The sequence below is a fragment of the Cornus florida genome, unplaced genomic scaffold, assembly GCF_030987335.1.
Source record: "Cornus florida cultivar Cherokee Brave unplaced genomic scaffold, ASM3098733v1 CherokeeBrave_3.0.0_Hap2_Chr05, whole genome shotgun sequence".
Classification (NCBI taxonomy): Eukaryota; Viridiplantae; Streptophyta; class Magnoliopsida; order Cornales; family Cornaceae; genus Cornus; species Cornus florida.
Window position 1 is genome coordinate 111,184,183 of NW_026775575.1, and position 70,033 is coordinate 111,254,215.

General features: G+C 34.6%; 10 protein-coding genes across 13 annotated transcripts in view; 5 read left to right on the top strand and 5 right to left on the bottom strand.

Moving 5' to 3' along the window:
• LOC132308582 (uncharacterized) overlaps positions 1-796 on the top strand; it is a 1,504-nt gene extending 708 nt beyond the window's left edge. The window contains exon 2 of the mRNA XM_059806700.1: positions 56-796. Coding sequence (XP_059662683.1) covers positions 56-475 — 420 coding nt within the window. The 3' untranslated portion in view covers positions 476-796. The remainder of the gene's footprint in view (positions 1-55) is intronic.
• Positions 797-3,500: 2,704 nt separating this feature from the next.
• On the top strand, positions 3,501-5,618 carry LOC132308584 (uncharacterized). Its single transcript, XM_059806702.1, has 4 exons — positions 3,501-3,919; positions 4,261-4,485; positions 5,167-5,192; positions 5,286-5,618. Exons 1-4 carry the CDS (start codon positions 3,572-3,574, stop codon positions 5,524-5,526), a joined length of 840 nt encoding a protein of 279 aa, XP_059662685.1. The 5' UTR covers positions 3,501-3,571; the 3' UTR covers positions 5,527-5,618.
• A 3,094-nt stretch (positions 5,619-8,712) lies between these two features.
• Positions 8,713-11,154, bottom strand: LOC132308583 (uncharacterized). Its single transcript, XM_059806701.1, has one exon. The coding sequence runs from the start codon at positions 11,089-11,091 to the stop codon at positions 8,896-8,898; it is 2,196 nt and encodes a 731-aa protein (XP_059662684.1). The 5' UTR covers positions 11,092-11,154; the 3' UTR covers positions 8,713-8,895.
• Positions 11,155-15,917: 4,763 nt separating this feature from the next.
• LOC132308585 (uncharacterized) lies at positions 15,918-23,470 on the bottom strand. Its single transcript, XM_059806704.1, has 7 exons — positions 22,881-23,470; positions 20,982-21,209; positions 20,522-20,595; positions 19,429-19,588; positions 19,176-19,295; positions 18,951-19,059; positions 15,918-16,556 (listed from the first exon to the last, which is right to left on the bottom strand). Exons 1-7 carry the CDS (start codon positions 23,145-23,147, stop codon positions 16,375-16,377), a joined length of 1,140 nt encoding a protein of 379 aa, XP_059662687.1. The 5' UTR covers positions 23,148-23,470; the 3' UTR covers positions 15,918-16,374.
• A 509-nt stretch (positions 23,471-23,979) lies between these two features.
• On the bottom strand, positions 23,980-29,414 carry LOC132308586 (transcription elongation factor 1 homolog). 3 transcript variants are annotated; one of them, XM_059806705.1, is made up of 5 exons: positions 29,263-29,414; positions 27,675-27,806; positions 26,825-26,895; positions 24,411-24,432; positions 23,980-24,321 (listed from the first exon to the last, which is right to left on the bottom strand). In XM_059806705.1, the coding sequence occupies exons 2-5, from the start codon at positions 27,785-27,787 to the stop codon at positions 24,261-24,263; spliced, it is 267 nt and encodes an 88-aa protein (XP_059662688.1). In that variant the 5' UTR covers positions 27,788-27,806; positions 29,263-29,414; the 3' UTR covers positions 23,980-24,260. The 3 variants fall into 3 exon arrangements, with proteins under 3 accessions (XP_059662688.1, XP_059662689.1, XP_059662690.1); XM_059806706.1 differs by lacking the exon at positions 29,263-29,414 and adding an exon at positions 29,141-29,222; XM_059806707.1 differs by lacking the exon at positions 29,263-29,414 and adding an exon at positions 29,033-29,128.
• Positions 29,415-38,636: 9,222 nt separating this feature from the next.
• Positions 38,637-42,077, bottom strand: LOC132308587 (ras-related protein RABA1f-like). The gene is made up of 2 exons (XM_059806708.1): positions 41,642-42,077; positions 38,637-39,457 (listed from the first exon to the last, which is right to left on the bottom strand). Exons 1-2 carry the CDS (start codon positions 41,860-41,862, stop codon positions 39,025-39,027), a joined length of 654 nt encoding a protein of 217 aa, XP_059662691.1. The 5' UTR covers positions 41,863-42,077; the 3' UTR covers positions 38,637-39,024.
• Positions 42,078-42,833: 756 nt separating this feature from the next.
• Positions 42,834-46,830, top strand: LOC132308588 (uncharacterized). Of its 2 annotated transcripts, XM_059806709.1 has the most exons (4): positions 43,603-45,073; positions 45,189-46,313; positions 46,411-46,463; positions 46,549-46,830. In XM_059806709.1, the coding sequence occupies exons 1-2, from the start codon at positions 43,778-43,780 to the stop codon at positions 45,198-45,200; spliced, it is 1,308 nt and encodes a 435-aa protein (XP_059662692.1). In that variant the 5' UTR covers positions 43,603-43,777; the 3' UTR covers positions 45,201-46,313; positions 46,411-46,463; positions 46,549-46,830. The 2 variants fall into 2 exon arrangements, 1 of the variants encoding a protein (XP_059662692.1); XR_009482445.1 differs by lacking the exons at positions 43,603-45,073; positions 45,189-46,313; positions 46,411-46,463 and adding an exon at positions 42,834-42,915.
• Positions 46,831-49,403: 2,573 nt separating this feature from the next.
• On the top strand, positions 49,404-55,045 carry LOC132308589 (uncharacterized). Its single transcript, XM_059806710.1, has 9 exons — positions 49,404-49,465; positions 49,801-49,983; positions 51,476-51,555; positions 51,954-52,010; positions 52,143-52,373; positions 52,443-52,505; positions 54,400-54,468; positions 54,668-54,713; positions 54,801-55,045. The coding sequence occupies exons 1-9, from the start codon at positions 49,456-49,458 to the stop codon at positions 54,869-54,871; spliced, it is 810 nt and encodes a 269-aa protein (XP_059662693.1). The 5' UTR covers positions 49,404-49,455; the 3' UTR covers positions 54,872-55,045.
• A 4,998-nt stretch (positions 55,046-60,043) lies between these two features.
• LOC132308591 (uncharacterized protein At1g15400-like) lies at positions 60,044-60,984 on the top strand. Its single transcript, XM_059806713.1, has one exon. It carries the CDS (start codon positions 60,277-60,279, stop codon positions 60,667-60,669), a length of 393 nt encoding a protein of 130 aa, XP_059662696.1. The 5' UTR covers positions 60,044-60,276; the 3' UTR covers positions 60,670-60,984.
• A 1,949-nt stretch (positions 60,985-62,933) lies between these two features.
• LOC132308590 (uncharacterized) lies at positions 62,934-68,502 on the bottom strand. The gene is made up of 6 exons (XM_059806712.1): positions 67,319-68,502; positions 66,870-66,986; positions 65,461-65,546; positions 65,234-65,298; positions 63,481-63,563; positions 62,934-63,354 (listed from the first exon to the last, which is right to left on the bottom strand). Exons 2-6 carry the CDS (start codon positions 66,948-66,950, stop codon positions 63,262-63,264), a joined length of 408 nt encoding a protein of 135 aa, XP_059662695.1. The 5' UTR covers positions 66,951-66,986; positions 67,319-68,502; the 3' UTR covers positions 62,934-63,261.
• Positions 68,503-70,033: the final 1,531 nt, after the last annotated feature.

Consider the following 70,033-nt stretch of genomic DNA (forward strand, 5'->3'; position numbering starts at 1 on the left):
TGATTTGTATTTTTTATTCGCTATCTTATGATATTTAAACTTGGATTAATTGTAGGTCATGACACTAGGTTCAAACATTCCAATGCAACATCCTCGAAAGAAACCAGAGCGAGAAAGCATTAACACAGATGGTTGTAAGGAGATGAGGCCACGAAACCTTATAACTAATCAAATGAAGACGAGAAAAGGAGTTGGTGATCTTGAGTCTGAAGAAGTGCAAAGTTTTAGGGACATGGGTTTCACATTTGACAAAGGAGAATTAGACCCGAGTTTGGCGAACCGAATTCCTGGTTTTCAAGAGAAGAACACACAAGATTTTGATGAAGACAAGGTGAGGAGGCCTCATCTTTCTGAGGCAGGGTTAGTACAGAGCTCTGCCCCACCAATTCCAAATTGGGTTGACAAGAGTTCACCAAAAGACATGAAGACACAGATTAAGTTTTGGGCTAGAGCTGTGGCATCTAATGCGCATTAAGAGTGTTGATAACCTTTTGTGACATTGAAATAAGGGTGGGAGGCAATCATTTCCAGTAATCTATCCTTTTGTTCTTGTTTGTATTCCCTGCAATTCATTTTTTGTAATTCTCAATTGCTAAAACTTTATCTTGAAAGGTTACATATTTGGGACCAATGAGCTTTTAAACCGTAAGGGCGTTTTGTCCATGGTACAGGCACAATAGCAGGGATTCCAGGAACTGAATTGGAAGAATAGGGGAATTGTAGAAGAATAAAATTCATTATTTATGTGGCATTTTTTTATTTTTAATTTTTTATATAGCACATAATATTCTTTGGATATCTGTATAAAAGATATACTGAGCTGTAAAGGCTCCGTCTTGACATTTTGCTAAAGCTTGATTTTGTTGTCTATGTCATTTAGCAATTCAAAATGACTTCCCAAATAAATTTAAATAATTAAAGTTCTGTTTGGAAATATAATCGGATTTAGTTGCGTCGTTGATAGTGTTCCACATATCAATGAACAATTTGTCATCCAAAATATTTAGGCATTGAATCAACGCATTAGATTTGGAATGATAGCACAAAAATATTGTGACATGAATTACACAATGAAATCTCTTAAAATCTTTATACAAGAATATATATATATATATATATACACACACACAGAGACTTTGAAATATGATATTCAACAAAAAAAAGAAGATATTTTCTCATTCATTACATTTGGAGCAATCAGATTATTAGATTTGGAATGATATTGCTGATTCCGTCCTCATAGCACAAAAGTGTTTTGGGCTATAAATAACATAACGAAATTACTTAAAATATCCGTACAAGCATGTTAGATTAAATTTGAAATGATCTCGCTAATTCCGTCCTCATCGCACAAAATTGTTTTGTGATGTGAATAACATAATGAAATTTTTTCAAAATTTTCATACAAGTAAAAAAAAAAAAAAATTACTTTCAAAGATGATGTTCAACAAATGATATGAAGGCACCATATTTATAATTATATTTTATACGCATATGTATATATATATTTTTTAAAAATGCTTATTTTACATGGAGGATTAGAGGGACCACAAAATATATGCTCATGATATTATCAAAATATCTAAAATGAGAGAGCACATACTTGTGATAGAACTGAAAAACAGAATAGGGGAATTGTAGAAGAGTAAAATTCACTATTTATGTGGCATTTCTATTTTTCTGATTTTTTTTTTCTTTCTATAGTACATAATATTCTTTGGATATTTGTATAAAAGATGTACTGATGACTATATATAGTAAAGGCTCCTCCTTGACATTTTGCTAAACCTTGATTTTGTTGTTCATGGTATTTTTGCAAATCAAAATGACTTTTCAAATAAATTTAAATAATTAAAGCTCTGTTTGGAAAAAAATTTAGATGCGTCATTGAGTTCCACAAGCAAGTCACGCAACTTTAATTTCATCAACAATCATTTCAGGAAGTCCACATGTCAATCCCTACATGAACGACTTGACATCCAAAACATTTGAAACATCAGATCAGCTATTAGATTTAGAATGATAGCACAAAAATATTTTGTAACATGAATAACACAATAAAATCTCTTTAAATCTTTATACAAGAAAAAAAAAAATAATATTCAATAAAAATAAATTTTATCATTCATTACATTTGGAACAATCAACTTATTAGATTTGGAATGATAAATAACAAAATAAAATTATTTCAAATTTTCTTACAAACATGTTAGATTAAATTTGAAATGATTGATTCCTTCTTCATAGCACAAAATTGTTTTGTGATGTGAGTAACATAATGAAATTTATTTAAATTTTCATACAAGGAAAAACAAAAAAAAAAAAAAATTTACTTTCAAAGATGATATTCAACAAATGATATGAAGGCACCATATTCATAATTATATTTTATACGCATATATATATATAACTTATATATATAGAGTACTGATCTCTTACTTCTCGTGGAGTAAAAAAAATTTTTCGCACTTTGTATAGTAACCATTAGATTAAATCTAATAGTCACATTCTGAACCCACCTATAGCTTTCCTTTTAATACAAAACCACAATCATTATTTCTAGTTTCCAAATTTAATATTTACCAATATAATTAATTATAACAATAAAAGGTAAATGCTAAAAAAAATAAAAATAGAAATCTCTTCAGCTCTAGAAATCACGTCTCACCATTAATTGGAATTTTTTTTCTACAATTTATTTTTATAAGTTTTAGAAAATTGCATCAATGACTTGATACTAAAATTGATATTGTCTATTTGAGTGTAAAAAAAAAAAATTAAAAATTGAACTATTGACATACAGAACAATGAAACATCGACTAAAAAATAATAATTTTTTTTTATCTACTTGATCAACTTAATGTAATATGACTCATAAAAAATTTAATTGATTACAACTTAAATTATTATATACCTCCCTAAATGCATGCTATTTAAAAATTAGAAATTCAATCTATTTTTCTCTAACTCTTTGTCACAAATTCTAATTAGTTTGTAAACAAATCTCAATTACTCATCTGTCATAATAAATCGCACAATATATTTTTTCTAGTTAATAATATATTCTATGAAATTTTCTAGTTAATAATATATTATATGAAATTTCAGATTTTCTTTGTAAATTAGTTATTTTTCTTAATATTTTCTTTAATAATGCTATTATTATACTATCATTATTTTTATTTTTTTAGTACTTACCTTTTATAGTCATAATTAATTGTATTGACAAATATTAAATTTAAAAACTAGAAATAATGATAGTAATTTTGTATTAAAAGAAAAGTATATAAGTGGGTTTGGAATGTGACAATTAGATTAAATCTAATGGTCACTATAGAAAGTGTAGAAGAATTTTTTGGTTCTATGGGAGTAAGAAATCACTGCTCTATATATATATATATATATATATATTTAAAAAAATGCTTATTTTACACAGAGGATTAGAGGGACCACAATATATATGCCTATGATATTATCAAAATATCGAAAATGAGAGAGCATATACTTGTGATAGAACTGAAAAACAGAGCTCTACGCCTCAAACCCCTCTCCCCCTCTCTCTGAAATATCAATGTTGCAGTCTCTACACCTACTCTCCCCCAGCTTATCCTTCCCTCTCACCCATCCCCACAACCGCTCACTCTCTCCTCCCAACTTTTTCCACAGACCCATTACACTCCACACTCTCTCAGCCCACCTCCGAACCAGACCTGGACCATGGCTCGCCCAAGTCCCCGAACCCACCACAACTGCACCAGAGGACGGACCCATCGAACTTCCACCATCCACTCCATCCATTTTCGCCACCACCGACGACCCTACGCCTCTCCAAGTCGCCACCAGTGTTCTGCTTACCGGGGCCATCTCTGTCTTCCTCTTCCGCTCTCTCCGTCGCCGTGCAAGGCGAGCCAAAGAACTGGTACACCCCCCCAATATTTCTGTTTATATACAAGTATATATGTGTTGTTAAGCTTTAATTTGGCATTCAACGAAATGGGTATTGGTAGGATTAGAAATTAAGGTATATGTATCTAAATATGTAAATCTATTTGTGTTTTTAAGCTATAATTTGGTTTTTAATGAATTCGCTTTTGTGAATATCAATGTGTTTTGCTTAGGTTTATTTCGGTTTTTAATGAATTGGGTCTTGGTGGGATTAGAAGAATTAGAAATTGAAGTATATGTATGTATATATGTATTTCTGTGTGTTTTGTAAAGCTTTAATTTGGTTTTTAATAAATTGGGTATTGGTGGGATTAGCAATTTAGGTCTTCGGGAGCAAAGAAATCGTTGAAGGAGGAGGCAATTGATAGTTTGAAAGCTATGACACCGACAACAATCGATGGCAATGCCAAATCTCCTCCCTCGCCCATTCAGGCTTTCTTGGGTGGTATAACAGCTGGTGTCATCGCGCTTATTCTTTACAAGTTCACCACCACTATAGAGGCGTCCCTCGGTCGCCAGACACTTTCAGATAATTTCTCGGTTGGTTTCTGAATTCTTTGTTTTTGTTGAATCCATTTTTATGTTAAATGTGAGCACTTTGAAATGTAGAATTTGAAAGTATTTCATTTATCAATTGCTTTTTCTGCGCCTGCTGAATCCATTTTTTTGTCGAGAAACATTTTTTATAGTTTTGGCTCATATCAAGTAGCATTTCAGACTGTTTAGGCTTGTGTCAAGGAGCTCCATTTTTATGTCGAGAAGCATTTTTTATAGTTTAGGCTTGTATCAAGAAGCATTTCAGATTGTTTAGGCTTGTGTCAAGGAGCATTTTGAACAGTTTAAGCTCAACCATTTTAGATGGTTTAGTCTCGTATCAAGGAGCATTTCCAACATTATAAAATTTGAAAGTATTTCAGTCACACTAAAGGAAAACATGCCCCAACCCTTTTTCCATATTATGTGGACATAACAGAAGTGAAGTCTCATACTGTTTTGGTTATGCTCAACTGACACACACACAAATTAAATAAGAAGAAATGGTCTTCCTATATTAATGTGTGAAAAAATAAAACTCGAGGCAAGTTCTTTTTTTACATGAAATGTGGTGTCCTTGCTTATTTGAGGAGTGTTTAACTTGCTGAGTGAATTCCAATGGGTGGTGTGTTAACTTGTTGTGTTCCTCATCATGTAACTCAACTTTCTTTGTTTTCTTCCTTTCAGGTTCGCCAAATAACAATAACCATAAGGTGACCCCCGCAAGGCTTTGACTACTACCTTTCAGCATGCTGTACTCAACTTCTTTATAATATTCACAAAACTTTTTCACCTACTGTCTGCAGGACTATTATCAATGGGTTGTGCTATCTTGCAACATTTGTTTTCGGCATCAACTCCGTAGGTTTAGTCCTGTACTCAGGCCAGCTTGCCATCGACTCCTTCATGGGAGATTCTACAAGTGAAGAAACTCAGAGTATAGATGAAGCAAGATTAAATTCTACAAATCTGATAGCCAAGAGTCCCTCAGATAGCTCTGGAATGGACAGCAGTAATGGGGAACAAAGTTCAGATAATACACAGTAAGGTAAGATTCAAAAGGAACAGGTTTCAGTTCATCTGATCAATTTGTATTACACATATATCTTTTCAATATATATATCATGCAATTTTATAAACTGTCCTTTTCCTGGATGATAATGCACTTGCCCTATAAAAGTATTAGCTTAGTATAAATATATAAGATAGCTTGGATAAAAGCAACTTATACTTTTAGAGACCAGAAAATTTAAACAACCAACACCAGTAATTAGAAATTAGTTCTTCTCTCTGTGCAATCATGGAATTTATGATGTTCTTTGTCTGTGTGTCTACAATGTTTAGTGTATATCCCATTGTCAGTCTAGCTTATTTGTAGGGTTCATAACACGTGATATAGGAAGATTTGGTCAGTAAAATATAACATATTGACAAGTCCGGTTGCAGAATTCTAGATCAATCTAGAAACCAATCTGGTTCCCTTGTTCATTTTAATTAAACTGAGCGAATTGTTTCTTAAACTACTAAAAGTCCCATCTTATGTTAGCCATGTAGGAACTCTCATGGTTTTGTGCTACTTGCAAGCAAATTTGAAAATCCTAAACAGAAACTGCAAAACCAACATTAAAGTGATAATTCTGCATGCTTCTCCTATGAAACCAGCTTGCTGGTCATCAACATAGTGAAATTTATTTCTAGTTTCCGGCTGTGATCATTGTGGGCAGTGAGCAGCTATGTTCTGTTTTTACCCTGTGGTCTCTCATGGGCTTCAATTGCCCTCGTGATAGCAGTAATTTCCTGACCAATCTTTTGAAAAAGTTCTCCAGTTGGAGGTAGACTGAAACTCACGCAAGTGAGTCAGATTCGTGTGCACAACAGTCTGCCACCATAGTCACCAAAAAGACAACATTCAGATAGGAGCAAACGTTTACAGTAGGAAGGTGGTGGCAAAGTAGGGTGCAGCCAATTGACCATAAATAACTCTAATCACTGCCTTCTCAAAGTATCTCTCATGAATATGAGTGTATGTCATGAGCAAAACACCTTGTAGAATGCCGGTGATGAGGACATTTGGGCATGAGTTGCAACAACATTCTGCGCACCCATGGTTGTTACCTTGGGGTTGTTGATGCAAGGAATAATGTGCCAAAATGCTAATCTGAGGCAAGTGTAGTTTGAACAAGCAAAAGCCACCAGGAAGAGACATGTATTTGAGAGAGATGATGGCTAGGTTACTTTTAGTAAGACCACTTCCGATTAGAGAGATCAGAATGAGGGATACTGAGGACAGAAAAACTGACTGCGGACGTTGTGATGACCTTGTGGGCGGGTGTGCCGTGGGCGAGTGCAAGAGACACTGTCAGGCTATCACACTGGCGAGCTACGGGTGCACAAGTCCCACATCGCCTGGGTAGAGGAAAGGTGAAGTGCTTATATGTAAGTGTATCATCTCCAATTGGTATGAGGCCTTTTGGGATGAAGTCCAAGAGTAAAACCGTGCGGGCTTAGGCCCAAAGCGGATAATATCATACCATGTGGTGGAGCGGGTCGTTACAGACGTGTTACTGATCACTTACAAAGCTAGCCCTCTGTCCTTGGCTTCAACCTGCGAATGCCCATTAAATAACTATGTGCTTGAGCTAAATTCAGCCAAGGTCTGTATATACTTGGTGATTAAATAAAGAGGGTGGTGTTTCTGACCTGCACTGTTCTCTCAATCCAAGCTCTCTTGCTATGGTTCTCGTAGCTGATGAATGTGGTGTGGGGAAGTTTCAGGCAGCTGCAGAGAAGGAAGAGATGATAGGCAAATATGATGAGTAACCCCACTTGGGATCAAACCTAAATCCAAATATTTTTCTCTGTGTCTGTCTGTGTGTAAGTTGAAGATTATGCAAGATGGGTTGGTAGAATCTTAATCTTGAAATAAAATTAAAATTCTCGTCTAACCTGTGTTTCTATGGTGGTGGTGATGCCTTAAACCATTAAAAAATGAGAGAAGACAAACTTACAAATACCTTGGCCTACCTCTTCATGTGGATCCAGTTAAAATGCATATGCCACTCAATTATCAAGTAGACATATAGCTATATGTGTGTGTGTGTACACGAAATGTTATGGCAAGCAAGGACATTGAGGAAAACATGTTACGCGTGTGTTATTTTTTTTATTTTTTTAAGCCCTGACTAAATTTCAGGGACACCGTGCAAAGCGTCCCCTTCACACGAGTCAAATAAAATTCAAGCTTGACTTTCTACTAAAACCAATCTTTGATGTTAAAACATGTTGCGAGGTTCATAATTCATTGTTGTTTAATGTTTCATGAAACACCAAATTCAGGTGTCCACTAAAACAAATCCTTGATGTTAACGAGGTTCATAATTCATTATTGTTTAATGACTGATATTATTCTGGTTACTTGTATGAACGGTAGACTACATTGAATAGATATCATGGTATTTCATTGTTGTTTCGAAACATGTAAGTAGGCCAAATTTAAAAAAGAAAAAAATGTAAAACTGATACAGAATCTTGTGAAAGTTACAGTGGATTGAACATCTATGCTTTGGCTAACTTGGGACGATCACATCAATGATGCGTGACATGGTTTCATTATGAAGATGCCTCGTTGAAATCACAAAAAGGATGTTTATGGAGTTTCCTTTTGTATATTTCTTTGAATTCTTCACAGATCCTTTTAACGTTGTGTGACAAGTATAAGAAAGGAGGAAAATCAAAAAATGGGAAAAAGGCTAAAACTTGTCATACGCCTAAACCTAAATCAAGCTTGAACTGATGAAGTCCATGAGCCTAACTAAACCTAGCACATGTTTTTTTGTACTAAACCTACACAGATTGAATTTTGTTTCATGTCCTTTGGGAGTGAGAATCCTCTTATGTTGCTGGTAGTAATTTTTTAATACAATTAAATTTATTTTCAACACATTAAATATGAAGTATTAACACTATTAAATCTTGCTTCAATTCAATATTGAAAGTATATTTAATTTTGTTGAACTTACTTACTGGTAGGGGAGATAGGAGGCTATTCGTATTTGTAAGTATCTTGTTATATGGGTCGACAAAAACACGAGAAACAAAGTCATGCAACCTTCCTATCACTCGAATCAACCGTCACACCATCTAACAGCTCAGACTCGGACCAAAAATATCAAGCATCACCATTCTACATTATCCTGAAACAGTACTACAACAAAACAAGCATAGGCACAGACAAACAGATAATAGTACTGTATTAAAGTACTTGGAATTTAAAAAGAAAAAGAAAGAGAATACTCTAAATTAAAATAAATCCTAAAAAAAAATGTACAAACAAAGCCAGAGCATAAAACGCACAATGCCAACACTGCTGTTTCCGATACGATTGACCACGACCAGAAAATTTCTTGCCAGCTCAGCTCAGAACCCAACACCAGCCGCGCCGACGCCAACCGTAGCACGGCGATACGGCTCAAGCTTTCTGCCCTTCCAGAAATAAGCATGCGGCGCAACCTGAGCCGCCGTCCTCATCGGCGCTGACTGGCACCGAGTAAGCACCAACGGCTCGTACGCCACGGCGTTCATTAACTTCTGCTCTATCATCGCAGCCATGGATGCGACGGCGGAGGGCGGCGCCGGTAATGAGCAAGACGACCTCGGCAGCAGCTGCTGTTGCGTAGGAATATTATTACAGGTGGTCTTCTTTGGCGGATCACCACCGTGCTTTGGGTTGACTAGCCTCTGGGGTAAACATCGGATGAAATCTGTGTTGCAGACCCATGTCTCCTTGGAGACCTCCATGGATAGCTTGGGCTCGCACATCATCAACACCAAGCAGTCCGGCAACACTGAGCTTTCTCTCTCTTCCTTCTTCTCATCATGGGTTTCTCTCTCTTTATCATAGTTTTCTTTGGTATCTTCTTCTGGCTTGGATCTGTCTTGGGTCACTATCTCTTCATCTTCTTCTTCCAAAAGTCTCTCATGGGTCTCTTTCTCTTCCGTTGACTCCTCTACTGTTTCTTCTTCCAATGCTTCTATTTCTGCTGACGCTTCAAACTCTGGTTCAGCTTCATCATCTGAAACTGACTGTCTGGATGACAATACAGCACAAGAGTCACTTTCTCTTCTCTCTTCTTCTTCTTCTTGAACCAAGTTTGCTTCTTTTTCTTGTTTTACAGCTTCTTGATCCACCAGAGCCTCAGTGAAAGAACTATCCAACACATTTTCTTCTTCTCCTAATATCTGGGTCATCTCTAGATGCACTTCTTCTTCTTCTTCTTCCTTTTCTTGAATTCCTTCTCGTAATAATTCCTCATTGATATCTAATTTTTCATGTGGGTTTTCTCTTTCCTCTTCTTCTTCTTCTTCTTCTTCTTCTTCTTCTTCTTCTTCTTCTTCTTCTTCTTCTTCAACTTCTTCTTGCATCTCTGTTACAACATTTGTCTCTGCTTCTTGGTTTTCTTCTTGTTTTTCATAAACTTCATCTGAAACCCACATTTCACACACTTCATTCTCTTTATCTACCATTACAAACTCACCTTGTATTTCATCTTCCTCCACATTGGCATGTTCTTCCTCATTTCCTCCTCCTCCTTCTTCTTCTTCTTGAGGCAAAGCTGATTCCCAAATCCGATTAGCAAGAGCTGACATTCTCATGGGATCAGATCTGCACCTCATCAACAAAAGAGCATTCTTTGGAGGAATACAAACACTCACTCTCCCTTCCTCTCCCTCTTCCTCTTCCTCTTCCTCTTCTTTCATTTTACATTTCTCATCTCTGATCTCCATCTCTTCCACCACATGCCTTCTCAAAGTTGTCTCTTTTATCAACTCTCTTCTTCTCTCTTCCTCTCCTCCTCCCACCACCAACTCTATCTCCCTCCCTTTTCCTCCATCCTCACCATCACCATCACCATCACCATCCTGCAAAGCCACAAACCACCTCGCAAACACCGCCCCACAAGAACTAGTATTCTCACCCCCATTCCTTCCCTTCCCGGCCTTCTCCTCCCTCCCCCTTTGGCTCAAGCACGGAAACAGACAGCTGAATTGATCAGCCCCAAACGCTCTCAAACCTTCACAAATCGCCCATCTCTGATTCCTCTGAGACAAACACTCCTGATGATGATCATTATTTGCATTTGTTGCTTCATCATTAGACTTGGAAGGAAGACTTTGATTTATCATCCCTTCATGGGTACCCTGCTGCTCTGTTTTTCGAAAACTCACCTCCCCTGATCCCCTCCTCCTTGAGAGAGTCCTCATCTGATTGTCTTGCTTCTTGGTCTTGACTCGAACCTGGCCAATGCAGGTGACTTTGGGGGAAGAAGGCTCTGGGTTTTCGAATGCAGCGCAGCCTCTTTTTCTGGGGAACATGGGCGAGGCTTGTCCTGCTGCTTTGATGCTTCCATTGGTTCGGAGTCTTCGACTGCGAGAGTTGGAGAGAGAAAGTGGAGGGTCTCGCGTGCGACCTGGGCTCAACATTGATTTTGATGACAGTTTCATGGAGGAGGAAGAGAGGCGAGAGGCGAAGCAGACTAATAGCTCGTTGCTACTACTGCTTGTGTTCGCCACACTGGTCCGATACTGATATTGGGGTCTCTCTGAGTCCATCATTGTATTGTTTCGGCCATTAAAACACAGTCAAATGGTGATGAATTTATGGAGAAGAAGTGTAACATAAATTTGATGTATATATTGGTGGCTTCTTGCTGTGGAGATTCAGATGGAGAGAGAGTGTGTTGGGGCTCTAAATGACAGAAGTACCCTTGGCATTCCAATCTTAAATCTAGTTAAAATATAAATAAATAAATAATTGAAATTAGGTTTGGCTTAAAGCCTCGGTTTGGAAAGATGGAATTGAAAGAAAAAATAATAATAATAATAATAATAATAAAAGTAGTGATATTCACACCAAACACTTGCAGTGAATTGTAATATAAAATAATTTTTAATTAATTATTTATACCCAATTTAACTAAATGAAGAATTCTACTTTCTTATTTATTGCATAATTGATCAATTAAAAGAGTAGGTCTAGCATCTATCCACTGCAAGAATTATTTTCTTAATAATAATAATGAGAAGAAAAAAATAAAAAAGGAGGGAAAAACGGTAATTTTCATATTTGGTTTGGCATTGAAGAGGCGAAAGAAAGGTTCAGAGAGATTTGGAGTTATAACTTTTAAAATCTCTCAATGGCTATCCTTTCAAAAATAAAATGACAAAATTAATTAAAAATAATTTTTCTTTTCTTCAAAAAAAAATATTATCATCTCATTTTTTTTTGTCTCATAATACAATTTTTTTTTTTTTTTCTTTTTTGATGTGCGTGGCTTTTTCCCCATTCTAAATTTTGGTTGACATCTTAAATTTTCAATCACGCACTTTGCATGGTTAAAGGTTTTAAAGCCTTAAAGGAAGTGGGGTCACGTATTATAAAGTGTTGATATTTTGTCAAGTTCAGATTTATTTAAAGTTTGTAAGACTTTTTTGGTGATTTATTTAAAGGTTGTATGACAATTTTTTTTTTTTTTTTTTTGGGAACTATATACCAATTGAGCGGAATCCAACAGCATTTTCGAAATGGCTGGCATTTTTGTCCGAGTAGCATGACTCTTTTATATAACTTGAGGATGGTTATCTAATTAATCTATTGAGTAGAGTTAAAGTGTTAACTATTAATTTCAAAATGTGACAAGGCGATTTAGGTTAAGTATTTACTCGTGATAAGTTAGGAATAGATTTTATTAATAATAATTTTAAAGAAAGTATACTTAGTTAACTAAAAAAAAAAGGCTTGGTATTGTTATATACGTATAAATTTGAAGAAGAGGCTAGACTTCACGAAAAAAATATTCAAAATTGTATTATAAATGATAAATACGATATCGTACTTCTCCACCCAAGTCACTTTCTCCTCTTTTTTAGGTTAGTTTTTTTTCTCAACAATAATCTGTTTCCAAAATTATAAAGTTACGTAACCTTCCACTACCATGGTAATTACACACCTCACATCAAAATAATTTTTCTCTATACTTGCATCAGACAATTCTCCATAACTAAATTCATTTATAGGTGTCTTAAAAAAGAAGAATTATTTAACTAGAAGACTCTAGTTAAAATTTAATTTTTTTTAAAAAAAAAAAGAAGACATAAATAAGAAAAATACGTTAAGCTCGAGACTCTAGTAGTTTTGATTGATGTTAAACTTAGGCAAGTGGGAATCCAATAATGAGGAATTGATTGTGCAGTTTGTACAGATTGTTATTGTATCGTAGTGAGTAGTCAGAGTTGTATACTTCAAAATCCTCCTCCAACGTGAACACATCATTAGACATTACACAAAGAGGTAGAAGACGAAGCTAGACCAGTTAAAAAGAAGATGGGTCTTGGAAATATCAACCCAAACAATCCTTGTCACTGACTCACTGCCCACATCTTTTACCATCCTCCTATCTTCTAAGTACATGGTTACCGACTTACAACATGCTTGTCCACTGCTACTCTGCAGTCACGTCTCGTAAGATATTTTTCTTTTGTAAATAAAATATATATATTTTTTATTTATTTCGTATTTGACAAAAATTTAGATCTAAATTGAGTTCGAATCCATCGAACAGAAAGTATAAAATAACTTATTGAAAATTGATCAATAAGTTATATTTGTTATATTATAATATTTGTTTTTTTTATAAATATTTTATGATAATCAAATACCAAAAAAATAAAAATATATATATTTTAAAAAAAAATATTTTACATCCAAACAAGCGGAGTCTTAGCCTTTATAATTTTTATTTTTTGTTAAATTTTATTTTAGTCCTATCTAATTTATATGTTTCTTTATTACACTGATAAAAGCCTTGTCAAAATTATTAAAAAAGAAACACGACCAAACAAAATACTGCTGGACTCTGATTCATGTAATTTAATGACTGAGATTTTCAGAGTTAAACTCTCGACACAACCACATTAACAAACATAAATGAGCTTTAATTTGTGCCCTACCATGTACTAGTATGAAGCAGCATTTTCCAGCACAGTAACCTTTTACAAAGATGAAATTATAAAGGTTCTCATGAAATTTGGACAAATTATATACAAATGGATTGTTCTGCGTTTATTATTTTGAAATTTTTTGAGATTGGTGAGTGTATTAAATCTGTTAAATAAATTTTATAAAATGACAATCTTGTATGGAGTGCATCATAATATATAATATATATTATAATATAACAGTATGATTGATCTTGCATACTTAAAATGACTTTTTCCTGAAATATATGAATAATCTATGCACGTCTAATTGTTCCAAACGAACGTTAAGAAATGTTAATTAAATTTACACTTTTACAAATGTACTATACTACACTTTGATAATGAAATAACGTTATTATTTATTTATTTATTTTTGACATAATTAGGATTACTTTTGGAACATGGGGAATCGAGAGGGACGAGGTGAAACACAAGAATCCAAGGATGCACGTGAAGAGAGAGAGACCAAAAAACACCAAGACGCCCTATTTTGTATACCCACGCGTTTTAATAGAGCGTGACAAACAATCCACATAAACGAAGCAAAACGATAAATGAATATGAGAAAATTTATGTACAGAACTTCAGACTCTCCTAAGATGAGAGTGGGAATGAAGTGTTCCTAAAACAGAGGCATCGTAGGCAGAGATAAGCTGCGTGAGCAGGCAGAACATAAAAAGCTGCGCAGCGTGAGCGCGTGAGTGAGAGAAAATTGGTGGAGTTGGCGTCTCGTGTGGTCGTCTCCATACCCTCACATGTAATCCACCAATGATCATTGACGCGTCAACAAATTTTGAGTTAATTGGTCTGATGTGGTGGGGATAGTCACACATAATTCAAAACACCACCTTGCTTGGGTATTATATAGTTTAAGAGGTGATAAAATAGAAGGTGAGAGACTGAGAGTGGGAAGAAGGGAAACCCCAACTAATGATCTAATTAGGGTTGGACCATGTTACAGTTTGTCATATTATCACAATAAATTCATCAAAGCTAAAAAATTGGCAGACTGAAACCAAAACATCAGTAAAAAAAATAACTTCAAATCATACAAGGAAACTAACTTCAAAAATTAACTGTGAACTCACAAAATTCCCACAATGTACATCTTTACAAGTAAGAATGCAATCGTTACATATAAACTATAGTATAAAGTGTGGTTGTAGTGGAGAGTGTTCGACACATTGGACACGACTTATTCTTTAGCATCCATTGTAACAAGCAGTTCCTATGGAATGTATGCGAACACGGGGTCATTGCAACCACCATTCCCGTCAAGAACCTCTGCAGACAAATCGGACACACATCCGTTGGCGCAACACCTGGGGTGGTTGATACCACCATCCCTTTCAAGTACCTTCCCAGACAAATCGAACACATATCTGGTGCTGCTGCCTCAATTGGCTTCAAAACTTCTGTGTTTCATGGATCGTAATTGCCTCGTCTAGAAAACCCTTTAATGTAAACAATATATCCCGAAAGAATCTGTTACAGATATCATCATCAATTAGTAGGCCTACTTCTTCTTCTTCTTCAATATCCCTTGAATCAGCATTAGTTAGTTGTTTCACTACTTCACTACCATATTGGCATGGCTGATCACCATGTTCGTACGAATCATAGTACAACATAGTATTACTGACTGTACTGTCTTGAGTATTGTCAACAAAATTGAGCATACAAACATCTATGACTATCACAATCTTGGCGGGCTTTTTGCTGGGAACGACCGAGTTTTGCATGGTGAAGTAAAAACCATTGTTAAGGAAGACAGACAAACGTTGAGCAAGAAAAAGAGCCGTAGTGTCTTTTTCGAAAAATTTTGAGCTTTCGATTCTGTGGATTCTCGTGATAGTAAGCTTTCGAGCTCAAATACATTAACATAATGTTTGTCAAAGTATCCAATTGCCTCAACACGAGTACCATCTTCTTTCTTAGCAAGGGCGCCACTTACGCGTAATATGTAGAGACCTTGTGAATCGGAAACTTGACTACCGGAAAGCTTTTGCTTCCACTCGAACACACCAAATTTTATGTTTAAGAGCCGTTCAACAACCATCGTGTCCGACTCTCCTCTGTGATTGATTCGTTGTTGTCTCACTAAGAAAAATTTGCCAATTACATATGCTGCAGATAGATGACTTCTGATCATATATGTATGATACAAGAAAAAATATGATACAGTATATTTTTAGGAAACTAGCTACCTGATTAAATAGGAAACTTAACCTCTCTCACTTTCAACCGCCTCAGATCAAGTTAATAGGAGTATTTGGTATTTCCGTAATGAAAAAGGAAAACCACATCATTATGATTTATTACGTAAAGAGAAATATGGTACGAAGGAGTATATTTTTAAGGAAACTAGTGATAAAATAAGGAAACTAGTGGTTTCGGTTCAGTTGACAAAAAAAGCCAAAGAGCTTCATTCAAATTTTTATTGTTCCAACACTTCATAGTAAACAACTTATTACACATGCACTAAATCATAAAAAAATAACCTTAACCTCGGATTTCGGAGTAACTTTCAAGCATACAAAGAGCCTAACCTCATATTTCGGAGCACAAAGGACCTCAGATTGGGACTACCTGATATTAATTATTTCAGGTGTATGTAGAACAAAAAACATTCCAAGAATTTACCGGTTGCAAGATAAATCTTTGGAAGCTTTCATTCACAAAATTCCCACCATTTTCTATACAGAATGCCCGTATTTATTGTACAGAGAAGACCAACGAATGAAGCATTTTCTCTCCAAGTACCAGTAGAAAGAAACATTTACAGAAATGCAGTGGCAGTTCATCTATTCATGATTCTACTTCTAGATTATCAGTTCGAGCTTGTGAACTTCTCTTTATTCAGTCAAATTCCAGCACAACTTTACCAGGAATGCGCCTCTTATCTTTGGCCTCGTGAGCTTCTCTCACTTGTGCAATGGGAAATGTCTTATCCACCGGTATTTTCAACTTCCCAGCCTCACATAGCCTCCGGATCTCATCTAAACCTTCCGCATCAGCCCTCATGTACGTCCACCAATATTCTGCACCGTACATAAAGGAAAGGCATCGGTCCATTAAACGAAAATATAAATAAAACTACAATTATTTATAAGCTTTTTCCCACCTTTGACTTGTAAACAGAATTTGACATTTAAATTTTCCCATTTTATTAGGTTTGAAGAGTGCAATGGTATGTAATGCTGCTAATACACCACTCCCAGACCCTGTGGGATATTTCTGTGCCCGCCCTCTAGAGAGAGAGTAAGAAATCTTTTTCAAAAGGGACTAAATTTAAATAACTTATACACTTCTATTTCTATTGCTCGAAGTGTGGCAGTGATTACGCATCCAAGTAGAATCCGCCATCACCATCTTCATTTGAGAGAGGGGATGTATGTATTACTTTTTAGATATCCAATGGGGAATGTACAATGACCCTCCACCAAAACCAAGAAGATGCACTTGAGTATACTTTACAAAATGGTACTACTACTACAAAAAGTGGTTACCATTGTATAAATAACTGCCATTAATCTGAATGATAGGATATGAACCCACATTGTGCTGGTGATCACAACTAACACTACGCCAAAGCAACTACAATAACACACGACCCTCGTTAAGTTTTCAACTGTATAGTATCATAAAAACCAACTTCTTGAAAAATAGCAAATATAAACACAAAACATATACTTTGAGGTTTCCATTCTCCAATTAATGAAGATTCTCTTTTGAGTATCAGAAAGGAGTGGAAATACACTTAGCGGGGAAGGTTGTCAAGTTACATTGAGTTGAACAAGAAGTGGGAGTACACTCACATGAGACAGTTCAATTCGGAAGTGTCACGTGAGCAAATTAAATTTGGAAGTGTCTCCATCTAATAAGCATAATTATGGACAGAGGACATAGATACAACATGAAAAGTTGACACAATAAATCTTTAAAAAGGCAGTATGTGGCTATGTGCACAATGATAATACAACAATAAAATATAGGGAAAATTACCTGTTAGTCCTAATATTGCACTCTAAAGACAAATGAGTCCTAAAAAAGTTTCATAAGACAATGAAGTCCAACTTTTTATACAAATTTCCAACAAAATTCTATACCCAATACAATTCCTCTTCTACCCTTTTCATATATATATGTGTGTTACTTAACTAATTTTCTCCAAGCAATTTTACTAAAAAATTGATTGAAAATGAATAATTTAAGAAAAAAACTTTCTTAGAAATTCACACTCATTGTTTGGACCTTGTTATTGAACTCTATTAATCTGTTAAGAGTTGCTAATTAATTTAGTACAGTTGCCTTTTGTTTTATACTGTCAAAACGCTGAATTCCAGCTCTCAAGACCTCTGTAGAAACTTTAGCTGAATATCAATCAATACCAAAAACAGAAAGCAAATGAGTCCAAAATTAAGAATTTTATTCCTAAATTGTAACACATCCACGATGTGCCAGACACGTGCCCGATAGCATCCAAGAAGTTCCGTTGTTCGACATATGTCCAACACAAACAAGGCTCTTTCTTAGAAGTAAGGATGCTTCTTAGGTGTTGAGACAAACTTATCAAGTAAAATCCTATTTCAGATAAAACTCTGCAACCTTATACCAAAGCCTAAGCCTTCCTCACGGGGGTTTTATCCCCAATTAACATTGATAATACAATTGCAAGAATCATGGATGTATATCTCCTATTCTGAAATAGAAGGCCATCACAAATTAGCTCTCAAATCAAAAGGACTTGAAAACCTAGCTTAAATTGTAAAATAAAGTACCACTATCAGTCTATCGTGGTTGTTTTTTATATTATAAAAGTACACTTTATTCACAAGTAATTCTCACTATCCGAATTTTAGGCTTCACCCTTACAGTCGCTTGACAATAAAGCCGGATATCGAGTCAAAGCACGTTTGGGTGGAGCAGAGGGAAATTGGGGGCGTAGAGGCGGCTGCTTTTGAAACTAATACTAGGTGAGGTGACAAATATAAAGGCCATCCAAATGGATCATCCTTGAAATCATGAATACTAGGGTTTAATAGTGAATAGTGGCTAATTGGTTGAAAAAGTTTCCCCTAACTCCCCAAGGATCTTTTTTGAAGTTTTGACCTAGTTCTTATTGAATGCCATTGTTAAGGTTTAATAGACATCATTAAACAGCTAAGCACATTACCCTATGCACCCATAGGTAAGAGTGCAACAATTTGACAGGTTTCAACATGATTGTATATCCCCTTCTCCTTTTAGTGAATCCTAGGTTCATAAACTGACCAGACTATAGAACAAGCAAAATAAGTTTATCTATTTATGTTAGAAGAGGGAAAATAATTATAATAAGTCCTACATTTAAATTATTGAGAACAACACTCATTCATGCCTGGTTTCTATCAAATAACTTGATTCAAGTATGATGCCATAAATAGGTTTAATACCTATTCCATGAGAATATCGGTATTGAATCTGTTTCTTCAGCAAAATTGCTGTAGCCATAGGAAGCCCAATAGCTAGTCCATAACTATCAGTCAATGATGCTGCCTCCCCCTACAGTAAAGTCAACCAAAACTGTAAAATGTTTATGTAACAGCATATATGCAAAAAATATCTGAAGATTCCTTGTTAGAAGAAAAAAAAAATAGCGACAAACTTCCATCTCTTACCTGCAATGTCATATAGTGGCCACCTCTCCTCAAAAGATTAATGCCCATTCTTTCCGTCTCCGGGGCACCAATTGTATCCAAAACAGCATCAAATTGCCCTTTTATTGCATATTCAACATCCTGTAAATTAGTATACAAAGAAATGTTAGCAGGAATGGGAGGGGGTAAAAGAATCTATTCCAAACCCCAAGATTAGAATAAAACAGTGGGCAACATGAAACAAAGAGTACTCATTAACTAATTGCATCATCACCTCAGTAGTATAGTCAACAGCCTGCTCAGCACCAGCTGCCAGAACCCGATCAATTGTTTCACTTCCACATGTAGTTGAAACATGGCACCCTGCAGCTACAGCAAACTGAATTGCAGAAAAACCTACAGCACCTCCTCCACCCACCACCAACAGCCTTTGCCTGTACAGGTTAAAGTGAAAGGCAGTCATGAGAAATAAACAATCAAAACTTCCAAAATATATCTATAATTTTTTACAAAATTAGGGTTCCCTGATCCATCCCCCTTATATCAAATACTCAACTACTTGGCTCATTACTTGAACTCGCCCATAATTCATTTTCTATTGCTGTATGATGATATGGAAGTTCCAAATAACAAACTAGTGCACATCCAATTAAAAATTTAAATATGCATGCTTATCATCACAGCAGCATGGTGATGTTACAATAACGAAACTGCATTAATTGGTCAAAGAATCTAAAGTACTATCATGATTGATATGATGGTTTCTAATTCTCAAGGGTTAAAGTGTTTAACTTTATAATATTGTCCAAAATTATGCCAAAGCCACTGTGGCACATTTGTAATATAGGTTGGCATGACATCTTAAAGAGAGGTTTAGATTCGTTTGATAATTATTAATATCAATCTAATTAGCCCAAAAATATTTTTGTTTTAAGAAGAAATATGGTTGAACATACCATCAAAATACTCATTCCATTGCTCTCATTGGATACTACAAGTATATTGTCCTTTTCAAATAATCTAAACCGTATCTCTTCACAATGTATGATAATCATTATTTGGATTTCACAAATTGACTTTCTTTCGTAGTTCTATATGGAGATTGACTTCCTTGAATTTGATGACTCCTATGTCAAGGAGGGCTATATATTTACAAATGCTATGCAGAACAAGATGGAAGTCAAACATCTTAACGCCAATAAAACAATTGTAATATTATTAATATAATTATTATGGAAAGTAAGCTGCATATGCATAGTACTCATTAATCATGACATATTCATGCACACATCCATACACATCCATTCATACATATATATCACCATATTTCCTCCAAAACAGAAGTTAAATTCAACAATATAACATACCCTTCCCTTATCCTAGCTGTACTTTTTAAAGCACGCCATGCGGTCAGGGCAGCAAAAGGAATGGCACTTGCTTCCTGCATGATTATTGCAAAAGATAATATATAAATTTGTGCTCTACACTCTTAAAATAAGGTCGAAATGGAAAACAGTAAACTATAAAATTGATCAGATCAATCTCAGAAAGGTAGAATTCAGGAGTAGATGAAAAAGATATGAGGTAAATTTTTAAACACATTACAGAATGCACAGTATCTTAGAGATGAAAAATGATCCACTAACTATAAAGATTGCACTCTCAGCCCACAAGACAAAATCCATTGAGAAATAACTATTTATATAAGCCAAGGAGAACATATGAAAAATATATATATATATATATATACAAAAAAGGTTGTCATGAAGGCATGAGCAGATTTAGGTAATTCTTTTGCTCATGGCTATGAAGGACTCTAATACTTACCACATGTGACATTGACACTGGTTTGGAAGTAATTTCGTCTTCCGAAAGAATGGCATAGTCAGCATAAGTACCCCTCACAGCAGTTGGATGCAGTGCACCAAACACTTCCTGCCCTATACTAAGTGATCGAACCGAAGCTCCAACAGCTGCAACTTCACCACTAATATCACGGCCCAAAATGAGTGGCAATAGAGATTTAAATAAGGAACGACCATAGCCTGATCGCATCTGAAATATTAAAATTTGCAATACTTAATAAATGCAAGCTGGTGCATAAAATAAATATCCAAGTACAGCGTAAACAGATTGACAGTCCTAAAGATAATTAGTAGTGACCAAGCATGGGAAATGGTTTCTGCCAAAATTTTGGAGAATATCACCATCATTGGACACTCAGCTCACCGAACAAAGAATCTTATCACATTATTAGTTTTGGCGTGGCATCAAAAAATTAATTTAAGACAGATTCTAGATGTTTCAAAATCGTAATTTTTCTGCTGTTTGGATCAACCTAATAGCACTCGCATAATTTTTATCATGCTTGGTTCACTGATCGTATACCAAACATCACTTCTGTTATGGTAGATTCCCCCAAAAAATATCCATAGATCATGTGAAAGATGTATGCAGTTTATTTATGCACCATCATGCAGTTTTCAACCCTCACAATCTACTCTCCTTGAACATGACGAAATAAAGAGCCACTTAGATAGATTTTACAGGGGTTATATATGTACTTACCAATCAAATCCAGAAAATGTGAACTAAGTATTTCAAGTGCCCCCTAATCCTTTATGTGATAAGCATAAGTGACCCAGAACCACTATAACAGGAAACAAAATCTACTCATTCCATTTTAATTACAAAGTCATCATTAGCACATAATAATGTCATATTGACCAAGTAACAGTATAGTGAGTGACTTCTACATGGTACATTCTTTTACATTTCCATTTTGCCATGTGTCACTGAATCTAATTTTCATGTAAATAGTTTGTACTTTATTTTATTTTTTATTTTTACTTTTTTATACGGATAAGATAATTATTCAGTTGTTAAGGAATTGTTTATCCTCCACAGGCAAGTCTGTCCAAATTTTTGAGTCAAACAAGCTGCATAGATGAATTATGGCACATAGATCCACATTGTCCTGCTCTTACTCCATTTGATTCTCCTAACAATCCATTCAAAAAAAGGGAAAATGCTCGGCGCTTGCTTGGTTGCAAAGAAAAGGCAGGAAAAAGAAACAAAAGGAAATTATTTGAAATCTGAATACTAGAGTCTAGCCTTAAACTTCACACAACTGACCTAATCCATCATAACCTTCGTTTATTTATTTATTTGTCCATGTCTTGGGCAACCAAACAACAGAGAACATATAGATTTTCTTTCTTACCCACAGTCCTTTCACCAATAAAATGGCGTTAAAATGGCGTTTAAAATCAAAATCCGTCATATTAAAGAAACAACTTATCACAATTTCTAATAGCAAAAATTGCATACATGATAAACAAAAAATAAATAAATAAATAAAATAAAATAAAAATAAAAATAAAATAAAAAAACCTCTCAATCCATCATTAGTCTAAATGAACCAATACAGAACAATAAAAAGAAATACAAATGCTTCGTTTGATCACTAAAAAAACGTCAGAAAGTTGAAAAAGGAATATATATATATATATATATATATACACACACATATATATTCAGTCTTAAATTCATGATAATTGAGATCCAATGAGACAATAAACCTTCACACAATAGCTTACCTTAACCGTTCTTCATTTTTATTGGAAACCGCAAGATTTTGTACATTCTAATTTCTCTAATTCCTACATTTCTCAGCAACAAACGAAGAATTAAATTTGAAACAAATTCAAATACTAATGAACTCACTCTTGTATCAAGAGGATTGATCGACACAGCACGTGCGCGAACCAGCACCTCATTGGGCTTCAGATCAGGAACACTCGCATCGTGACGGAGCTCAAGGGCCTCGGGCCCACCGAAGCGCGTTAAGAGCACGGCTCTGCAACTGGTGACGATACATCTAAACCCTATCTTCGTCGACCACGAAGATGATGAACGAAGCAACGAATAAGATTCGGAAGTTGGAATTGCTGTGCTATTCTGTGCATTGAATTTCAATAACAATCGCATCATTTTGGATATTGAATTAGAAGTCCGAGTCGAATACTTCCTAATAAGTTCAATGCATGAGAAAATTTGACGAAGAAGAGCTGTGAGTAAGGTTTTTCTTTGTTTCCCCTAATATATTGACATGAAGAGAGAAATGTCTAGTGTATGACTGTGTGTGTGTGTGTGTTTTAGAAAGAGAGAGAGTGGAATTGAAGGCGTGTATGTGTTCCTGGCCGCATATGGGACTGAATTTCGTGGACGCCTCCTGAGTAGGGCTGCAACTCGGCCGAGTTAGCCGAGTTAGCCGAGTTCAACCAAGGAGAACAATATTACCTCCACACAGGAGGATCAAAATCCTCTCATCCAATTATTAGTAATGGCGTCTAAAAAATTTTGCTAAAAATTGGTTAGTAACGAGTAAGAGGCTAAGAGCCAAAGTTTGAAATGTGTTACCATTGATATTTCACCAATCAGATGGAACTCATCCCATACTAAACTAAAAGAACCATTAATTTCTCACAACAAAATTTCAATAAGCACCACTTTATCCAATTGCTGAAAATTCAAACAAAAATTTAAATAAATTTATTATTTAATTGCTACTTAAAAACTTTTAAAATTTTCAATAATTAATTTTTTATTCTCCTTTACAGTCAATTGCATTTTATAAATCATCTAACTTTTTATTGCTCAACAACCCTAATTCCAAGCATTTAGGTAACCAAAGTATTTTTGAAATGCAATCACCCTAATCCAAAACATCAGATCAACCCAAAAAGCAAATGGGTAGCACATTTCCTTTCACACCCTCTCAGTTTTTAGATATTAATTGGAGCATCAAATAAGAATACAAAAATTCCACACTTTGAGAAATGTTCCATAAATGCAGATTATTGACATAAAACTACATCAAAATCCACAGGAAAAGTATCTTTTTTTCAGTAACCTTACAACATGCATAATACGTCGTAAAATGCATTTATCAAACAGCTTTAAAAGCATTATATACATCATTGAAGATATTGGTTCTTCTACCTCCTCATAATCGTGTACCAACCCTAGTGGAAGGTTACAAAACTCATATCTACTATTCCTTCTAAGGTAAAAGCAGAACTTTCTCAACATCTGATGCACGCCCTAAGCACCATCATCTTCAACGTTGTTAACCCGTTCACATTCATCGATCCATTCGCTGTATCTGAAGTGGGAAGAAAAATGGATGAGTCAAAAAAACGGCCATATAAATTGACTATCTGTAACATGAGGGAACATATAGAATTCACTTACACATCTATGGGTTCAGTTAAAGCTGCAACGAGAAAATAAAAAAAGATCAGTTCCCCCCAGATAAATATAATCATCACAAAAACAAAGTCAACATAAAAATAGAACCCTCAGTTTATATAACCACCATTGGAGATAGTATCACCAGTTGACAATGAACCCTATCACTCAACATTATTAAACAAACCGGGCAGAATCCCAAAGCAATAAATAGTCCACGAAACAACAAATTATATAATTACATTAAGCTCAGGTTCCTATATTCTCTAAATGCCTCAAGCAAAGTACCCCAACAATAACCAATTTCGATCCATTTACACGCATGTCCATTAATATTATCCATGCCACACCTTTCTTTGGAGACTGAAGAAGACTAATCTTTCTGTGCTTGTAACATCTCAGGGCACTTAACAAATAACTTGAGTACATTGCAAAAACTCCAGTTCTACAACTTTGCTTGTTGTGCATTGCCTAACCCAACTTTTACTGTTCGTCTAGCAAAAGCCACCACGATAATATGCTATGTAAGTTTAACCCGTATTATTAGATAAAATGAAAGCACAGCATATAGTGCACCAAAATAAGGCAAGCTGGTGGATTTAGCTCCCTTAGTTAAATTGTTAAGCTAGTCTCAAATTCATTTAAAATTCCTTCTTCACTGATAGAAGAGGAACTGATGAACCAATTCCTGAAGATATTATTGCGTTATGGTGGTTCTTGTTTGTCTGATTTGATGTCCTAGATAGTGAAAGAAAAAGGGTTATCAAGAATCAATTATTGCATAGAAGAATTCTTGTCTGCTGGAATTAACATTCCGGAAAAGAAATTTTCCACAATAACAGTTCTATCTTTGAGTAAATCACACTAACACAACAGGCAGTTTATTGAAACTTTCTTTGCTTCATCAAAATATTTTTTTTCCTTTTTCATGTACTGTTTAATGTTTATTTTAAGTTCACCTCACCTTCAAATCACCTTAAATTGTATGATCTCAAACATTTTGTCCTTCATAAAACTCTAAGTGAACACTTGAAGACTTGTTGCTTCCAACCCAATTTCGCAAAAATTACCATCATCATAAAGAGGGATGCTAGCAACAGTTGCTCACTAGCATGACTGGGGCAGCTCAGTCACTGCTTAGCATGTGTAAATACCTTTTAACAGCAATTAATTACTTAATAAAGCCAATTTTTCTTGGATCTCTCATTGATGTGCAATTACCAACAAATCCTGTTACAATTCTACACAAAATGAAAAAGACCAAGTTTGAAAATCTCTCTCTAAACTCATCATATAAAATTTTCTTCTTCAAAGTTTTTTTTCAAGTACAAGTCTGATTTTTTTTTTAATTTATAAGTTAAAAGAGGGGAGAGATAAATAAGTGTAGGGCAATCCCCTCGCTTTGGCTGCAAATCAGCCATGGAGTCCCATATTGTTAATTTGCGCCTATCGCACTAACGTGCGCCGCGATTAACCTCTCCCATGGAATAACACACCACCCCTTTCCTCAAGGGGGACAGCCTTGGGCATTTTAAGTACAAATCTGATTTCTCATAACGTAATCTCTTTTATCAGAATTGTATATCACTTTTATAGTTGAAGAACTTACCATTTTCTTCTATCCTCTAAATTTTTCCTTCAATCCTCCAATTCTTAGATTACCCAACAAATAGTTGATATGAACTGATAGACAAATGTGTAGAATTGTGTAGGTTTTGAAAATAGTGTACAATCTTGTAGGTTTGAACAAAAATTTATCAATTCATAATTCTGTGCAATTTTCAAAACCAACACAATTCTACACAATTTTCTAACAGTTCACATCTATCTTTTTGTTGTCTAATCTAAGAAGTTGTGTAATATAAGAATCTGGAGGAAAGAAGAAAAAGGTAAGTTCTTCAACTATAAAAGAGAGATCGCAATTATGAGAAAAGATATTAAGGGAGATGAGAAAATCAGATCCATACTCCAAAAAAGGTTAAATTTTAGATAAAGAAAGATGATATTTTTAGAGAGAAATTTCTGGGTCTTTCCATTTTGTAACAGGGCAGGTTGGTAATTACACACCAATGAGAGGCCCAAGGAAAACTTGGATGTAGAAGTAATTAGTTGTTGGGAAAAGTATTTACACCTGTCACAAACTCATGCAGTGACTGACTTGCCACAGTTGCGCTAACAACTGACCCTAGCATCCCTCACATCCTAAATTACACGCCGCACGGGCAGGGTGGGGGTGGGGAATGTATACAAAATTGGCAAGATTGCCCTCTCCTTCTGTCCAGAACAATTAAGACATTCTCCTCTTCTTTTCTTTTCTTTTCTTTTTCCCCTCCAGTTCATATCAGAAATGCAGCACAAGTATTACCATAATTTCAAGCATCATGACTCAGAAAAGCAACGAACTAACTAATGCATACCTGTTACAGTAGTGCTAAACCTCTCTTGGCATATCCCGCATAAAGCCTCACCAATCAAGTTCTTCATATCACTGAAACCAGAAATTTGTGTTTCAGCACATCAGATAATTGTTTAGAAACTACATACTGTTCGACTACATCAACCGATTGTAATAGTATATTACACCAAAATAAATAATAAAAACTGAGACAAAGCATAATAATTCTCATTGGCATCTACACCTCTGTCCATATTACAAGTGGATTCAAAACTTTAAAATAAAACTAATTTTGTAAAATTCATTTTGATCACTATATCTATGAGAATTTTTCCGTAATGAGTTTAACAAATGTTGATTTTAAAACAAAGTTGACCATTGACTCTTTCTAAATTTGTGAGGTGCCATTGTCAGACATACAACACTTGGATATGATTATGACAACCTAGTTAGACATACACCTGAAAAGTATATATATTTTAAATTTTACCATGCAATTGAAAAACTCATACACCTGAAAAGTATATATATTTTAAATTTTACCATGCAATTGAAAAACTCTTTGTTTAAATCATTTTCTTACATTGTTTAAAACAAATGAAGTGCCATTTTGAACACTTCATAAAATTAAATACACTTTACCCACCAAACATAACTTTACAAGAGCATGCATCATTGGTGCTCAACTAAAATGGATATAGTATGTGTGCAGTGAAAATGAAGTCATAATGCTCGTTTTCCTTGTACCAAATTAAAAAGTAATTGACCAACAACAGTACCTCATAATTTTATACATTTGAATAATAAAACCTCTCTGCCAAGTGCAATAATTATTTAATTACAAGGACAAACAAGAGTTATTACACACTTACATACGACATTCGACGCTGGTCCCATGATTACAGAAGGGACAGCTGAAGACAGTGTCAAGCTTATCCATTCTCTTCCTTGGGGGTGGCTTTGCCCTTGACTTCCTTTTACCCATTTGTTATATCAATTTTCACCTTCAGTATCATTGACATTAAAACATATTAGTTCAGCTGCTATATCACAAGTATGCAGAGCAATCACATCAATTCTGTTTTACCACATAATTTACAAGTACTGAAAGAAATTTGAAGACCCAAACTATATTTGATTCGTAAAAAATGCTTCTTAAATAAAATGTACTCACAGGAATGCTAACAACCATTAACTCCTGCTTAGAAGCTGTAACAATTTTGCATGGGGCACTTTCTTTGAGTGCCAATATGCATCAGCTTATAGACACTCATTGTATTTATTAAAAAATAAAATAAAAAGGTGCAGTTACATTAATGAAATAGTTCCAAAAATTTAGAATGTGAGCATAGTAAACATTGTCAATGGATAAAGTATTGTCTGTCTGATTATGTGTCAAAAGGATGACTCCTAAACGGAGTAAGTGTCATGGTCCAACTGATTTAAAAAATAAACAAGATCTACATAACGAGAAAAATAAGCCATAGAAAACATAACCTAAGCACACTAAATGAATTCATTCTTCCATGAAACATCCTACCTCATTTTAAACACATTTACCGCATTTGAAGATCAATCATCACATTTTAAATCCAAATAGGTGATAACATGTTTTAAATCTAAGTGATGCAACTTTTTTCTTTAGATCAATGTTCAATTGATGCATAATGTCTGCCCGCTTAAAAGGAAATAAATAAAATTAACTTAAAAAGATAAAGCAGTTCCAAATTCCAATTAACCTGTGTAGCATCTTCTATCTACTGTACAGAAGGAAATACTTAGACTAAAATAAAAAGGTCCCAAACTATTCTTCTTGGCAGAATTTAGAATTAGATGAATGGGTTTCGTAGCTTATGAGCTAAATACCTCCGTTTTGATTTTGTATTGTATAGAATGACAATTTTGACTTTGTACAGTATATTATATCCAACTCATGATGTTTAAATTTCTTAATAAACAACATCCAGGTTCCAATATGGTAGTGAGCAAGCAATGCCTCGGATCCTCCTATCAGATAGAATAAACCCTAAATCAAGAAGACTCACTCAAACATAGTGAACATTGAATTTGAACATAAAGCAAACTTCTGTTTATTTTGAATTCCAATAAATCTAGAAAACTAAAACTAAAACTCAAAAAAAACGGAAACTAAAACAATCTAAATTATGAAACCAAAACAAACCCTGGATTATGAAGCATAAGCATACTTATGTAGATAAAACAAAAATACCTGACGATTTAAAGTTCGTTACTCCAAGAAAGCAAATAAATTAAACAAATTTTATCAATATTGAATTAAATTTATAAAAATAAAATCCACAATGGATCCCGAACCTACATATAGAAAACATACACGAATCGCATAAGTGTTGAATTTATTGGATTATAGGCCTTAACGATGTAGAGAAAAACAAAAAAGGAAATACAAGAAATACAAAAGAATGTAAAGCATTTACGTACCTGTCGATTCTTAATTCGTGACTCCTTAGTGAGATAGATTGAGGGGAGGAGGTTGAGGTGTATTTATAGCCCCAAGTAACCATAAAATTTTGGGACAAGGCTTAGTGATACGACGGCGTCTAGAATGGGACTCTGGGGAATTTGGCCCCGCATGGGCGGGTAGCCGCACCGCCCCTTTATGTCGGTTTGGGAGACTGTGCTTATTTGGGTGGGAATAATTTTATTTGTAATGTTAAATTTTATGTTAAAGTATTGATGACTTCTTTTTTTTTAATGGATTTTTAATAGTTTTGATTGCATTTGAGGGGCCAAAAAAAGTTTAAAAGGCTGAAAAACTCTAAGACTAAACGAGACAAGGCGGGAATGGGTGGGAAGGTCCTGTCGATTTTGGGCGGGGCAGGATGGAGGTTTCTTAATGGGGATGGGAGCGTACACCTGCCTAAAATTGCCTACTATCTTATTTGTGTGCACCCTTCTTTTTCATGGTAAAAAACACACTTACACACTCACTATTTGCCCCCTAAGGACATGAACCTTCGACCTTCTACTAAAAATGTGAGAAGGTATCACTAGGCTAAGCCACAAGGGGCCTTGGATATACTATTGTTAAAGTACCTCATTCATTATTCGTCATGAATGTGTTACAACACAATTTCAATGAGATAAAAATTGTCGATCATACTTTGGAGTAGACATTGGGTGCAAGCACAAAATTTTTTATTATTGTATTTTACACCCCTAAATTTATATTCTTTATATCTATAAAATTTTGAAATTGCCTCCACTGAAATTATGAAAAAAAACCATATGTATAAATATGTCCCTCTCAAATGAATTCCTAGATCCGTCTCTGATTGAGTGAGTTAGACATGTCATGTCACTGGTGTGTCCACCTATTGAACTTGCAATTAACTGAACCCATCTACATATTATTATAACAGCTTTCCACCAATTTACATGTTGCATGTTCATTAGGTAGGTATACCAATGACATGGTATGCCCCACTCACCATATTTCCACTCCAACTCAACATAATGTAACTAACATTTGCTAGACTGACAGTATTAGAATTTCAGCTAATGAAAAGTGCTTTCCATAAAGAAAAAAATAATAAAAAAAGGACAGCACTTAAGTCTTCACGATGAGGAGCTACTAATTGTTGAAGTGGATTAATAACAAATAAACAAATCCTTTTTAATTACAAAATAAAAAATGACGAGGTATATATCCACCGGTGAGGACCTAACTATTATTCTTTAATTATTATTTTTCTAATTTTATACTGTAATTAAAAAAAAATGATATGTACATTTGTTATTGGTACAGATCAGCAAGATTGATAAAGAAAAAATAAATAAATAAATAACCCTTCGTTGACTCACTGCATTGACTAGCCACGACAACAATGATATCTATTTGAAACCTTAACTTTGAGGGAGATATTTGCAACCTCGTCATATCGGTTTGAAACCTTATTTCAAGGAGATAGTTACAACCTCGTCATCTGTTTGAAACCTTATTTCGGGGAGATAGTTGCAACCTCGTCGTTGGTTAGTTGGCAGAAAGATAACCACCCCTATCCAAGGAGTTGTTAAAAGTAATAAATATGATCCCAAAAATCCTCTTATTTACAAATGATTCAAATGGGATTATTTTTTTGGACTTGGATTATCTAAGTTAAAAACTTTCTACATTATCATAAGTTGAATAAGATAGATGTTAACATGTGGCACATTAATGACATCTAAGGCTTATATTGCAGCACATCAAATAATTAACTTAAATTATAAAAGTGAGCTCAACCAATAACGATTGAGAAAAATAATACAACACACTCAAGAATAGTAAAAATAAAGAAGAACAATGTATAGAGAAATATAGAATTGCTTGGATGCTTTTATTGGAGGTCTGGGCCTCTATTTATACACAAAAATTGGTAGAATTAAGGTAGGGCTCGCGTTACTTGTCCTCCAATTCTTCCCATACATGACTTTCTTTACAAATAGAGTTCTTTCTATTGTATAATATTTCCTACGTAGAACTTGCTTTGTATAGAATTTTCCTTCTGTGTTGAATCATTTGCTTAATAGGACTGGACAATATTTAATTGTACTTGGGCCGGATGCAACTCGGTTTAAATGACTTGACCAATGGGCCAGAACTTCAACAGTAGTGATGTTGGGCTGATTAATGTTTTTACCTGGCCTTGGAGGTCCAATACAAATGATATTGGGTTAAATAATAATGTAATTTGGGCTTGATCCGGATGGGCTTTTGAAATCTACCAAATGTAGATTTATACAGTGATGACGTGTTCAATTCTTATTGGGGGGAGATTTTTCCCTCCACACGTCTTTGTTACGTCCCTCTAATTCCCAAATTCATTGGCTGAATTCATCAAATTTTGATCGTCGAAAGTCACAATCTTACTGTCGATATTATCAGCCTGATCTTGCTTGTAATTCACAGCACTCTCATAATTCAAGTTCCTATTTTTCATGTAAGATTTTATTCTATTATACATGTTTATGTATATATAATATATTGAATTTTTAGATCAAAGAACTTGACCAAAAATTTCTGAAAAAATAAAATAAAATTTCAGAAAGAATAATGAGGAGAAAAAGGAATTTGAAATCAATAATTAATCAGAATTCAAGTTCCCACTTCCCATGCACTATTATTATATATGTTTGTTTATATGTGTTATACATTGGATTCAATTTAGACTGAATAACTTGTGCATAAGGTTTGATCTGCACAGAAAAAGGGAGGGGTGGTGACGGAAGTGGTCGGCGTTTAAATTTGTTCTCCAAAATGTTTTAGGTGTCAAGAATTCTTTTATGATGAAATGATGTGGTGCGTTATTAGCCTTGGATTTGTATACCATTCTACTTGTCAAGTTTACAATAATTTAACTTATGATAATGTAGAGATGTTTTAACTTAGAAGATCCTAGTTTTTATATATATATATATATAAATGCAACTCTAGCTAATTATAGAAGGTATGTTGAATTTATTGTGATTAAGTGAATACAATATTCTACAATAATTGATTGAACATCGGAGCATCCTCGACTGGCACCGCAACGATGCCATTCGTCGTGACTATCATCCATTTATTTTGCCCGAAACGTTGGATAGTGCAAATTTTGGCATGAAGAAGAATAAAATACATCATCCTCCCTTGTAATGTACTAATGACCTAAGTTATGTCCAAATTGTAAATGTCAGGTCAGCTAAAAGTTAAGAGAATGCATCTATAAATTTTTATGAGGTGATAAGGAAAGAGCAAAAGGAATACAGTAGAAAGAACAAATTTCTATACATTGGGCATGTTTGGCAACCGCTTTTGCTTTGTACTTTTTGCTTTGACCTATTTTTGTTTTAAAGTGTGTTCAACACTATTTCGAAATTTGTTTGGTAACGAAAATTTGTTACAAGATTTTTGGAAGCAAAAACATGAAGCATGTTTGGTAAAAAGTGTTGCAAGTTTGAAAAAATTGAATGGCTAGTTAAAAATATCATTTTAGAACGAAAAATAAATATATTTTTTTGAACAAAGCTTTGCTACAGGGCTGAAACAAACAAAAATATCATTTTTATGCTTCCAATTTTGGCTTCAATTTTAGAAGCATTTCGGTACTATTCAAATGATAGCAAATGTTACTAAACTACTAAATATGCTTCGTGTTTTTGCTTCACTACAGTACACTATTAAAAGCAAAAAACACGAAGTAGCTTATTAGTCAAACCATAAAAAAGAGATGGAAACGGGAAATTTTTCTGACTCGTCATTACATTCCATACTTAAAGGTCGTATTAAATCCCTCGCTTTCCTAATTATATTTACCTTATATTTATAGTCTTAAATTTTGATTGCTTTTGTTAACATGCAAAAATACGTAAGGATTAAAAGAGTTTAAGTTTTAAGTACTAAATCTGTAATGTTTGATTTCCTTCGATGGTAAATTTTATTCAATTTATAAAAAATTAAGCAGATTCTTGCTCAACATATTTAGTGGCAAGTGAAGTTTAATTTATGCAAAATTGTTGAATTTTTTTTGAATTTTTTTTAAGTGACGCTCAAATTACATTATGAAATGCACTTGATCAAAAAGTTATCTATCTAATATTCAATTTTAGATATTGGATTGGTTTATCAAAAGAATTTATGTTAATTTTTCAATGAAGATTTGTTAATGTTCAAGTGCAGGTGATGGATAAAACTCGGTTTTCCACTACAGTTGTAGTTCTTTCGCCTGATAAGGTTCCTTGGTATTTGTCTCTTATTTATGCTAGTTCGGTTTACCGTGTTCGGGCTTCGCAGTGGGAGTATTTAGTTTACCGGGCTGCCTCTTGGTCTACTTGTTAGTTACTAGTTGGCGATTTTAATGACATTTTACATGCATCTGAAAACCATGGGGGATGGGTTAAACAGAGTTGGCAGCTTAGTGTTTTTTTGTAATCTGGTCGACCAGTGTGCTTTGTTGGATATTGGATTTGTGGGTTTTCCTTTTACTTGGTCTAATTAGAGGGATGGCCTATCCAATATTCAGTAGCGCCTAGATCGAGCTTTGGCTACTAAGGATTGGATCTCTTTTTTTCTAAATGCTCAAGTTTCCCATCTACCGGTTGGGGGTTCCGATCATTTTACGTTGCTTATTCAACTTCAACCATTGATTCGCCCTCGGAAACAACAGTTTTATTTTGATGGTCGTTGGACTATGCTAGATGAGTGTCGAAATATTATTGATTTAGCTTGGTCTTCACCGATTCAGGGTTCTTGTCAATTTCAGTGGGCTCAAAAATTGCGGCAGTGTAAAGCTGATTTTATTCATTGGGCGAAGCTTAAGGATTTCAATTCTCAAGTTCGCATTAATTGGGCTACTGAGCGGCTAAGGTAGTTGAAAGCTCAGACTTCTGATTATTGTCATGCTGAGGTGGTGCAAGTGGAAAAATATTTATGTTCATGTTGGTTGGATGAAGAACTATATTGGAAGCAGAAATCTCGGGCTTTGTGGTTATGGGAGGGGGATCGTAATACTAAGTTTTTCCATATTACTGCCAAACGTAGATGTGCTCGAAACACTATCTCGGGTGTGTATGATGAATGGAATCAGTGGGTCAGTGCGGAGCCAGCAGTTCATTATGTTTTCTTGTGTTTTTTCCAGCGCTTATTTCAATCTTCCTATCTTACAAATATTGACCAATTTTTGCAGCATATTCCTTACTGGATTTTAGAGGCGATGAATGTTGATCTTTTGGTGGACCTGTCGGAGGATGAAGTGAAACAGGCCGTGTTTTCTATAGCCCCAATAAAGGCCCCTGGCCCTGATACGATGACTCCACTTTTTTATAAAAAATACTGGGAAGTAATTAAAGGTGATGTAGTTCGTGCTGTTTCTAGTTTTTGTGCCCCGGGGAATTTATTGTCTTGTTTTAATCATACCAATGTTGTGTTGATTCCTAAAATACATTCCCCTACCTAGGTCGGTCATTATCTGCCTATTTCCTTATGCAATGTTTTGTATCGGATTATAGCTAAAATTATGACTAATCGTTTGAAAGGGATTATTTAATCCCTTATCAGTGAGTCCCAGTGTGCTTTTATTGTAGGTAGACATATCACGGATAATATTTTGATTACTCATGAGCTGTTGTATTTTTTAAAAAATAAACGAAAGGGCCGTAAAGGTTTTCTGGCACTGAAGCTTGATATGAGCAAGGTATATGATCGGATTGAATGGGGTTTCTTATTGCAAATGCTGCACCGGCTGGGGTTGAATGCTTATTGGGTTAAAATGATTTCTACTTGTATTTCTACTGTGTCTTATTCTCTTAAAATTAATGGGAATTCTGTTGGCTTATTCTATCCTTTGAGGGGTTTGCGCCAAGGTGATCTTCTGTCACCATGTCTTTTTATAATTTGTGTTGAAGCTCTTTCCATTGCCATTTTGCGTGTATAACAAGCCCAGCTGTTATTTGGCATTCAAATTTGTCGGGGATCTCCTTCTATTTCTCACCTTTTTTTGGCAGACGACTTAGTTGTGTTTTGTGCTGCGGTGGAACCCGAGGTTCGGGTTTTGAAATGTCTTTTGGCTGATTATGAGTCTGCTTCTGGCCAGCAAGTGAATTTTAGTAAATCATCTATATTTTTCTCTAAGAATGTATGTGATTCAATGCGTCGTTTTATTACTCACTATCTTGGTTTGCAATTGACTGGTTGGCATAATAGGTATTTGGGCGTGTCGGCTCTTTTGGGACAGTCTAAGCGGGATGTTTTTCAGTTCTTTCTTTCTAAAATGAGGGACCGTTTGTCTTTCTAGAAATCTAAAACCTTGTCGGCGGGCGGAAAGGAAGTGCTTGTTAAGGCGGTGTTGAGTGTTTTGCCGACGTATGTGATGTCTTTGTTTAAGCTACCTCATACATTGTGCTTGGATTTGATGAAGCATATTCGTGCCTTTTGGTGGTGCAATAAGAATAAACCTCGTGCTATCCATTGGGACCTGTTATGTAGGAGTAAGAAGAGTGGTGGCCTTGGTTTTCGGGACTTCGAGGCATTTAATTTGGCGCTTTTAACAAAACATGCTTAGCTTTCAGGTTCATCAGAAGGGCCTGTTGTTTCAGTTATTGAAAGCTAAGTATTTTCCTTCATCATCTTTTTTGGATACGCAGTTGGGCTATAATCTTTCCCGGGGGTGGCGCAGTATTTGGTCTTCACATCCTTTATTGCGTTGTGGGTTGGGATCTTTGATTGGAAATGGTTTTTCTACACGTATTTGGGATAATCATTGGGTTCTTACGCTTTCTCAGAAGATTCCACCTCTGCAACGTGATGTTCCATTTTTTTGGATGGCCAATTTAATTGATTCTAATACCCGTACTTGGAAGACGGATGTCTTGCGTTGCTTGTTTTCTCCTCTTGTGGTTCGCGAAATTCTGAAACTGCATATCAATTGTTGGGATAAGCCAGATGTTCTTATATGGGGCCTGAACGGTTGGTTTTTTTTTTTTTTTTTTTTTTTCTGTTTGTTCAGCTTATCAGCTTGCTTTCTCGATGACTAATTTTTTAGGCGTTCTGGTTTCTTCTGTTTTGTGGACTTCTATATGGCGTTGTCACACCTTATCTAAGGTGCAACATTTCCTTTGGTGGTGCTGTCATCAAGCGTTGCCCATTGCGGTCTCCTTGATGGCGAGGGGCTGTGGTGTGTCATCGTTGTGGTGGTTCGGAGGAGACTGTGGTGCATATTTTATTCCTGTGCCCTCATTTTTTACAAGTTTGGAAGTTGTCACCTTTCCGGTTTGATTTTTCCAATGCTCATCTTTCTTCTTTTTGGGAAGGTTGGTCTTTTTTTGTTTAGGCGGCTACCCATTCTTCTGATTCTGTGGGCGTTCTGAGTTTGATTTCCTTCTGTGCTTGGGGCATTTGGAAGGCAAGGAACCGCTTAGTGTTTGAAGGGGTGCTCTGGGGGCCTGACTTGGTTGTGGAGCGTGCGGCAGCAAGTTTTTGGGAATTTCAGGATGCCAAGTCTCAATGTCTTGCTGTTCATCCGGCTTCATCTATGCCTTTGGTGGGTTCTTGGATTGCGCCTCCGCCTAGACAACTTAAGTGTAATTTCGATGCTTCCTTTTGTAAGGGTTTGTCCTTGGGAGGGGGTGGGGCAGTTTTTCGGGATTTTCGCGGCATGGTTCTTTAGGCTATTGTCTTCACGCAGTTTCCTGCCTCTTCGGCTCTGATTACAGAGGCTCTTGCTTGTCAGCGTGCAGTGTTTTGGGCATCGGAGTTGGGTTTTTATTGCGTTTGGTTTGAATATAATTCTAAGGCTGTTGTTGAAGGAGTGCAGAATAAAGCTATGTCGCTATCTGAAATTGCTTCTCTCTGTTTTGATATTCGGCGGGACTTGCAGCTGTTTCAGTCGGCGTCTTTGTCTCATGTTCGTCGTTCTGGCAATAGGGTTGCTCATGCTTTGGCTCAGCTATCCTCATCTTCTCTCCAACTGGATCACCTTTTCTCGTCGATTCCTTCTTCAATTCATCGGCTTGCTCTGGAGGATGTTGGGTTGTTGTTGTTTTAGGCTTTTTGGCTCGGTTGTCATGACAAAAAAAATAAATAAATAAAAATAAATAAAATAAAAAATAAAAATGAAGATTTGACAAAAGGAGATTAATTACAAATTTTTAATAGTTTTTGCAGTTATTTGGCAGTACAAGATTTAGTTCAAGAATTAATTATGAAAAATCATAGTTAACAAACGTCAGCTTTAACTTTATTTATTATTTATTATTTATTTATTTATTTTTTATGACGTGAGAACCCTCGCCGCTACCTCCCTTCGGGCTGAAGCTACGAGGTAAACCTCCGGCTGTCGACGCCGGCCTTACATTGTAAGCAATAAGGTAAGTTAGGGAGAATAATGAGGATGAATGGGTTCGAACCTGCCGACGTCAGCTTTAACTTGTTATCAATTATAAAGTTATCCTGAATTAAAAGATTTTTATGACCTATTAAGTTCTTTTTGTTTCAGTTAAAAAATAGTCAAAATCGAGACTGTAATGAGACCACCACAAATTAAACAATGTTCTATTATTATTGTTGTTGTTGTTTTCTTTCTCAATCCAACCCATTGCTGAAAATCTTCCAGCAGTTGAGTTGTTCCCTGTTTTCCTTTTAACATTCTTATCAAAAAAATTTAAAGAAAAAAAAAATGGCATCACTTGTCCATAATTATATTAAAATAATTAAGAAAGAAAAGGCTAGTCTATTTTTCGCCAAATCCTCTGGAGGCTTATAGTTTTGCGTCTTATGAGTCATGACTTGATCATATTATATAATATTATATACTACCCGTCCAAAAATAGTGTCCACAACACTTCTAAACGTATACATGCAAATTATATATATTATATACTACCCATCCAAAAATAGTGTCCACAACACTTCTAAATGTATACATGCAAATTATATATATATCTTATGTACTACCCGTCCAAAAATAGTGTCTACATTGTGAGTCACAGATACCAATGTGGACACTACTTTTGGGATCATTGGAAGTTTGAGAAACATTGTTGATAGGGCTGTGTTTTGGGTGGAGGTACCAAGAGGAGGATAGGGAGGAAGAGATCAGAATAATTTACCAAAAATATATATACACCTTCTGCCACAGTGAGGCAGACTCAACTTGTATGCACAAATTTAGAAGATTAGAAAAGCAAAACATCTCTCACAAACACCACACACACACACAGTGATCTACCTCTATAATTATTGTCGCTGAGTCCCAATAGCATTGATCCTTCAACAATGGGCAGCCAAAGTTGCTACCCCAGGACTACTAAACTTCTATAATGTACTTTGTTAGCAATGATTTTATATGCAATTGTGAATCAATTATGACAGCCAACAATAGACTAAACATTCAGTCTGATACAAGTACTGTCCAAGACAATGTATTGCAATCAAATACGATACAAAATATCACAGTTGACGAATGAAAAAAATACAAATGGGAAAGACTTCGCGTATAATGTTAACAAAACGGTACTATATAATAGGAGAATCTATATGCTGCCTCCATAAAAAGACTCCGAACTGAGGGCCAACCTCGGGTAAGCTCAAGCATTCCAACCATTGCAACCATGACAGCAAATGCAAGGCGAAGGAAAACCCATTAGTTGCAGCAATGCAGAGTTCTTGAAATTTTGGGGCAAGAAGTGGATTATAATCCATCACTCATCAAACCTTTTCTCCTGCAGTTAGCTAGAGCAGCAACCAACTTTTTTCACAGCTGAAACATCATCCTTGGTCCCAACATTAATGTTTTTCCCTTTAGGCAAGGCTGCAGGGTCATCCCCAATATCAAGCGCTTTCCGGCTGACCACACGATATATCTGGCTGAGCACTTCTGTGAATGCATTTTCAACATTCAACGACTCAAGGGCAGATGTCTCCATGAAGAAAGTGGTCTCCCTTTCAGCAAAGGCCTTTGCGTCCTCGGTGGAAACAGCACGTAGGTGGCGCAAGTCTGCTTTGTTCCCCACAAGCATTATCACAATGTTATTATCTGTGTGATCCCGGAGCTCCTTCAACCATCTCTCAACATTCTCAAACGTGACATGTCTGGTGACATCATACACAAGCAATGCCCCAACAGCTCCTCGGTAGTATGCACTTGTGATTGCACGGTATCTTTGACAAAGAAAATGAAATATAACTAAAAAGGACCGATCATAATCACAGTGGAGAGACAGCAAATATTTACTTTCTTGTATCCCAACAGCACCCAAAAAATTAACCAACCAGGCTAAAGTTATGAAAGTGGGAAACTGTAAGACAACAATTTATATATATAAGTAGGAACTTCAAGATAATGTCAAACAGAAAACCCTACATAACAGATGGATTTGGACAACGAGACTCCTATTCAGATTATATTTAATGCAGACAATATTCCTATAAATCTAAGGCAATCCAGACAAAACCACTTCTTTCATTGGCCAGAAAGAAAAGAAAAACCAAGGGGTGCCAAGAGAAAATAGGACACCAACTGTGAAATTTATATACCAAATAGTTCATTTCATGGCATCCAATTCTTCCAGTAGTATTGTTCTGCCTGATTCTCAGATCATCGTTACAGAAGCATTATCTTCACAAGCAGACATTAAGTGTTAATAAAAATGTACTCCGCCTGGTTGGTTAAATGTTGTTAATGAGAATAGTAATTCATTATTCTTAACAATAGGTCCCGGAGACTTTTTGGTTCATCATGCTATTGCTCTAGGTTTAAACCTAATTTCGATTAAAAAAAAAAAAAAATCCAAACAGAAACAGTGAGGACAGAAGAAAGTCTCAGGCATCAATTAATACATTTCGAATAAAAAGTTCATCCATGTGCCTGCAATTTCATTCTATCATGTCAGAAGACTATTCTTCCCGAGTTAGTCAAAGCATGAGCGCCATGCACAATCATGTTCTACCTTTTCATTTTCTCTAGTTTTGTGCTTCAAAGCATCTATACCACAAAAATTATCTCTTAAGCATTTTTTAGGTACATCCCGTCATATTCTTTCATAATATCAAATTTTAACACGTTCATTTTATTTGTGCTTTCACATTTTCCAGTCTCACTATAAATTTTAGTTTTTAAAGCTAACATTCTTTTAGTCAAGGGTATAATATCAAATACAAACTTACTAACCCTTTTCATCAAACACCAGAAACCTCTGCAACACCCTCCTCTTTCCTCCACCGCCGCCTTCATCATTAAATTGCTGCCATCAACTTTCATCCCATTCTACTGTAAAAATAAAATTTCCAATATATATGTGTATATATATGGAAATCACCACCTCTCAGCTCTGCTGGCTAGATACTATGTCTATTCCCCTCAAACCCAACTCAGTACCAAAAAGAAACAAAACTATAAATAACCACCACCTTCATCAAACCATCACCAAACCCCCACAGCCACCCTCCACCATGATTCAACCATTTTTGGCCAAACCCACCATCACTTCCCTCCAAACAACAAACTCTGTTATCATTAATCCATACAATAACCAATATCCAATAATGTTCACAATTTTTTTTTTTTTTTTTTTGATAAGTCAATAATGTTCACAGTTCACACAGAGAAATCAAGACAACAACAACAAAATAACTCTTCCACACAAACTCTCCATCCCCCACCAAACCCATCCCCATTGATGGCCTGCTGTCCGCTAGCAATCATAATTTGACACCCAATTTCCATCATAAACTACCTTTGATTCATTATCAAAATCTCAGACATAGAACCTTCAATACCACTTATAATCTCTGACCTTCGCTAATACTAAAGCATTCATGAAGGAGTGTTTATGCCATGGCTCCAATTTCTCCTACCAGGTAACCATAGTGATCGACAGCAAAATAATTTAGAACATTACTAAAAGTTAAAGATTACCTAGTGCTAGTTTGCCATAAGGATTGCAGTGTGTACAAAGCTAAACTTTGACAATTTATTTTTTCAAAATTTAAAACTTTGACAATTTATGTATATATAAAGGCTGCATACCCTAAAACCTACTTGTTCTTAATTTGTTACTAGCGCAAAGAACCCTTCGAATTGTGGGGGAAGAAAAAAGGGGGAAAAGTGAAACATTTTTTCTCCAGTCTCGATCTAAAAACCTAGCATTACTACACTACAAAATAAATAAATAATCATAACCCTCTTGTGGTTGGCAAGAAAGCTGAGACAAATAACAGCATACAACTTCGAATTTAAGACTACGGAGAATTAAACATTTCCTACATTTTCCAAGAAACCAAACAGAAAATTATCGAACACGAAACTTTAGAGAAAGAAAATCGAAGTGAGGATGAGGAAAGTACCTTTCTTGTCCAGCGGTGTCCCAAATCTGAGCCTTGACGATCTTATCATCGACTCGAATACTCCGAGTAGCGAATTCGACTCCGATGGTGGATTTGGATTCAAGACTGAACTCGTTCTTGGTAAACCGCGACAGCAGATTCGATTTACCCACACCGGAGTCTCCGATCAGTACAACCTTGAACAGGTAATCATAGTCATCGTCGGCTCTGTATGCCGCCATTTATATATCTGTAATCCCTTTTGTAACTTTCACAAATCAGATCAACACTTCAGAATTCCGATATATATATATATATATATTGAATTGTTGTTATATGTATGGAAGAAACACATACAAACTCATAGGTATGTTGCTAGAGATAGAAAAATAGCAGAGGAGAGAGAAAGAGAGAGATGGGGCTCGTGAAGGCGCGGGGGTTCAGAGTTCAAGAAGGCGAAGCTGGAACAACGTCAATCCAGGTTGGCAAGTAACAGATTCTTCTCTCCGTAAAAAGTAAAAAGTAAAAACAGTTAAAAATTAATCTTACCATGTTTGGGTGGGCTCTTCGCATAGTTACTAAATACTAACGATAACTATAATTAACTTTCATTTGCTGTACAAACAACTCAACCAAATCGCACGCACGTATATTATTATTATTACTTTAACCTCCTTTAAAATTTAGTGGTATGTTCAAGTCAATTTATTAATCAAATTTTATAGACAATTTTGTTATTTCTTTGTAAGAATTTTGTTTTGAAATTTAGATAAATTATATATGAGTAATAAATATATGTAATTATTAATTAATTTTTACACTGAAAGTCATCTTTACGCAACTGCCAACAAATTTAGGAGAAGTTAAAATAATAAATAGGGTAAAGTGCAAAAAACCCCCCGAAGTATGGGCCATTGTCAAATAACTTTCCTGAACTACAAAAAAAAAACCCTTTGAACTATCAAATTATTGCAATTAAGAACAACAGTAAATTTTCTTGGCAAACTTTCTTACCGGAAATGTTAAATGACTTTAATGTTCTCATACAAAACGACGTAGTTTTATTAAACTTTATTAGACCTAAATTGAACCTAATGACATGGCAGATTGTAATCTGGAGAGCCAATAACAACTTAACACCTCAGCAAACACTTTATCAACAACCCTAGGTTTAAGGATTTGAACCACCTCAACTATATCTCATTCTCCCTTTGCGCCGACTACAACTACTATGGCTTTTGGAGACCGCCAAGCTTCTGAACCTAAGGATCGCGACTGAGAAGAAGTCAAAAACTGTAAGCGTACTTGATTTTTGTTCTTGAATCGGTAAATATATGATTATTAATTGCTAAATATTGTGTTAATCCACAAAAAGTAGTTGCGATTTACTAATCTCAACTATTATAGTGTTGTTGGGTACGATTTTCAGTCTAAAAAATGTTAGGATTTAGTACGATTTTCTATCTCAAAAATGTTACGGTTTAGTATTATAATTTGATTTTTTTTTTTTTTTCTCGAGTGTTGTACTATTTTTTGTTGAAGAATGTTCGGGTTTAGGATTCTTGTTATTTTTGTTATTTTTTTTTTCATCTGTGAATGGGACGTGATAATGGTGCATGGCTGTATAATTTTTGGTAGAAACATTTGGCTCAACATTGAACATTGTACCAATTTAAAGTTTACAGTAAAGAATCTTTCTGACAATTTTTTAAAAAAAATTTAAAGTTCTGTTTTGTTGTGGACCGACAGAAAATGACTTGTGATATGTACCCTATGTATAAAGTTATGATCTTGTTGTTCTTTATTGCATCAAATAATATATATGCTTTCACTATTTGTGTTTTATATGTTATGTTCTGTCATTAAGTGGCCCATTTTTTTTTTTTGTGCTTTAATCACTCTTGACTTGAGAATGTTAGTGCTGAAGTTAGTTAGTCTATATATATATATATATATATATATATATATATATATATATTTTACTCTTATTTAAGTGCTTTTGGACTTTTTGTCCCTATTATTGACATTTTTGAAATGTCAACAACTTTTTTAGTTGTTTAGTTTAATGTGTGTGTGATTAAAGTATTTGGTTATAATTTTTTATTTATTTACTGTTAAGTCAAGTGTAATTAAACTATGTGGGTTTATGTTATGTAGATGCACTTTTACAGCATTAAACTCCATCATGGGGGTGTGTTCTCTAAAACACCCCCTATGTCATACATAGGAGAATATTTCACTATGATTCCAACAGTTAACTCAGATATCATGTCATATGATGATATTCAAGAGATGGTAGATAACATGGGATATGGGGAGTTGGTTGAAGTGTTTTACAAAGTACCATTTTTAAAGGGTAGTCAAAGCTTCAGAGAGGTTAGGTGTGACTTGGATGTACTTAGGATGTTTTATGACTATGAAGCTGAGAGGGCAACAACCATTATCAAGTTGTACATTGTTGCACCTCTGTTGAATGTGCAAGGGGAAGAGATTCAGCTTCTAATAGCTAGCTCAGACTCAAATAGGTCAAGTGATAATACTTTTAAACAGATTTCAGATTATACTCCTTGTGATGAGTTAATCAGTTTATGTGGATCAAATGAGGAGGTTAGTGGTCCTAAGTACCCAGAATATCTTCCTTCAAGGGATTTGGATGTAAAAGAACTAGAATTAGGAATGAAATTTGGGATAGCTGAACACTTTAGATTGGCACTTAAAGAAGCAGCATTGAAGGGCAGGTTTGATATAAAGTTCAAAAGCAATGATGGTGATAGGATCTCTGTAGTATGTAAGGCTGAATGTGGGTGGAAAATATTTGCAAGCAAACCAGAAGGCCAGGATTGTTTGATAGTGAAGACATATCAGTTAGAACATACCAACTGCCTTTGGTTTCAAACTAATGGACAATCATCCTCTTCTTACTTAGCCACTAAGTACTTAAAGCAAGTGAGAATGAACCCAACCATACCTTGTGATACACTAAGGACCACTATTACTTCTGATATACAAATTGATGTGTCCAAACACAAAGTAAGAAGGGCAAAGAGAAAAACTATTGAATTCATTCAGGGAAATAAAGCAGAACAATATCAAGAATACTGTCATTTAGTATATACATCCAACCCTGGAAGTGTTGTTAAAATTCAAACTGAGCCTACATGCGAGGAGAATGTGAGGATATTTCAAAGGGTTTTCATCTGTTATGCTGCAATGAGGAAGGGTTTTAAAGAAGGTTGTAGGCAACTTATAGGTGTTGATGGTTGCTTTTTGAAGGGTTCATATGGTGGCCACCTTTTGAGTGCAATATCTATTGATGGGAATGAACAAATGTTACCAGTTGCAATTGCAGTAGTTGAGGCTGAGACAAGGGATTGTTGGAGTTGGTTTCTGACAGAACTGATGGAGGTTGTGGGGCCTTATACTGACATCATATTTATATTTGATAGACAAAAGGTCAGTATTTTACTACAGTGTGTTAATTTAAAATTTATTATTTTAAAATCTGTTATTTTACTACAATTTATTATTTTAAAATCTGTTATTTTAGTACAATTTGTTATTAATGCAGGGATTGTTTTGAAACTTTTGAGCATATCATGGAGGGTTCAGTCCATAGATATTGTGTGAGGCATTCGTATGAGAAATTCAAACTCATATTTAAAGGATAACAGTTGAAAATTGAGTTGTGGGAGACTGCAAGGTCATATACACAACCTGATTTTGATGCACATATGAGGAAGATAAAGGAGTTGAATGTTGAAGCTTATGGTTGGTTTCAGAATGTGCCATCTCAAATGTGGTCAAGGTCAAGTTTCACAGACCAATCAAAAAGTGATATGGTGATCAATAATATTTGTGAAAGTTGGAACGCTGTGATTTTTAAAGCCAATGATAAACCAATTATTTATATGTTAGAGTGGATCAGGAGGCATCTCATGCTGAGATTCCAACAGAATAGGGAGTGGATGGAATCAAAGGATAGCTTATTGTGTCCAGATATTCAAAACAAATTGAACAAAATGAAAAAGGCAGCAAGGATGTGCAAGGTGCACTATGCTGGTGATAATAAGTTTCAGGTTGAGTGTTTTGGTATCAGTGGGGCAGTTGATCTTGGAAATAAGAGTTGCACCTGCAGGGTATGGAATATGATTGGTATCCCTTGTAGACATGTTGTAACATGCATTTTTACAAGGAGAGGGGATGTTCCTGAATCATATGTTAATCCATGCTATCATAGAGAAACCTATTTGAAGGCATATGCTGGTTTAATGAATCCATTTCCCATGACAAAGTTGCTGAAATCACAACCCAGTGAGCAAATGCTTCCACCAATCTATAGGAAACCTATTGGTAAACCAAAAAAGTCAAGGAATAAGAAAAATGATGAGCCAACCAAGGTTAATACTTCAAATGATGAGCCAACCAAGGTTAGTACTTCAAGCAAGCCAACCAAGGTTAGTAGGTCAAAGGATATGTTGACATGTTCAAACTGCAAGGAGAAATGCCATAACTCAAGGACATGTAACTCCCTGAACCTGGGGTCATTGAGAAACCTCCTCCAAAAAAGGGAGGCAGACCACCAATACTTAGAAGAGGAAGAAGAATACCATTAAGAGGAAGGGGCAGGAGAAGTGCAAGAGGTGGAACAACTGCTGTTGGAAATGAAATTCCTACTGCAATTCAGAGTCAAGAGGTGCATATTTAAGTTGTATTTTTTTTTTCTTCGTTTAACAATGAAATTCTTACTGAAATTCCTACTGAAATTCCTAACTTGTGTATGCTCTTAATAGGTTCATAACATACCATTTTCACAGTTGTTATCAACACAGGCATCCAGTTCTAGGTGTGTTTCATTCTCATGTCAACTTCATAATATGTTAATGTATAGACATATTAATAAGTTACTTATTTTCCCAACTTCTTTACAGGTCCATGATGGACAGTGATTATGCTTCATGGTAGACATGAAGAACTGGAAGTATTTTTGGTGTGGTTGGTACTGAACTTATGATAACTAGTGTTGACATGAAGAACTGAAAGTATTTTTTGTTTCATTGTGTCTGTTGACATATAACATGTATTTAGTTAATGTAATGTAAGAATGTTTTAAGTATTTGGATGTTATGTAAGAATGTTAAGTACATTGGTTATGGCTATTGTAAGAATGATTTGGTTTTATGGCTATTGTAAGAATGATTTGGTTATGTAAATTCAGTTTAGTATGCTAGCTTATAATGGCCATATGTTATTATTGCATGGAGTTATGTCAATACAGGTAGTAAGTGCCTAGTCCAGTTCAGTAATGGTTGTTGAAAATTGTTGACTAATATGAATACAGGTAGTAAGTGTAGGTATTTACTCATGATGTGAATACAGGTAGTAAGTGCAGGTATTTATTCATGATGTTAAAAATTATTTCAGTGATGTGAATATAGGTGCTTTTAGTGTCAATAAATGGTATTGAATCCATAAGTGCTTAATTGCTTCGTGTCAATGCATTGCAGGTCAATTAGTGTCATAAACTGATTTTTCTATAATGCATTGCATCTTAATTGGTGGTGTTAATGCATCTGATTTTGTTGTAAATGGAACTTTAAAATATATTACAATGTCAGCATAACCAACAAGATACCTAACAGATGCCACAACTACAAAACACATCACAAACAAAATCACAAAACACATCATTTCAGATACACCTGCAAAACCCGACAAAATTTTCATTTTCATAAAAATTGAAACAATTAAAACTAAAAAACACATCACAAACAAAACCATGCTACTAATATACATAGTTTTTACAATTTGAATGAACTCATTCAATGGCAGTCCATCATTCACAAAACTTGGTGAAGGAGGTAGACCAACTAGGCGAGGTGCTGGAGCTGGTGCTGGTACTTCAAGTGCTGGTACTTCATCTTGGATACCAGGTTTAACCTACCACTCCCAGAGCGTACAAGGATGAAATTCCTTTTTGCATTTAAAATATAGTTTACCCCCGATTGTTGTTGGACTCAGATTTGTATACATCAGCCTTGGCACCACAAAAACATTTCCTATTCTTGAACACACCTCTTTGAATGCCAGAATTGTAAGAGGATTCACCAGTTGACCTCATCCTTTGCAATACTCCGTATATATCTATGTATATATGTGGATGGTAGATGATAGAGATAGAGAAGAGATCTTGCAGGTCGAGACCAATAATCCGTATATATTTTGCTGGAATCGTGATCAAGGGACAGAGATCGTGATCGAGAGGGACAGAGATAAGAGAGAGAGGGACAGATCAAGAGAGAGAAATCAAATTACTATATATATAGACACAATTACAAATTAGGGTAATTGATTTGGGTAATAAGGGCTTTTTGGTATTTTTGTATGACAAGGGTGAAATGAGCATTTAGAAAAAGAGTGGTTTACACGCGCCTGATTACGGTCAAAAATTTTATGCCGGTCACCGGAGTGGGTAAATTGTAACGAAGTATAATAGTTCATGGGGTTAATTGCATTTTTTTAGTTCAAGGGGGTTTACTGCATTTTGGCCCATACTTCAGGGTTTTTTTTTTGCACTTTACCCTAATAAATATTGATCAAACTGTCATATATAATGTGTTCAAACTTTATGCAATGTTAATGCCATTAATCCATTTATAATTGGGCAAGGATTGAGAGATTTTTAAAGAAATACATCCACTTTATGTAAATCTTCTTAAAATACACTACCAAGTCAAAATTATATTTTATTACTCTTTTAAGTTGGTTGATTATTAAGTTTTCAATTCAATAAAATGACTTCTCTCTTCCCCTCCCCCTTCAAGGTTACCTACTAAGTTAAAAATTGTCCAACTTCTCATTATATTTTTCACTTGATGACTAAGGATGCATGGCTTAAATCGTGCTATATGATTTTGGTGGAAAACAAATATAAGTATAAAGTTAAAAAACAAAAAGATTAAAAAATAATTTTTTTTTAAATACGTCTTAGTATTTAGTCACTTAGGTGATTTTTGATCAAATTAAAAATTAAGTATTGAAAATTATAAACAGTGAAGTTTGTTTTATTATATTTTTAAAAAAAATTCAGGGTTTAACATTTAGTGATAAGTGTCGTCTTTGTCACTTAAAATTTTACCACATTTTAAGTGGTGCTTAGCGTTTTTAGTTATATTCAATTTGCGTTAGCAAACACAATTAATTTAATAAGTGTTTAATTTATTCAGAATTAAGCACTGATTGAATTATCAAATAACACCTTAGTGATACGCCACCATCTCAAACGACATGGTGTGCCTCCAATAACATAACGATACAAATTTTATGGATGGTGCATTTTCATTGGGTCTGATGTACCAATGGCACGGTCTACCTTGTACACTTAATATATACTCGTGTAAAAGAAAAGAAAAAAATCATCAATTATAACTTGACATGCAAATAATAATCTGAATAAAGTAGACTCATTTAATTACGTGTTGAGTTGTAATTAGCTGACTCTATTTAATTCCGGACCATATAAAAATTTCTTTCAGTCAAAGAAACTACTCCTTCCTCTTTTCAGTGAGAAATTATGATGATTTTGCATCATGTAATAATTTATCATTTTTTCCAATGGTTAATAGAGAAACCACTAAAAGAGGCCCTTGGGTCTTCATTTGGGCAAGTCAAAGCCCAAAAGGACCTGGATATTCAAAACCTTGGTGGGCTGGGCCCAAGATCTGTTGTTCCAGCCCGTTTTGGCAGTATTTAAATATAAATTGCGTTCGTTTTCACCATCAAAATCATATTAGCACCTGTACTTCGCTCCTCAAAGGTTCGGAGATTCCTACCATTCTATGGCTGCATGTGAGTCCCCCTTCCTTCATCTCTATATGTGTGTGTTAGTGTGTGCTTAAATATAGTTTGCATATTAGTGTCTGACTCATATTATCATCTTGTTTCTATGAGCAGTTATCTGATTTTTATATTTTTATATTTTATATTTTAAATTTGAATAGTGAATTAGGGTTCTTCCTCTCTGTTGCTTATTACTATACATCTTCATTCTTTTGGATTTCAATCGATTACTTATTTAGGAACAGCACATTATACACATATATAGATATGGGTAGGTAAGAGTACATTATATTTTGTTGATACTACAATTTATTTAATGGTTGTGTTCTGGGTTCCTAAATCAGGTGGTTTTGGAGCTTCAACTGTTAAAGTTTCAAATTTGGGATTTGTAAATACCAAATTGGGTACACTGCAACAATTGCATGGTCTAAGAACTCGAGTGCCAATACGATATAGGGGATTGGTGATTTCGCGGAAGTTGAAGAAGGCATTAATTGGATGCCATTCTTTGTCTTCCAAAGCCGAAGGTAAGTGATTTTCAACTATACAGTGATTATATACACTACCAGAGTTAAGATCTTTTTGGATCATTCAATAACTACAATTGAGTTGCATCAAAATGAATATATATCTGCACACGTTGGGCATGCTAAAATTTATGCCTGATGTCGAATTTCAAGAAGATTGGTCCAGACGATATGCAAATTTTATTATTATTTTTCAAAGGTACATACAGCTTATAAGGGTATTTAGTAAATTTATGCAATAATTTAAGAAATGTGATTGAATCGTTTATATTAGTTATGTTGATATTCATTTGTTCAGTAAATTTGTTTGTTAGCATTCATTTGGGTATCGATCCTTACATTAAGATAACTTGCTAATTATTTATGAAAATGTATTGGTTGAAGAGGATACCGTGGTAGTTATAAAGGACCCAGGAAAGGGATTGGAGTGTGATGATATCAGGTTGGCATGAAGTTACACGAAGTTCACTGCTCTACAGAAGCTGTAATTGTTTCATGTTTCTTTTTTGTTGTTTATAGAATTTCAAATGATTCATTATTATTTTTACTCTTGTTGCTTGCATGTTGAATTTTGAGATCCTTGGATTATGTGAAAACAGTTGCTAAAGACACTTTTGTACTCCAAAAACAATTGATTGAAACTATAACCTTTGAACTACGATGGTAAAAGTCATTTTCGTACTTCTACTAAAACTTTTCTACCTGCCAATTAAAAGTTTGTATATATGTATATATGATTTGTGTTGTTGTATAATGTGTACATATTTTATGTAGCCATGACCAAAAAGTGAAAAACCCTTACACTTCTGTGACCCTCAGACCCTTAGGCAAGTTCTCACACAAAGTTTGCTAAAAACCCTTACACTTCTGTGACCCTCAGACCCTTAGGCAGGTTCCCACGCAAAGTTTGCTCCTAAAACATGGCCAACTGAATTCCTTTGGGCGGCACATGAAACTTTTGATTTACTGATTTTTAATGGTTAGATTGCTACTTGAAGCTAAACATTGGAAGTGTACAGCATAGACAAAAAGATATGTTACTAAAATTGTAATTGTTCACTTTAAGTTGACCCCGGGAACATTCTCTAAGAAGTTCTATGGAATGTCCGTTTTAATACTATATCACCAAGTTCATTCCAACAAACGCAAATAATAGAATTGGTAGCGTGCAATGTGATTCTGGGCAGGAAAACTTCTTTTTATTTTTATAAGCCTGGGCAACCAAACTTGTCTTGATGATTGCGTTATTTTCACTCCATAATTCACAACCTTATGTGCTTGACAAATCACATTGATAACCCACTTTACTTTATTTTCCTTTTCTGATATATAACATTCTGTGGTTTATGATGTGTAAAAGCATGGCTATGTTGTTCTATTGCGATAAGAAAAAGCTCTATGGTGTGTTGTTTCCCAAAATGGGTATTCTATATGTTCCTTTGATTGCTTTGTCTAGCTTATTTGATTCGTTCTTTTATTAATGACATAGCAGATGCTACAAATTTAGAAAATGATTCTGAAGAAGCAAAATCATCTGATATGATAAGCCAACTCATTCCAAACTCGTTTGAGGTAAGCTCCTTGCTATTTTACATAGTACTAAATTTTACCACCTGATCCTTCTTTTTGTCCCACTGCTGATGGTCTTTAAAGTTAAGAGGATTTGTATGAACTATTGTTATAGGCCAATTTATATTTGTAGGAGTTGTTTTTAGAAAGGAGAATTTTTCGTTTTAGAATAGTTGTGGAACATGTTTACACCATGTGAAGGGTGGGGTTGTTTTGGGTGGGGGAGGAAGAGGAGGGTTTACACTAGTTTGTATTTCTAGTTTTGCACAGGAGAGGCTACTTAATGTTCATTCACCGCTAGGATTACACATTACTGCATGCATGCTCTGAGATGGAGGCATACACTGATGTGCTTTTTCTAAAAGTTTGAAAAGGTTATCTTACTCAAATCTTGTTTGCAGGTTGAATCTCTTCTCACAGAAATATGTGATACGTCAATTGCGGAGTTTGAGTTGAAAGTGAGCAATTGCAAATTCTTTTTCTCTTTTTCTTTGAAGTCATAAATTCTTTTTAACTTGAACAGAACTTCAATTCTCGTGTTCTTTTTTGTTCTTTTTTCCTATATATTCATATCTCTCTCTCATTGTTAGTTTGGTGGATTTCGGTTGTACGTGACAAGGGACTTGACTGTGAAAAATATACCTCCACCACCTCCAGTTTCTGCTCCCGACAACGTGAATACAACCTCTCAACCTGACTTGAATGGGTCAGTTTCTACACATTCTTTAGCCATCACCAAACGGGTTTCTTCTTTTGGTGGCATTCAAACATTTCTTGATAAAGCTGCTGATGACAGCCTGGCAATACTTCAGTCTCCAAAGGTGAGAATACAAGTTAATGTTTTTCAGTTTCATTTCTAAATTTTGTCACTAAATCTGTTAGAGATGCAGGTTGGATATTTTAGGAGATCTCGAACCATAAAGGGGAAGCGCGCCCCGCAATCATGCAAAGAGGTATCCACTTTGACGATTTTGGCATTTGCCTTTATTCATAAATTATTGAATTCTTAATTTATGTGAACTCAAATGTGTCAGAAAACCACATAGAAATTGAGTTATTTATATTGTCTGTTGTAGCAATGGCAATGAATCTTTTACTACTAGTCTACTACCGCTTTGGATTTGTTCTTTGTTTGAGACATTTGACATAATTTATTTATTTTTATTTGGGTAAATTGCACTGACTCCCCTTGAGGTTTTGGTCAACACCACTTAGCGGACGGTCAACGGCTTTTTTTACATTGACACCCCTTGAGGTTTCAAAAATGTGTATTAACACCCCCTCCAGACCTCTGAGACAATATGAAATTACCTTTTAACCCTTTGACTTGTCAATATAGGTACAAAACCCTTTTAACTAAATTTGAATGACCAAAATAACCTCCATTTCCCATTGTCATTTACCAACTATAGCTTATTCATCATCACAAATAAAAAATAAAAAAAAGGCCATAAAAGAACCAGAAAATGAACACATCGACTGGTTTCTGATCAAAACCACACTCGATACAACACACGCATATTCGAATGGTTTTTGATCAGAACCAAACTCATCGATCTCAAGACCTAACTCACCAACCTCTCTAATTCACCTCCCAACTCTGTCTAGCACTCCTCCGCTTCATCTCCCATACCCTTTCCAACTCACTCTCTCTCAGAGGCCTCACAATCCATTCCTTCCCGACGGCAAGCTCAAGACCCAATACATCGTTGATTCGGTCTCGGCGAAGTCAGAGGGGAAGCTCAAGACCCAGAACGACATCGATTTGGCCTTGGTGAAGTTGGACCGTCACATTAGGGACGCCGACATTTTGATCAAGAGCGGGGTCCTCCACAACGATGTCGTTCTGAGGTCGTTGTCATCGAAGAGGGAGTCCGTACGAGTCAAGGCTCGGAATTTGATAACTCAGTTGCATATTAGGACGACTGAGTTGAAGAACTCGTCCATGGTGCCGTGCAAGATTGTTCCGGTGCTCATGGATTCGAGCTCGTCATTGGAGATCAAAGAGAAGACCGTCACTACCATTGATAGAGTCTCAGTTGTGGATTCAAGCAAACACTTCTTGATTGATGGACTTTCTTTTCTAAATCATCTATTGTGGTGGTTTTCGGGTTGGCCATGGCTTTTTTTTTTTTTTTTTTTTTTGTTGGTTGTGATGGTGTCTAAATGCGGTGGTGGTTGTGGTTGCCTGGGTGTGTTGGTCGTGATGGTGGTTGAGAGAGGGGATTACAGAGAGAGATATGGAGTGGACTGAGGTGAGAGAGAGAGTATGTGGTTGAGTTACGTGTCCCCTATTCAAGGCTTGATGGTGAGGGGTATTTTTGTCAATTAACATGATTGATATTTTGTGAATTAACCAAATTAATTAATCAGGGGCAAATATGACATTTGAAATCTTAGGGAGTGTCAATGTAAAAAAAGTCGTTGACCGTCTGTTGAGTGGCGTTGACCAAAACCTTAGGGGTGTCAGTGCAATTTACCCTTTTTATTTTTTAAAGTTTCAGACATTTTTTGGTGATAAGATTATTATGTATGTGATTGGAAAATAATGATTTTTAGTTCAAACTTTGAACTAAATTTCCTCCAATTCCAAGGCGTCGATTTGGTGTTCCCAAACATAGCTTTTCTATAAATTTGGTTGGGATTGAGTTGGATTATGCTGTTTACATTAGTCATCACGATGACTCCAACCCATTCTGCTCAATTCATTGGAAATCAAAGTGCTGTGTTGATTCATCTACATACCTCTAAACGTGAAGTTAATGCATGCAATGTTGTAAAACCATTTTTATTTTTCTCATGTGAAATCTATCACCTCTTTTGATATTATCTGGTACTCTCTAACAGAAACAAATGGTAAAGGAGGGACAAGTGCTTTGCTACATCGAACAGCTTGGTGGCGAAATCCCAGTTGAGGTTTGGGCCTTGACTTTATGTGATTTGTTTGTGCGCGTGTTCTTGTGAATGCAGACATGTTGAATGAGAGTTGATGGATTTTTGGGTTCCGCTAATTCTCTTTTACGTAGCATTTTTTTTCCTAATTGTTTAGTAAGTAACGCTCTTCCCCAAATATATATGATAGTGAGTGCTGAATTTTTCAACCATCATTTTGCAGTCCGACATATCTGGAGAGGTTATCAAGATACTACGAGAAGATGGTGGTATGATTTTCCATCTTCCATGACTCTTCCAGTTCTGTGCAACTCCTTTATTTTTCATGTCCTCATTTGATCTATTTCATTCAACAGATCCTGTTGGATATGGTGATGCTCTTATTGCAATCCTTCCTTCATTTCCTGGGATAAAGAAGCTTCAGTAGATGGTTTTGTCTAATTTATGTTCTTTACAGCCTAAATTTTGTTCTCTTTGAGCAAATGTTCATATCAGACTCTGAATGAACTGGACAGCATTATGTATATTATGCATTCTACTTTCTGTTTTGAAGCTTGGGACCAAAATCTTTATTTTTTCAAGTATTTGCTCGAAGGGACAATACTTAGGTCTCAACAGTGATGATATATACTGACCGCACATGTGGACTAATATCAAATGGGCACGTCTCTTAGTCAATTCCATATTTCCATGACACAAGGGAATCATTTTTATTAGTTTTGTTAAAATGATTGATCTCATATTAATGTCAAATAGTAGGAGTAATGGTTCCCAAATCCGAATGCAATAAGTAGTTAATTGACTCAAATCTAATTTAAACTTGTCTTTGATCTTTATAGGCCATGGCATCTCATAATGCAAAAGATCAATCCTAATCCATCACCTAAATCACTTTTATTTGATGAGCAAATTTATACCAATCATTCATCTATGGACTTATGATGACGTGATGATGATAACATTGACGTTAACCAATTTGCTCCCTCATTATGTCTATTGACTTTAATTTCCTAACCAACTCAGAAAAAAAAACCCCAAAAATGAATGGATTTTATTGGTACTGGGTCCAATCTTCAATCCCGAAATTTCTACTCGTTGACTCCCCTTCAGTAAGAAATTATAGAGGTAGTTGCCATGTTTGAAAGATCATGCACCATTGTTCACATGCAATGGACCACCACCTATTTGAATAAATAATTGAATGATAATTTGGCTATATCCTGGTTAATTAAATGGAACTTGATTTTTACCCTTTATACAAAGTGATCATTTCTAAAATTCGAATTCAGTCTATTGAATTGAAATGAGTAATTACAAATTTAAAAGATATCGAATGGTAATATGTGAGTGAGGCATGGGCATCAATCTACATCCCATTTATACAATACTCAAGACTTGGAGGTTCAAAAGTATATTTTTTATTTATTTATATTTTTTATTTATTGAAATTGTAAAACTTGATTTTTAACTATAAACATGTTATAATATTGTATAACCTTGTGTTCTGTTCTAAGCAATGACCCCTTAATTAATCAATTCACATTATTGTTGCAAATAAATATTGTCACGGACTCACAGTTTGAACATAGCACCAAATGAAAGAATGTATGGCCTGTAGCCACCAACGAACCACTTGCTTTCAATAAATTATGCATCACTTACTTATTTATTCACTTGTAATCAACTAAAATGATATCCGATTACCAAAAAAAAAAAAAAAAACTAACATGATATGCTATATATATTGTAAAAATAATTAATCAGTTAAAGATGATATGCTCTCCTAATGAATTTTGAATTTTGAATTTTGATGCTGTAAACATAGCCAATCCATTCCTCTCAATTTCCTTGATTAACCAAATCTTCCTTCTTTGAGATGGTATTTGAAAAACTGCAATTTGATATAATTAGGATGCTAATATATTGGCGCTCTACAAACATCCAAAGAAAATCCTTAAGCCACACAATATTATTGTGATTCAGAACTTTTGTGTAATTTCACTTTATTAAAATAGAAGAACGGATCGCCTTACTATATATGTGAGCGCCACTATCAGTGTACATTTTATTTCATATATATATATATATATATATATATATATTCATCCTTAACTTTCAAAAATATATATATATATCAACACCCTATTATTATTATAATATATATATATATATATAAAAATTGATATGTTTTAAAGTCGGTTAGGACTTAGGAAATACTGTTAAGAGTTCAGTTTTAGCGCTAACAAAGCTAAACATGTGACTGAAGGCAAAGTAAAACCATCATTACAATTCTCAAATATTTTCTAAAGCTTGAGTTTTGACAACATGTGTTTCACAAAATAAAAAATATAAAAAAATTCAAATTATTTGCAAAATAAAGGGATTTTTTTTAATAGAACATAAATTTAATCCTTGGTCTCATCAAGTCTTACTTACATATCATGCAATTATTAATTAATAAACTATTCCGTACTTTTTTTTTTTTTCGTGACTGCACAGTAAAAACTTCATCAGTTTTATTTTAAATTTTCATCACTTTCGAGGTCGAAATTTAATCAATTTCTTCCATTCACCGAAAAATTTTTTTTTTGAATTTTTTTAATAGTGTAATGAAATTCACTATTTAAATCTTTAATTTTCAAAGACGTGAAGTGCATTTTTTTTAATGTTTGATTCTTGATAAGATAAAAGATTAACCCATTCTCCTTGATATCCTACGTTCTCTCTATCTTCAAACTTATGCCACAGCTTTCAAACAAACAAAAATAAAAATAAGGATAAATTACACTGGCATTCTTGAAGTTTTAGTCAACTATACTGAACAGTTAATGACTTTTTTTACATTGACACATCCTAAGATTTAAAAAATGTACACCCCTCTAAACATTTGAAACCATATAAAATTATCTTTTAATCCATTGACTTGTCAATAACTCTGTTCAACTCATAAAATTTCAAATTTAACCTCCTAACTAAATTTACTGGACCAAACTAACATCTTCTATACATATAATTATAGTTTTTATATCAAAATACTTATACCACCATAACTACCACCACAGCATAAAAATAAAAATTAATATTAATTTTATTTTTGAAAAAGTCAAATAACTGTACACTATCATTAACCATCATCACCACCACACCCAAACACCACAGTAGAAAAAAAAAAAATTAAAAACAACCATGGCCAACCCACACTTATAACATAGTAAGAAAAAAGGGAATGGGAGAGATCAAGAAGAGAGAGAGGGAGTGTTGGCAGCTAGGTATTAAAAAAAAAGTTAGAGATTCTAGTAGAGAAAAAGACTTAATGATGATGGTAGAGAAAACAGCTTAATAATGAAGATAGTTTCGTCAATTCATAGGGCTGATATTTTGTAAATTAATTGAATAAAATAATTAGGGGCAAATATGACATTTGAAACCGTAGGGAAGTGTTATTGTTAAAAAAATCATTAATCCGCATCTGAGTGAAATGACCGAAATTTTAGGGTGTCAATGCAATAAACCCCAAAAATAAATAGCCTTAAAATCTTTTTGGGAGTTTGATTTCATAAAAATAATACTTCGTATTAAATTATTTTGGAATATCTTCTCTCACTCACTCACTAATTAACACACACACACAAAAAAAAAAAAAAAAACATATTAATGATATATAAATAAAGAAAAATGATAGGTCTTCCGACGTTAATTATGGACTCTTTCTCCGAATACAATGTGATTGAATCTCATTGAAACTCTTAAAAAAATTCCCGTAAACTTCTCTTTCTCTTCGATTCATTTCCAACCACGTTATATTCGGAGGAGTAGTAAGCAATTAAAGTCGAAAAATCTATCACTTCTCATAAATAAATAATGATTTAAGAACAGAATTCGACAGTTACCGAATTCAATTTATATAATTCAATTTATGTAAGTGTAACGGTGTTGTTTTTGGGCTCACACGGTACTTTCCCTCATTCCTAAGCTCTCCATCAAACAGTCATGAGAATAAGAAAAATAAATAATAGTAATTCATCTGGCATTCCTTAAAAATTATCCCCTTATCCCATATTAGATGTCACACTTGGAAAGTGTAACTTTTTAATGGTACATGTAATTATTGCATTGTCTCATTTTTTATATAATAAGTTGGGAAAATTACATTGATCTCCCTTTAGGTTTCGTCAATATACACTGACCTCTCTTCTTGTTTGTTAAATTACACCAACTTCTCCAATTATAGTTGTCAAGTAGATGGTGTTAACTGTTAAAGTGAAATTACATATATGTCCTCATTATATTTATTGTATTTTATTTACAAAAGAATGCACATTAAAAAGACAAAATTATTCATATGTCAAAGAGAAACAATTTGGAAGGATATATATATATACACACACTTAAATATATTTGTTTGATGAGAAACAATTTGAGAGGAGAGAGAGAGGATATATTTGTTTAATTTGGTGACGACAAAGAGGGTTTAGGAAGGTAATCCAAATAGGGTAAGAAGGAGAGCAAATGGGTATGGTAGAAACCCAAATTTGGTGTTGAAACTCACACGCACCAAATAGTCAATTGGATTATTTATAATTGGAGGTTTAGTTGTAGTAGATCATCTCCACCTTCCATTTATAATTAATCCGATTGCATTTGGTTACAAACGAAGTCCAAAACTAAGACACCTAGAAAATTTATTTTTCCACAGCGTTGATATTGGATTATTCTTGTACTCCACTCTACATAATAAGGAATACATGAAGAATGAACTAACTCAATGGTGAGCCACTCTACATAATAAGGAATACATGAAGAATGAATTAACTCAATGGCGAGTTTAAAAGAGAGAAGGAAAAAAAAAAGGCAATTAGCAGGGAGAGGATTTTTTTTTTTTGTTGTTGTTGAAAGGTTAAGTGGAGAGAGCTTGAACTAGTAGCTCTAATGGATCAAGTAAAATTGTAGAGAGCCCAAAAAGCTTTAAAGAAGGCAATGTAATGGCAACCATGGAGGGTTTTAAAATAATTTTACTTTAGTAAGTAAGGTCAAATTTGTCTTCATAATAACTAAAAGAGTATTTTAGTAACTTTAAACTTACATCAATAATTACTAACATTGACCGGATATTGACCTTTAATGGCAGTTAATGGAGGGATACTCTTTATTATGAAGATTTAAACTTGAAGACAAATTAGTGTAATTTGTCAAACAAGAGGGGAGGTCAGTATAATTTGACTAAGGAAAGTCAGCTTAATTTGCTCTAATAAGTTTGAAATGTTTTTAAAGTTGTAAGAATATTTTATGAAAAGATATAAAATGTGATGTTTGAACGTTGAATTTAGGATGTGAACAATTAATTTGGGATAACCTAAAAAAAAAAAAAAAAAACTACAACCAAATTGAAGCAGATGCAATACATGAGGCCCATAAAGGATACTAAATTATACAAGGTTGGCATGAGTCAAAAATGAAAAACCAAACCAAGTCAGATACGTGAGATAAAGGTGCACCAAGTTTTCATGCTAACAAAAAATAATATTATTTATATATATATATATAGATATATATATATAGGAATAAAAATAAATAAATAAATAAAGAGATTGACTGAGTTGCCATCCAGAGTTATGAACTCTGTTAACCAATTCCTATCGTCCTATTCTCTCTCCGCGTATACATACACAATTACACATACACATATATAGATATATCAATATACATAAAGCCAGGGAAAAGTCTTTAACAACAATCAAGGGGGATTGACTTGATCACATACATACAGAGAGAGAGAGAGAGAGAGAATTGTAGAAAGAGAAAGAGAGAAGCTACCGGACGGACGGACGAACGATGGCTGGGTTACAGAGATCTGAAGTATCATTCAGGAGGCAAGGCTCATCAGGTCTCATATGGGATGACAAGTTTCTGAATGGTCTATTGAATCATCAAAGAGATCAATCAGAAGAAGACGACGACAACAACAACAACAACAATAACAACAACAACAACAACAACAACAACAACGATGAACAAGAAGATGAAGAACAGCTCAAAGAGGTCAATCCGAACACACTAGATCGGAGCAGATCCAACGGCGGAGGACGCGCGTCCCGCACCGGCAAGGTGTCGCCGGCGATAGAGCCGCCGTCTCCAAAGTTTTCTGCATGTGGGTTTTGCACTGCCTTCGGAAAACCAGACAAGTCTCGCCGTCCATCAAAGCCCCCCCGTAAGTTCAGAATATGAAATTTATTCTACTGTGTCAGTTTCAGTCGCCGGCGGAGGTAGTTACCGAAGCTGGAGGTGGAATATTCCGGTACTAAACGCATTTGGTCCCTTCATAGTTTTCATTGTATATGAATGAGCTTTGCTAGTAGATTACTATAATTTAGTTTTATCTCAATATATGGAATGAGGTCTTAGAATTTTGATTGTATATGGAATGCTCTGTTTTCATTATATTGGTCTTACCTTTAGAAATGTTTTTGTGGTTGGTTGTATTTTTATTTTTATGTGAATATTATTGTTTCATGAGGATGATTTTTAATGTACAAAAGAAAATCTGAATTGTGCATCTCTGCATATATATATATATATATATATATTGATTATGCAATTGAGCTTGTGAACAAAAAACTGATGTGGGAAGAATGATTCCTATGTGGAAAGCAAAATCTACTTCTTTCTTTTTCTTCTGGGATCCCAGAAAACAGTCTTTGGATCAAGATTAATTAATAATATGTGGCAACTAAGTTGTAATTTAAAATGTTGGTAGGTTATCAAACTTTCACCAAATCAGGATTGTTGGGATTTTTTGGACTAAAACAGGAGAATCAATATTTGATTAATTGGCAAAAACTAGCCTTTTTCAAGACATTTAATATGCCTACAAGTCCTAATTATAATAGTGTTCTTTAAGTGAGAGCTGTAATCAGCATAATTATATTCCCTTTTATCATATAAAGCATGTGAATCCAAGTCCTAATTATAATAATGTTCTTTAAGTGAGAGCTGTAATCAGCATAATTATAACATATAAAGCATGTGAATCCAATTGGAATTATTAGCTAATTGGCCTTTCACCTAACTGCCCAATCAGAATAATTCCGTTAAAGATCATTTCTGTTGAGAAATCAAACCAATTCCTATTTATTTGACTGAAATTCTTAAGCCAGAATTATTTTATTTTCTCACTCATAAGGCTGTAAATTTATTAAGCAAACAAGTCTAAGTTTGAATTAAAAAAAAAAAAAAATTAAGCTCATGATAAACATGTTCATAATAAAAATGAATAAAATATCACATACACTGAGCTCAAGGTTGAGATTCAATCAAATGAGCCGAGGTCCACAAGGAATGATCGAGCCAATCTTTAACAGCCAAAAACTCGGTTATCCCAATTTATTTGAAGTAAAAAAGTGTATACCATATACCACTTCGAAATATATATTTTTACTAAAATATAGTCTAATGGTTATTCCTCACCTTTTAAAAGAGAAGGTTGATGGTTCAAATTCCCGTAAGGTATTATGAATGTGTTTCTTGCTAATGAATAAAAAAGGAGTGTATATTTTTTTGCCTGATGAGCTCTCTTTCTTATTTGCGAGAGTTACAACGGAACACAGATATTTCATTTATCAGTTATCACTACCCATCTAAACATGTTTTGATTCAAGTCGTTTTCAACACAATTTGAAGTTTAAATCCTTTCAGAACTGATTATACGCCCTTCTCAAATTCCGATCAGCAAGTGTCATGTTGCTAAAGTGGTAGGGTTGCTCCCCGTGTCTAGAAGCCCGTGTTCTAGCCTTGCACCATCTCCTTACCCTCCAACCACAAACCACTGAACCCTAACATTTTTGCCCTTGAAAAAAAAAAAAAAAAAGAAGTTTTCATTACAAAGAGAACCTGTTCATAATATCCTTCTCATCCATGACCTACATTCCATTTGCAAGTAAAAGTTTCATTCAAGAATAAAACCAACAAAGGAAATGGTTAAAAGTGTTCAATGACAAAAACAATTCCAGTGAAGTATATGAATTTAAAAGTGATATTTGCATTCCTCAAAATTACTCTCATTGGTTCTGTAAATCAAACCATGTAATGATGCCCTGTATTCTAATTAATAGATATATATATTTTTTTTAAATGTGAGATCCACTATTCACTCCCAGCAAAATGAAAGGGAAAACAAACAAACAAACAAACGCATTCACCCCAAGAACAAAGAAAACAAAAAAGTTTCCATCCACAATTAAAATTAATTTATTAAAAATACAAAAAAAACAAAAAAGTGTTCCATTCACAATTAATATCAATTTGTTATCTGTGTCATCATAACTCAATTTTCCCAGTCCTACATGGTTTAAGCTACAAAGAAGTTTTATGAACCCAAATGCAGAACACTGCTCTTATTTTCCATTTAGATTCTCAACCAGTAGGGCATCCGGTTCAACCTTTTTTCTTTTTTTTTAGTTAAAAGGTAAGCTTCATCCGGTTCAACTTATAGATTAGTCAACTGCAAATCACTCTAAACATATAAATAAACTGTCAAATATTAATATGCATGTATACAACTTAATGAAAACAATGAAAATTAAATGTCTGGCAAATTATTAACATTGCAGATACCAGCAAAGCCTTCGAAGGTGTATTCCTTTATTAAATAAAACTGAACACCACATTAGAAAAGTTAAGAGAATTCAACAGGGGACAACAGTGAAAGATCAAGTGGAAAGGGTATTGAATTGAGAATTTGGAGAATGGTGAACCTGTCCCACCATAGCACGTTAGCACCTCACTCTACCAAGCTCTTGGCCTAGCAGATGAGAAATGGTCTTACAGATACTTTCTTGCAAGGGCTCGAACTTTTGTATCAAAATGCGATGAAGTAATGCGGGAACCAGGTAAGTATAGAGGATTCAGAAGAATCTGCCAATTTATCAACAGTTTGATCAGTGAATATATCAGTATATAAACCATCTCAAACAAAAGGAACACTCATGCAGCACGCGCATGCACACAGGAGCTGACTAAATGGTAGAAACAAAAAATTACCTTTATATATAGCTCGTGGACCTCTTGAAAGAAACTTTTAATTCCATCGTCATTACGAGTGTCATGAAGTAGCATCAACCGCGTATGTACGAAGTTATTGATTAAGGAAGATAAAGTAATAAATCTCGTGAACAAATTTAAGATTAGATGTGATAATTAATCTAGCACTCAATAAAATAAAATAAATCATTGAAAAATAAAATAAAATAATTAATCCTAATTAATAAATCTTTTAAAATTATCGGGGTATTACAGTTTATATGAAATTAATTAAGCAGAATCACAGTACTATATTGAATGCAATTAACGCTGAAACTTTTGAGTGATATTATCCATAATAAAATAAAAATCATCTTAAGGTTTGGCGTCCACCTATCAAACTTGAACCAGTACTAAATTCCACAATTTTTTAACTTCTTTGGTAGATTCAAGAAATTACACCAGACATCTCGAAATAACTAATAGAAAACAAGTCCACTTATAAGTATATAATCATTGATCACCAATTTAATCAGCACCTAAGTATATAGTTATTAGTATATAATCATTGATCACCAATTTAATCAGCACCTTGAGAGTGAAACAAGTAACAAGTTTACCCAGAATATTAATAAGAAAGGAAATTGAAAACAACTTTTTTGGTTATTCCTTGTGGCCATGAAATCGCAGCAAGAGAGGAAGCAAGTTCAGGTATAGGAGCATAACATTTTTTTTGGTTATTCCTTGAGGGTGAGAGGGAAGTTGTTGAACACACAGAATTGTAGGAATATAGCAGCAGGTCACTATGTGGCAAACCTCATACCAAAAGACATTCTAAAACTCTGCAATGTATTTTTTTAAAAAAAAAACATTATCACAACAAGAGCTATGGAAGAAAATTGGGATTTACACTGATTTAAAAGATGAATTTGGTAAGACAAAAGATATAGAAGGAAAAGTTAAGGTATAATATATTGTTCTCGCAAATAAGTAGATAATTTTAAGCATATAAAAACATAATGCTAGTCTCAAAAATTTCAGATTAAAATGCACTATTCTAGTTAAAATGATTATACTTGGCTTTCCACACGATATAAAATTATGATTGTTTCAACAATTTACAATTATACAGAGTCTTGTTCCCTTTAGATCTGAGTAATCTCAGTTCTCTAATATATCCAAGAGAAATATCTCTAGAAGGTGCCAAAAGGAAGTCTAATCATTGCACAGTAACAACTTTGATTGATATTTCCTTTTAATGTAAGAAAAATACGATGAAGTTTTGTGTGTACAAGTAATCAACTCTTAGTGCAAATATGTATGGCTGATCTGCGTATATGTGTGTGTGCGTGTGTGTGGGTATATGTGTCTAATATATATTTATCCATGTATATCTGATGAATCTAAAGATCAACTCTCATGTTGCATTCTCTTATATGAGCTCTCACCTAATCACCAACACAACCTCGTTCTTAAGCTCATGCGCACTCATGTTCCAAAATCAATTAAATCTCAAACAAACAACCCAAAACAAGTGAAAATTGGTTTGGATGGGATGGACCTCGGTTTACAGAAGAAGCAGTTGCAACTCTAAGCAGAACGATAAAGAGAAAAAATAATCAAATCAAACTCAATCAAAACATACCTCTGCTCTAAAACTACAAATTTACTAATATATGGCAACATAAAACTTCACTTGCATGATTCGCTCCAGTCATGAAATATCTATGACTTGTTAATTATAGATTAATTATAATATATGTATTATGTAGGATATGACCTGCAGTAACATAAACCGATACTGCCAAATCATTGAATCTGTCAATTGCTTTCAAGAACCTGGATAACGATTGGGAAAATTAATGTGTATGACAAAGAAGGCAAAAATGATGACAGAAGAATTCATTACAGCAGAAAATCTATTTGACAATGATGGCTTGCTAATTCATTTATATTTGGGGGGGAGAGAGAGAGAGAGAGAGTCCGCTTATGGAATCTCACATAGCACTTGTTGTCCATGCGAGGTCCTGGACAATATCCAACGCTGCATGTAATACGAATTGGTGTTGATGTGCAGCATCTTCTTTCTGCCATTAACACAAGGTAAGGTGTTACAAACTTCAAATTGTAAAAAAGATTTATAAAAATTTATAAGATGTTTTTTGGTAAGTAGTGAGGCAAGCTCAAATTGTGTTTGGCAAAACAAGGCTGAACAAAGAACTGTGGTTCAATGTACAGTTTGTCAATGTTTGTGCCATAAAAAAAGAAGTTAATTTAGCACCCAAAGTAAACTTTTCTCAAAATTTCCTTGCAATTGAACTTGAAGAAGCAAGGGGCTATCTAGTGCTCCACTTATAAGATGTTGCTAGTATTCTATGATAGATTAGTAAACACTGACCATGAAATAAAAAATGCATGACTATTGGCGTAACTTACAAAAACATTCTAGCGTGTATATGGAAATACCCAATCCCTATAGGATTTCAGTAGGCTTTGAAAATAATGGTATAGCATATTCACCTTCTAGGATTTCCGTAGGCTTGGAAAATAATGTTATAGCATATTCACCCTTCTATGCACTCAGATAGATGAATGCAAATATGACGCTGACTTTTGAATATATATTTGAGAGGAATCTGGAATGTTGATTACCCATGTTCATTGGATGACAAAAATGTAAAAACAAATTAAAGGTTCCATTTCCATGACAGTAAGTCTGCATCGTCGTCGTCATCATCCTTGCCTTGATCTAAAACAAATGTGACTGGCAACATGAATTTTCATCTTTCACTCTTGTATTACAAGCTATACCACCTATTATTTCTAATTTCTTAAGGTTTTGTCTTAATTACTTCATCCCATATCAGTTTGGCCTACATTTGTGTCTCAGAAAAGCCTTTCCAATAAGAAATGCAAGTTAGATAAAAATGAATAAGAAAATAGCTTTTGGTATAAGGGATGTCAATTCGCACATGAAAACCCAATAACTCTGGTCAGCAAGTCAGTCCAAAGCATTTGTTTCCTCACACGTAAATGATCATCTTCTTCCCAATGTTGCCTTAGCAATCCAATGGAACATTAAAGGTTTTATATTAAATTCTGATTTCTGAATCTTTTGAACAGCGTGATTCAGCGGATCAAGTTGAAAACTAGTAAGGCAATACAAGCTTAAGGAAATCTAAAACAAGGTTGCCATATTGATAGGTAAAGCATGCACTTCACTAAAGTAATAATTTTGAATATAATTAGTAGGTTAATTTCAAAATAGAAACAGACTACCGGGAAACACGATCTGGATTATAAGTTAAACAAGTGAAACCCCCGAATCTTAAACACATTTTGCATTTCCAAACAAAAGAATAAAGACAAATTTACATTCACAAGCATAATCAGTGATGAAGAAATCATACTTTAGGCGCAGCACCGACTTCAGCTTCATATATAGGAATGTCATTCCTACTAACAATCATAAAACATGCTGTTCCGGCCATACAAAATACTTGAGACAACAATATTCAAAGAGATATCTGCAACAAAAGATGGGAAAATATTAAAGAATATGAAATCCATAAACTGAATCATATGGAAAATGGAAATCAACCAAGGACAAATCAGTAACAAGAATCAATTGAATTAATAGAACAACCAATAAAATGCAAGAAAAATACATATCTATATCTAATCTAACTTTTCCAAATTCAGATAATCTATTCATCAATGGTAAGTCGCTTTTTGATGCAGCAGACAGGATCGATACATATTCTTTGCAAATCCATAAAATAAAAATAAATAAATACGGTCAAAGTAACAACAACAATATATATATATATATATACATCATGACCGGAAGAAAACTCACCCAATTGTCGAATCAACGCTGAGAGGAGGAGAGAGAGAGCGGGGAGGGGGGAGGGGGAGCTCTTTACTTGGCAGAAGGGGGACAGGAAAAAAGTATTGGGTTGTGTTGAAAAAAGACCCATTATGGCATGGACTTCTAGAGAGAAAGGTTCACTTGACACGAAAGAGGGACACGTAAAAAACGAAGAATTGGGTTTATTAGAAAACAGCCCAATGGACTTGTCTCTTTATTTGTTTGGACCTCGGCCTTTGTGCCTATGTAGGGCATGATTACGCATAGCCCGCATTAGGGCTCCTATGACCTAAGTCACATTGTAAAATTTAAAAGTTGGATCGAGCGGGTTGTATTTTAAAAAATAAATTACAACGACAATATTTAATTAATTTTAATTATAAAATATCAAAATTTTCAAGGGTCATTTTCTCCCTTCGACACATTCTCTCTATCCTCTTTATCTCTCTTTAAACGCTCAAACGAACGGCCTGAGATCGGGGGTTAGGTGAGCTGTGGCATATCGTCAGGTCCGGCTCACCGTTGATGGCGCACAGCTCGAACAAATTCGAAGCTCGGAGTGTGTAGTCCAACGCCTTGCTCGGGCCATCACCGGCGGTGGTTGTATCACGCGCGAGTTTCAGAAGGAACGGGCTGTGATCGGGGTCGAGAGAGGATAACTGTCTTCTTTGGCGACTTCTTCTTGACGAAGCTCCGATCCAGCGATGGTTTGGCCTGTGAAGTCGGTAGCGAAGGCGAGGGAGGTCGCCTTGGGACCGGCGGTGCTATCCAGAGGGAACGGATCTTGTCAGCGCTAGCGGGCTGAGTGGCGGCTGAGTATTGCGGTTATGGTTGCTGGAGCTTCTGCGGTGGCGCGGTCGCCTGAGGCGGTGGTTGTTGGTGGTAATACATAGGCTGTTGGGGTGGTTGTTGTGGGGGTGGGGCTGATTCTGATTCATCATCATCCATTGCGGGTACTGTTGGTATTGATGGTGATTTTGTTGAGGATCCATGGTCGATTGAGCTATTGGAGAGGGATCACGCTTGTTGCGGGATGCATCAGGTGAAATTGGGTTGGATGTGTTGTATACATACACCAACCAAGTTCAGCCGGCTGCGACGATTTGGGGTAGGAGGGAAAAATAGTGTCTTAACAGTTTTGGGGTCTCCATTCAACGTGACTTAAGCGGTTGCAAAAGGAGCACCTAATAGAAAGGAGCTAATAAAAAGGGCTCAATTTTTTTTTTTTTTTTTTCATATTATATCTTTTCTAAAAATTTTATTTCCATCATATTAGCCCATATAAAAGTCCTAAAATTTATATTTCTTTATATTATAACTTTCAAAAATTTTTATTATTAAACTCTGCCAAATAGAAAGACAAAGGCCGTATTTTTTTTTTATTTCCTTATAGTATAATCTTTTTAAAATTTTTATTTGTATCGATTATTAGACTCTAATCAATAGAGATTTAATTGAGGTCAAAAGATTTTAATCTTTATCTTTTCTCTTTTTTCTCTCTCTCAATTCCTCATTCACATTTCTTTTTTTTCCAAAATTTGTAAAACTTTTCATATTTTTATTTTAACTATTATCTTCTTTATTTTTTTTTTTTCTTTCTTATTTGTGACATGTTTTTTTTGTATAACTTTAAAATTAATTATGTGACAAGAAAGATTAATTGAATTGACTATATATATATATATTAGATATTAAAAGATTACTTTTATATTTTTCGCTTAAGATTTCAAATTATATTCCTTGTCTCCATTGAATCTGGTTTGGATTGAGAATTTTTTGTGATTAGTTTGAGAAATTTTTTGTGGTGGTGGTGGTGGTGGTGCTTTGCAGATAGGTGCTTGAGATGAAGGGTTATTTTAGACATTTTAGATTGGATATATTGGTAATTTTATTATTTAAAAGTGCCACTTCACATTTAGGCCATTTTAGCACATGAGTGTCTTTGTCAAAGGGAGCAAATATGAAGGGCTGTCATTGTTAAAAAATATGAAGGGCTGCCATTGCAAATAGGTGCTTGAGATGAAAGGTTATTTTAGGCCATTTTAGATTGGATATATTGGTAATTTTATTATTTAAAAGTGCCACTTCACATTTAGGCCATTTTAGCACATGAGTGTCTTCGTCAAAGGGAGCAAATATGAAGGGCTGTCATTGTTAAAAAATAAGTCAACTTATATATAGTTGTCAATATGACAAATTTCAAGTGCTGTTATTATAATTTATCATATTTTTAAAGAGAATAAGAGATATTATTTAAATTTTCGTAGAAGAAATAATTATTTTAAAAAATTATAAAACAATACACTATTAGGTGCATTTTGATACTTCATCAATAATTCGATAATTGTCAAATTGAATTTGTGGATTGAAAAAAGTAAATTTGTAAATTATGAAAGAATTTGTTCTCGAAGTTTCAATTTTACACGCAAAATGTGAAATTAAAATTTAATTTTTAATTGACAATAATGCTAAAACAATGATAAAATTTAAAAGTAAAGATAATGAATAAAAAAAAAGATAATTTAACTTTTTAAGTTGTAATATTAAAATTATGAAATCAAATATTAAAGTATATCTCTATCCCTTTATTTGTTTTTCTGTCCACTAATCTCTTTGAACATAAATCTAACATTGAAATTAAATCTAACCGCAGAAATTTCTTTTTTTCCCTTGTTAGAAAACATATTATCATTTTTGGAAAAG

What these genes read in the sequence shown, in the direction of transcription:
- LOC132308588 (XM_059806709.1), top strand. Translation starts at nt 43,778, where the DNA reads ATGCACTTTTACAGCATTAAACTCCATCATGGGGGTGTGTTCTCTAAA.
- LOC132308586 (XM_059806705.1), bottom strand. Translation starts at nt 27,787, where the DNA reads ATGGGTAAAAGGAAGTCAAGGGCAAAGCCACCCCCAAGGAAGAGAATG. An exon ending in ACCAGCGTCGAATGTCGTAT is followed by an intron (nt 26,896 to 27,674) that starts GTAAGTGTGTAA and finishes TTCTGGTTTCAG; the next exon opens with TGATATGAAGAACTTGATTG. An exon ending in TTAACTGAACCCATAGATGT is followed by an intron (nt 24,322 to 24,410) that starts GTAAGTGAATTC and finishes TTCCCACTTCAG; the next exon opens with ATACAGCGAATGGATCGATG.
- LOC132308589 (XM_059806710.1), top strand. An exon ending in TCATTCCAAACTCGTTTGAG is followed by an intron (nt 51,556 to 51,953) that starts GTAAGCTCCTTG and finishes TCTTGTTTGCAG; the next exon opens with GTTGAATCTCTTCTCACAGA. An exon ending in TTGCGGAGTTTGAGTTGAAA is followed by an intron (nt 52,011 to 52,142) that starts GTGAGCAATTGC and finishes TCTCATTGTTAG; the next exon opens with TTTGGTGGATTTCGGTTGTA.
- LOC132308583 (XM_059806701.1), bottom strand. Translation starts at nt 11,091, where the DNA reads ATGATGGACTCAGAGAGACCCCAATATCAGTATCGGACCAGTGTGGCG.
- LOC132308587 (XM_059806708.1), bottom strand. Translation starts at nt 41,862, where the DNA reads ATGGCGGCATACAGAGCCGACGATGACTATGATTACCTGTTCAAGGTT. An exon ending in GACACCGCTGGACAAGAAAG is followed by an intron (nt 39,458 to 41,641) that starts GTACTTTCCTCA and finishes TCTTTGTCAAAG; the next exon opens with ATACCGTGCAATCACAAGTG.
- LOC132308584 (XM_059806702.1), top strand. Translation starts at nt 3,572, where the DNA reads ATGTTGCAGTCTCTACACCTACTCTCCCCCAGCTTATCCTTCCCTCTC. An exon ending in CAAGGCGAGCCAAAGAACTG is followed by an intron (nt 3,920 to 4,260) that starts GTACACCCCCCC and finishes TGGTGGGATTAG; the next exon opens with CAATTTAGGTCTTCGGGAGC. An exon ending in CAAATAACAATAACCATAAG is followed by an intron (nt 5,193 to 5,285) that starts GTGACCCCCGCA and finishes TACTGTCTGCAG; the next exon opens with GACTATTATCAATGGGTTGT.
- LOC132308585 (XM_059806704.1), bottom strand. Translation starts at nt 23,147, where the DNA reads ATGATGCGATTGTTATTGAAATTCAATGCACAGAATAGCACAGCAATT. An exon ending in TCAATCCTCTTGATACAAGA is followed by an intron (nt 21,210 to 22,880) that starts GTGAGTTCATTA and finishes TTAATATTTCAG; the next exon opens with ATGCGATCAGGCTATGGTCG. An exon ending in CAGTGTCAATGTCACATGTG is followed by an intron (nt 20,596 to 20,981) that starts GTAAGTATTAGA and finishes ATAATCATGCAG; the next exon opens with GAAGCAAGTGCCATTCCTTT.
- LOC132308591 (XM_059806713.1), top strand. Translation starts at nt 60,277, where the DNA reads ATGGCTGGGTTACAGAGATCTGAAGTATCATTCAGGAGGCAAGGCTCA.
- LOC132308590 (XM_059806712.1), bottom strand. Translation starts at nt 66,950, where the DNA reads ATGGCCGGAACAGCATGTTTTATGATTGTTAGTAGGAATGACATTCCT. An exon ending in TTATGTTACTGCAGGTCATA is followed by an intron (nt 63,564 to 65,233) that starts TCCTACATAATA and finishes ACTTCGTACATA; the next exon opens with CGCGGTTGATGCTACTTCAT. An exon ending in TCCACGAGCTATATATAAAG is followed by an intron (nt 63,355 to 63,480) that starts GTAATTTTTTGT and finishes ATAAATTGGCAG; the next exon opens with ATTCTTCTGAATCCTCTATA.